General features: G+C 42.1%; 1 protein-coding gene and 1 long non-coding RNA gene across 5 annotated transcripts; both read left to right on the plus strand.

The window, feature by feature from the left end:
• The first annotated feature begins 6,641 nt into the window (after window positions 1–6,641).
• LOC133396818 (uncharacterized) lies at window positions 6,642–37,559 on the plus strand. Its single transcript, XR_009767425.1, has 3 exons — window positions 6,642–6,724; window positions 34,597–34,711; window positions 36,885–37,559. It is a non-coding gene; the product is annotated as an uncharacterized LOC133396818 (long non-coding RNA).
• Window positions 37,560–44,485: 6,926 nt separating this feature from the next.
• slc35b3 (solute carrier family 35 member B3) lies at window positions 44,486–55,170 on the plus strand. Of its 4 annotated transcripts, none has more exons than XM_061666733.1 (10): window positions 44,486–44,718; window positions 46,931–47,168; window positions 47,567–47,688; window positions 47,774–47,928; window positions 48,661–48,768; window positions 48,855–48,952; window positions 51,330–51,422; window positions 52,432–52,543; window positions 52,734–52,803; window positions 53,537–55,170. In XM_061666733.1, the coding sequence occupies exons 2-10, from the start codon at window positions 46,953–46,955 to the stop codon at window positions 53,685–53,687; spliced, it is 1,125 nt and encodes a 374-aa protein (XP_061522717.1). In that variant the 5' UTR covers window positions 44,486–44,718; window positions 46,931–46,952; the 3' UTR covers window positions 53,688–55,170. The 4 variants fall into 4 exon arrangements, with proteins under 4 accessions (XP_061522717.1, XP_061522720.1, XP_061522718.1 ...); XM_061666736.1 differs by having other exon boundaries at window positions 52,516–52,543; XM_061666734.1 differs by having other exon boundaries at window positions 48,888–48,952.
• The last annotated feature ends 16,919 nt before the right edge of the window (window positions 55,171–72,089 follow it).

The following is a 72,089-nucleotide window of genomic DNA, read 5'->3' on the forward strand; positions in this document are numbered from 1 at the left end:
GCGGTCAGGCCAGCCTCCACTCAAAAAGACAAAATCAAGGCAGGCTTTACAAAGATGTAGCCGGGGATCGGATCGCCAAGTTCCCCGCCTTCGGCCACCGCCCAGCTCGCACTGCACCCGACCCCTATGGCCCCTCCCGCAGGTGGCGAGCCCACGGGAAGGGGGACCCACGTTACCCTTTCGGGCCGTGCCCCGGCCGGACCCTATGGGTGTAGGCCCGGCCACCGGGCGCTCGCCTTCGAGCCCCACCTCCAGGCCTGGCTCCAGAGGAGGGCCCCGGTGACCCGCGTCCGGGCAAGGGAAAACTGAGTCCATAGCTTGTCGTCATCATAAGGAGTCTTTGGAGCCGTGCTTCGTCTGGTCCTTCGCCTAGGACCTGCTTGTCACGGGTGACCCTGCCAGGGGCATAAAGCCCCAAACAACTTAGCTGAGATTGTGAATGTGTACCCAATGTGGTGACCAATGAGTGCAGTCTCCAACGGAGTTCAACCGCCAGTAAATATGTCACTCACGCCATATATCTTCGAAATCTAAATCTCCAAGCCTGCAGCAAACACAGTATGGTCAGAGATGAAGCCTGGTGTGGCTGGATGATTCAGATGGAAGAAATAACATATTTTATTGCAGTCAGAGAGACTGATTTTGGGGCACTGGTGTGGCCGTGGAAGTAACACAATCACCAGAGGGGAAGTTCACCATCTCATCTGCGCTCCTCTTTATAACATCAGTCAGTCGAAAGGAGACAAATTCTACAACAAATAATTGTAAAGTAACTATTAAGTTGCATTTTAGAGATTGTCGGGAGACACTCTTGACAATGACCACCCACTCAGAGGGAAGGGCAAAAAAGGCCAAAAGGCAAGTGTACAGTATGTGCGCGATATGTTATTACTTTTCCTCCTAAGATAAAATATCATAGCTTATTAGTTTAGACTTGTCAAGAAAGATAGAGGCACGGAGTAATGTCTTGTCTGAAGAAACCATTAATTAGAATTGTCTATAATATTTTTGAAATTACATTTTGTTCTTTTGTTCAACTGCAAACTATGTTACATCCATCCATCGATTTTCCGAGCCGCTTCTCCTCACAAGGGTCGCGGGAGTGCTGGAGCCTATCCCAGCTATCTTCGGGCCGGAGGCGGGTTACGCCCTGAACTGGTTGCCAGCCAATCGCAGGGTACATATAAACAAACAACCATTCGTACTCACATTCACACCCTACGGGCAATTTAGAGTCTTCAATTAACCTACCACGCATGTTTTTGGGATGTGGGAGGAAACCGGAGTGCCCGGAGAAAAGCCACGCAGGCACGGGGAGAACATGCAAACTCCACACAGGCGGGGCCGGGGATTGAACCCCGCTCCTCAGAACTGTGAGGCAGACGCTCTAACCAGTTGCTCACCGTGCCGCCACAAATATTCTAAATTGTGTTTAAAAATAAAATTGATTGTGTTCAATGGAAAAAGTTTTTCAAAACAGTGTTCAATAGTAAGCTGCTGTAAAAACACTATGAAATGTCAAACGGTGCACCTGTTGCTTTGGCAGGCACTTCATGAAAAATCACATTGCACTCCCTTCCTCTCCTACTTGCCCTGTGCAATGAGGACTATAGATGTGCATAGTAATGCATTTATCAATGAACTGATCACTAAGAATGTGGCGGAATTGATTGTTAATTTGTTATATCTTGAAGCAATTGAGGCCAAATGGAGTTCACTACTTGGCCGCAGATGCTGTTGACTCACTCTCAACGAGATTGCTGACTAAAGAAGTACAAAATGACATCAGCTGTGGGAAGTTGAACTACTTCCACGCTATGGCAACAAAAACCGGGGAGGCATTATTCTGCTCAATAGAACACTGACATCAAAGTAGGAGTTTCGAACATGTATAGAGATTCTCCCATCCAGCTATCCATTTTCTGAAGTGCTTGTCCTCATAAGTGAGCTGGAGCCTATCCCAGCTAACTTTGGGTAAGAGGCGGGGTGCACCAGACAACTGCTGGGCACATAGGGACAAACAACCATTCACACTTACATTCACACCTATGGACAATTTAGAGTCTTGAATGAAGCTAACATGCATGTGGGAGGAAGCCGGACGACGTGGAGAAAGCCCACGCGAGCACAGGAAGAGCAAGGAAATTCCACACGTGAGGGCAGGAGCCAAGATTTGAACTTGAAACCTGAGACAGACGTGTTAACATTTTGGTCACCATTCTGTTGTCTTGAAGGAATTGAGGCAAAATGGAGCCCATTTGGCTCCAACTGCTAAACCTTGTTAGTCGTAATCTGCTTAATACAACATTGGCATCAAAACTGTTGTTTAGAGCATTCGTGGATTCTGCCATTCCATGGAAAATACATTTCAAGAACAACGATTAATTGATTGTTTGTTTATCTCCCTCTTAGTCATTCAAGTTATATGTCCGTCCTAACCCGCACAATAGCACACGAGCTTGAGTCTAATGAAGTTGCGTGGAACTGAAAGTTGGAAAGGCTAAACGGGCATAATCATTAATTACACAAAATTACAAAATGGAAAAAGGTTGTCTCTGTTTTCCACCCTGGAGCTTGAAAGAAGGCGACTAAAATGAAGCAAAGTTAAACAACAACAGGCATTTAATCTGCATTACCATACAGTTTAGATGTCTATTATGTCCAGGGGTCTGGAATGAAAACGTAGCCCATGTTTTTTAGGTTTACTTGTTTGTATTTTAAGCGCTGTTTTATTAAAGCCAGCCATCCCGATTAGGAATGATTAAATTCATTCTCCCAATGCAAATAAGAGCTGAAAAATGCATTATTTTGAAAACGAGCATCCCCCCCCCCCCTATAGACAATTTAGAGTCGTCAAATTAACCCGACATACATGTGTCTGGATTGGGAGAGGAAGCCACAGTGCTGACGCAAGCACAGAGAGAACATGCGAACTCCACACAGTTTTGAACCCAGGACCTCTCGACTGTGCGACAGATGTGCAAACAGTCAAACAGTAATTGACGTAAATTAAATGTGGATTGTCGGGAATACCCCACACCACAGGATAATCGGGCATGATTATCTTTCAGCAAGACGGACGGACCTGACATGCTGGGTGGTCAAATGCTGAAAATTCAGCCACATTATCACATCTATCTCACCTGCTGCAAAATGGGTTATTTTCATATTATTTGATCAGAAACCATAACTCCATGGCCCACTGAATTTCCTTTTGAAAATCAATGAATTTTACCTGATATGACTATTAGCGGAGTTTGCATGTTCTCCCCGTGCCTGCGGGGGCTTTTCTCCGGGCACCCAACAACATGCGTGTTCGGTTGATTGAGGACTCTAAATTGCCCGTAGGTGTGAATGTGCGTGCGAATGGTTGTTTGTTTACGTGTGCCCTGCGATTGGCTGGCGACCAGTTCAGGGTGTACCCCGCCTCTATCGCCCGAAGATAGCTGGGTTAGGCTCCAGCACGCCCGCAACCCTCGTGAGTAGCCTACCAAAATTTTTAGCGAATAATCGGGTATTTGGAATTTTTGTCGTCTTTTCTCGCATTTGTCTTCTCTGACCTCGTCTCCATCTTCTCTTTCTTCTTTTGTCGCGTTTAACGGCGGCTAGCAAACTCCAGCGTCATCGCAGTTTCGTCATCGCGCCCCCTGAATCAAAAACACGTACGCTCGCGTAGATGACGTAACCGCGTTGCGCTAGTTCACCTGCTCCAACTTCACAATAGAACTCTTTCCCGCCATTAGCAGGTAGTTGCGATATATACCAAAAGTATCAAACTGGGAGGGCTGGAAGTGAATGAGTTAAATAAACGGATCTACTCAAAATACTCGAAACATTCGAGTACTCGTTGCAGCCCGTGAAAATATGACTTTGAGCATGACTGTTTCCTCTTGGGAGCCATTTACCTGTAAAAAAAAATAAATAAAAATAATACTAAATAAATAACAATGTGGCATAAAAACATCGCTAAATTTGATTTTGTCTTTACCGTTACTGACCAAATCATATGACCCAATGACCAATATAACGGTCCTGTTTTTAATTGGACACGAAAGGGTGCTTGTACTTTTCTATTGCATTGAACTGCATTTTGTGAGGGGAAAAAAGGCTTTTTTTCTGCGTGTGCAGGAAGTGACCGTATAACTGTTCTTATCCTGCCATCTGCTGGCTCAGATCACTCTCGGCCCTGTGTCAATCCTTCGAACTTCCCGCTTCACATATTTACTCTACGCTCCCTCTCCTCAGAGTCCCTTTCTGTCTCTTTGTTGACTCTCCTTTTACATCTCTTTGCACGTGAGCTGAGTCTACCCTCCATGTGTATCACCCCTCTTCAGAGGAAAGTAGGAGAAACAGACGCGGTGAACTTCAGGGACAAGGCGGACAATTGTTGTCAAAAATAAGCTTGGTGTGTGAAAGGGATTTTAATTGAGGCATTCGTTATATTTGAAAAGGTGAACTCCCGAGGGCGTGCGGTGAGAGCAGAGAAGCGGCGGTCCCGTTCATATCCGCAGACATTCATAAAGAATGGCATCTTTTGACTTTCCCCTTTTAAAACCGCACAACCTTAAATGGCCTAAATATAGCGACAGGGGAGGCAGACACTGTAATTCCCTGGACCTTTGGGGATGGAGGAAGTGGGGGGCGGGGGGGGGGGGGGGGGGGGGGGTACTACCAAGAGTACAGGATGCTGAGATACAACTGAGGACTTTAACTAAAGCAGAATGTAGTTTCAGCCGTGGAAAAGAAAGGAACCAATGTCTTTTCATCATACTCCTGAGGAAACATCTACCTCTCTGTTTTCTTTGTTTATCTTATTTGCACCCTTCTGTCTGTCCTCACCCTCATTTGTTTGCCTTGTTTTCTCCACTTGTTACATCTTTGCTTTGTGATTGTGTAATCAATAACACAAGCGCGCGATGGTTGTTCAGCTAAGACCGCTTGTCCGGTCTGTTTTTTCTAAAGCTTAACTTGAGAGGAAGTCAACAGAGTGTTCATTTGTTGTTCTTTGGATAGAGCAGCCCTTGATGAGGCCCATTTTCACTAATGCAGACATCCCTTGCCGTTTTGCTGTACCAGATTTTGACTCTGGTATATTTACACTTTGTGTAAAATTGTGACATAACGTAACAATTATGGTTTTATGGACTACAATAATCAAAACGTGCAGCTATTGTTGCTGTTGTTTTTTTGTTTTTTTTTGCTTGTATTGTTTTTGCCATTCAAAAATACAATGGTTTCTTTTGGTTGTTTTTTTTAATATAAACCGGATCCATCAAAAGAAAGTGTTTGTTTGTTTGTTTGTTTGTTTTGGGGGGGGGGGGGGGGCACCCTGGCAATTTTTGCATTGTGCCTGAAAAGTAAAGCCATGCCAGTTATGCAGCACACCTTGCCGAGTTTATAAGGTCCATTTTGAATGTTAAGAATAAAGAGAAATGCCTGTTTCCAAGAGGAATTTGGACAGCTCAATAAACATCAATATCGAAGACTCTAATCTGCTCAGAGCATCCAAATTGCAGATTACAGATTGTAGGCTGCCAAAATACAACCTAAAACTCGATGCTGGATAAGTCACATTCTTAAAAATCAGGGGAACATACATATTTATGCGAAAGAAAATGTGTACTTTTGCAAGCTGTCCATAAGATACGCAAATACAGTACAGTATGTAAACAAACAAGCAAATTGAACTCCGCTGCTGACTGATTTCTTTGCCAAACATCTCTAATTACTGATTTAAAAGCGCTTTTTTCTGTGAGTCGTAGCCGTCAGAATCAGAGGCGTCGGCTAAATCCTTCATGCACTTGTAATGAGTGGAATGTTTGTTTCGCCCCTCAAGGGATGCGGTTTTAAAATTGCGTGTCTGAATAAGGTACAGATGATTACTTTTGGTTCAAATGAATAGGATTAGAGTTGAATTAGCTTACTATTAGTTTAGTTTTTACACTCAACAAGAGGACGCAATTAGGAATACAGACATGGATGTCGCTGTCCAAAAACAAAATTAAGAAAAAAGATGCACATTGGTTATTTGAGAGTTGCAAACCCTCATAGAACTCATGTCACGTGTTTTTCGTTCTATTGTGATGCACATGCTTACACAAATATCAAACTCAGCATTTAAGCCATTACAGTGACCATTGCAAACTTTTCCTTTGTCCTTTCCATTCTCGAGATGTTTAAACCTTTTAAAACGAAAGGGGTCATTAGTGACACCGCGGCGCATGTGTATTTCAAATCACCGTAACTCCTAAAACTAATAAAATAAATATAGCTACTTGTATTATTAAGGTGCTAAAAGGGTCGACTCATCATTATGCATACTGTACATGTATTTATTGAGTCAAATTGAAATGAATCACACTTTCTCCCACATGTTTTGTTTGCAGATTTGTTAGACGGCAGAGAGATGTTCTCATTTGCAAAAAAAGAACGAAAAAGGCACATTTCTAATATCCGTGCACATGTTCTGAGCAAGTGACCAGGTTGGGGTGTGATCTGTTATTTAGACAGGTTGGATGCACTTCCTCACAGCCTGAAATTTCCCCCGGGGCGCTCTTCCATTTCTCGCTGTCATGGATTTGAATCTTTGTACCAGTGAACTCTTACAATTACTGAACATTCATCACCTGCCTGCGTTTGCAGCAACCTAGATACTGTACGGAGACGAGAGATACGGGCCGGACTGGTGGGACGGGGGATATCGAGTAACACGGCTGCTAACGTGGTAATGACTTTACCTATCCTGGGACGATTTTATTTTATAATCTTTGGGGGTTTTGCAGTCTGTTGATGTTTTTCCAGTTTCAAATTAGAGAGCTTAAGCCTTTATACTGTATATCATAGTTTTTAGGAGTGTACGCACGGTGTCATAGTGGTTAGTACATCTGCCTCACAGTTTGAAAATGTTGGGGTTAAAATCTCAGCTCTCGGCTTCCTGTGTGACGTGCGCATGTTCTTTTCGTGTTTGCGTGGGTTTCTGCCAGGTCATCCGTATTCCTCCCACATTCAGAAACATACCTGAAAGGTTATTTGAAGACTCCGAATTGTCCATGTGTGAATGACAGCGTGAATGGTTTGTCTACCCTGTGATTGACTGGCGACCAGTCCACGGAAGACCAAGCCTCTGCCTCAAAGTCAGACGGGATCGGCTCCAGCTCACTGACCTGATTGAGGCGAAGCGGAAGGCTACAGAAAATGGATGAAATAATTTGAAGGTCAATAGCTAATCTTGATTATGTATATTAGGTATATACATATATTAGGTCATGAGATCCAATACAAGAGCAGTGTCAATCATGTCAGATGTGACGTAAAGGGACACATTTTCACAAATATATTATTTTAGTTGTAGCGTATATTGGTTTGGGTAAAAACGTAATTCATTTAGGAGTCAAGAATAAGCCAGAAGCGACGCCTGCGTTACTTCCGGTTTAAGGTGATTTTAAGTTTCAGCGTGAAAATCAAATTATCTTATTTCGAAAAGGGGCACCACGTCTCTTTTAAGATGTATAAAACGATCAGGACAAAGGGACTTAAAACCTCAATGTCCCGTAATATGAAGCTTGCTACAGGAACTGGAGAAGAGTTCTCGATAATCGGAGGTCTTGTGTTGAACCCAAACATGCACAAATGAATTTTATAAATGTTATCGAAAATTGAATGAGATCTTACAGGGGAATTTACAGGGGGGGCAATGCAGGGAAAAGCAAAAAAAAAGGACGGACAAACATTGGCAGAAGGAGGCTGTGAGGGAGGAGAGAGAGTGCGGTGACAATGCATGGAGCTGGGGGTTCCTGTTCTCGTTCATTTAAACCCAAATATGCATCACTTTAGTAGACCGCAAATTGGACTTAGGTTGCATGGGACACAATTTAGGCCGGCTGGTCGATCTCCCGAATGTTTGGCCGGTCCGGTCCGCACGGGGAACAGGTGGATTTGGTGGGGAAAGGAGGAAGGAAAAAAAGGAATAAAACAAGAAAAAGAGTTCCAAGGCAGGGCGGCCGGAGCCCGGGTGTCGCTGTTCGCAAGAGGCTCGGAGCGCAAGTGTGCCGCCCGCTTCCTTCCCAACGGAGCTTGCCTCTGTGGGCTGCCCAGGCACCCGCAAGGGTAGCTCAGGCCAACGGCAGGGTGCCCTGCGGCGGGGAAGGGTCCGATGTGTCCTCGCCACCTCGTGGTGAGAGGTGGGGACTTCCTGGCTGAGCCAAAAGGGAAGATAGACCGCCTCTTAATGTTACTTTTCCATCAAAGGATTATTTTATGGTTTACAACCAGCGAGATAAAATATGAATTATTGGATTGGATTTCAAATAATGAGACCAGTTTCCAGCTTTGTACCGTCATGCACACATCCTCTTCAATCCCTGTAATGAATGTTACAATTGTTGAGAACACTGTAATTATTTGCAATGTGGCATTTGTGTTGTGTGGGGTGAAACGTCTCTTGTCTTCAGTTGACAAACAGGTTTGGCATCAGACATTCAAATATGCAGAAATACAATCACTAGTGGCGCTGTTGTGACGGTAACACTGGGAACGTTCATGCAAAGTTCTTAAAATATCAGACCTCATTCAAATTCGGAATGGAGTTGGAGTTGCAGTAGCTTTCCACTGCCTGTGGGTGTCGCTCGTGCTCCATTCATTGTCCCAGACCAAAAAGGAACAAATGGGCCTGTGGCTTCATGGAGAACCACTGATCAGCGGGTTTCTCAGGTTCTTGGTCACCAAGCCAGTGTCCCAAAAAAATGAAGTCTTGGTTGGTGATCCGCTTCAGGCTGGCTGGGGGTGAAAGTTAATTAAGTTAGCGTCCGAGTGAGAAACCAGCTGTCCGTGTCTCAGCTTTGATGAGCTCCTTCGGACTGGCTGGTAATGAATTTAGCGTCCGTGTGAGAAGCGAAGTCTCCCGTGCTTCTCCTTTGATAAGTGGACCAGGCTTTCCTTAGATGTCTTGTGTACGCAGACTGGGCTCAGCGGGGCAGTCGAGGCAGGTATGCGGAGCAGCACGAGATTGGGGTTGCTGGGTGCCATCTGCTTAATGGCATGTCTGTGATATAGTTGTAATTACTACATTGTACCAAGAGGTGTTTCTTGCGTGTGTGAAACCTGTTCGTTGTGCTCGCCTGGTCACATCAGTGTGCCTCGGTCAGCCACGAGCTCGTCGACGGCTCGCCGGAAATGGCCTCGGGGAAGAGACCGCTACATCCCGCTCGCTTGCGGCCACCTCAAAGTACGCCTCTGGGTTGGCCGTGAGCACGCAACATTACATGAAATGTTAGTTTGATGTTGTACTTTTTGGAATGTACAATCAATTAAATATATAAGAGAGGTGATCAAGTTCCCTGACGGCTCAGTGAAAACGGTGGCGTGACCTACAAGGAGGTTTTCCAAGCTCAGTCATGCAACCCTCCGCATATAGGACACACACCACCATTATATATCTTTACCCTTGATTTGAAGTACAAACCTGTCCAATTCCTTTTTAACTTTTGTTGTGAACTGGAGTTAAATAATCCGACCAAGAAACTATCGTAGTCTACTCTGCAAGACGCTGCGGTATGTCCCTGTGGGCCTCTGTGCATATGGGCATGTGTCAGTCATGCCTCCTGTCACACTTTATGATGAACTATTCTTGTCCCGCCATGCTCAGTTTGAAAATATTTAAAAATAACAATACGGACCTTGCAGCGGTTGCTGTTCAGTCCCTAATTAAATTAGAGGCATTAGGTGGGGCTAGAGCGGGGTGATTTTTCAAAAGATCCTTTGAATAATATTCTACTGTCGGGTCATAGAGACAGTTTTAACGCAAATGACGAAAAGCGTTGTTTGTTTGTTTGTTTGATTTTTCACTGCAAATTACACCTTTAAGCTATGTGAGATGGACAAAATATTAAAATTCAAAATTAATTTGAACAGGTTTGGAAAAAAATGGGCTAACATAAAAAAAAAAGAATTCAACAAAAATAAAATTGTCAAACAATTCTCTCAAATTACAGAGTATTGTTTTGTGATTGGTTTGTTAGTCTATTGGATAGTGGGCAACTCTCTGGTTCATAAACAATATTACAATAAGACTGTTACAAACTGGATTAGAATATTCCTTGCGAGAGTGGCTTAAATAGGTGTCAGTCCACCAAATGCAATGGATCACCACTTTTTGCGCTAACATTGATCAACATATATCCCACGTCTTGCCCTCTGCTGAGGTAACAAACATGGTGCTGAATTAATACCTCGCTGACAGCGTCGATCAGAACAGAGCATTATTGCCTTTGTTAGGGGCAGACTGGTTCACATAGCGATTGCATTGAATCGCATTACATTGCGTACCTCATGTTGTGGCCAGTTAGTGAACGTTTGATCACGAGTAGTATCGCACATAACTTAATAGTATGTTATAAACTGAAATGTCTCTGCAGTGTTTCCCTCATGGGTAAAAAAAAGGGTTATTTGTCCACCTATGGCACCACCACCCTTGCCCTGCAGTCCTTTGTGTTACTCACTCTTACTTGTAAAAGTCGCTTAACACTAACTCAGAAAGCATAAATATGTTATAATCCCATCACCTGTCCTTTTACACAGGTGTCAGCCTGCTTCACAACTTGATTTCCAGGAGGGCAGCAATTTTTCCTGTGGCGGCGATTGGAGTCAGAGCGTTATTATGCGGCAAAATGTATTCATGATCGCACAAGTCCGAGTGCCCTGCGGGCTTTGTAATATAAAACTAGACCTCTTTATCAAATTTAACAGTTTATTGGAAACAGCTTGTACACATGATTTACACACAGCGCAGTGAGGCAGGGCTGCGGGTATCATCCCAAGACACTTCTCACATACACACCTAGAATGCACATTATGACAACTCTAGAACATATGGCATACAGCCACTCACGCAAGCACACACCAACGTACATTCACACTCCTCTTTGCATATTGTCCACTGCCTAACTTTCTAGCAGAGTTTTTGTGTGAGCGTCCTTTGTGCTCTTTGTTGTTTGCTTTTCCTGACGTGTAGTGCGGAAATAAAATCACAAAGTGTCGAAATGGACACTATGCCCGAGGGCCATATTTATGGAATGAATAGACCTGCAATCTAAAGAGATCCAAGCCAAAAGCAATTCCCAAACTTTTGAGTTTAATAGTACTCCGTTTTGATTCAGTCCAATAAAGCAATTAATTTAATGTTTTTCCTTTGACTGCACTTGTACTTTTCTGCCTCTATCATCCAACTGAATAAGGCAATCAAAACAATGATAACACCACTCTGTTCGAAACCATGTCAAACTACAACCACAATAATGAACACTGAGCCTTTTTAAATATTTAACAGAGCTTTTTTTTCTGACAATGTATACTGTGGACACGTGTGTGTTATGCAATTAAATGTAATCTGAAACTGAAATTTTAAGACACGAATTTCCCTATATTTGATAAATATTTTACATGGGGAGAGCTAAAATCCCCTATGCTCATTGTATGTATTGCCAAGTTAATTACAATATTGTGTTGCCATCTGAATATTTTTCTACAAGTATATAATAGCTCTGAAACTATTTCCAGATGTATGTATTGTTTTGTCAATACAAAGCACTTGGAAATATATACAGTGAAACCTTGATAAAACGGACCCCGATATAACGGATATCGGATAAAACACGAATTCCTCGCAGCTCATGAAAGGGACTCGCATATGATAAGTACTGTACGTCAACAATGTCACCATGAATCCGGCGTGGTCAGATTGGATAAAATGTGAAACTTTCAAACATTTAAGCTTTTTTAAAATTTTTATTTTCCATAACTTTGTACATCACTGGGCATTTTAGGCCACGAAAAAACCTACAAAACATTTTTTTACTGAACAGTATTATCAGAATCAGAATCAGAATCATCTTTATTTGCCAAGTATGTCCAAAACACACAAGGAATTTGTCTCCGGTAGTTGGAGCCGCTCTAGTACAACAGACAGTCAATTTACAGAACACTTTGGAGACATAAAGACATTGACAAAAAAAAACAATTGTGCAAAAAGATGCAGAGTGCATATGGGTGCATATGGCCAAAAAAAAAAGTTATTCAATGTAACAGACAATCGGCTGTCCCTCCAAACCCCCGCTGACCCCTATTAGTCCATTCTAGGTTCCACTGTATTTAAAAAAAACTGGGGCCATTTGAAGATAGACTATATTTGAGTAAAATGATATTATTTCAATTAAGATTTTCAGTAATTTACTCGATATAGAAGCAAATTTCCTATGGGGATGGCAATATAGAAACCATCAGTTGACTGTTGACTGGCTAATGGTTTAAAGCGATGGTCAGAGGTCACACATTCATGATTCCTTTCAAGAGTGACCGCAAAGGAACTCACCATTCAGAGCGGGCTAAGAAGTCACCCGGGGCATGCTGAAAAAGTTTCTGGTTAATGTTAGCGTGAGGAAGCGCGGAAGCAGTCAATACATGCATTCATGTGTGTATGTGAGAGATAGAGGAATAGAAATGTGTGTTTCTCGGGACAGTAGACTGCCCTTCAACATACTGCATAGGTTTCAGCAAATATCTATTGTAGGTGCTATCTTTGTTTCCTTTGATGAAGCTGCTGATCAGTCAGGCAGAAATTAATTATGGTAGTAAACTTTTGGGAGGTTTGAGCCCCCCCGAACACAAAAAAATAACGGATACGCACAATGCCTGGCAATGCTACAGAGCATTGTCTGCAGTGATAAAATATGGACAAAAGTGCTGCTAGGGAAATCGTTTATCAGCCAGGTTTAGCATGCACATGCTAAAAATGAAAGACTTTGCAATCTTACATACATAGGTTGTGGGAGCTTAGTTTAGTAGAGCCAACGCTGTTTGCTGTGTGTAAATGTCACACCGCCTGTCACCCCTGTGGGATATGATCAATCACATATTGCCTGCGTTGCTCTCCAACCGCTGTGGGCATAATCTATTCAAAATATTCATACCAACATTTCAGTCACACCTTAACTGCAAGCCTCATTGCACTAAACTTTTCGGAGCCTTTATTTGGCTCCTGTAAGGCACACCGAGCAACATGGCTAAAACCGACTAACGTGTTGTGTATTGTGCGGGGTTCAGCCACTAGTTTTTATGAGGGGTTGACGGTTTGCCACTGGTGTTGCTGCGATTCGTATTTCATATTGCCGTTCCACAGTGTCGCACCACTGCTGATGTAACTGCCAATCAAAGATGCTGTTATTTAGGATAAAACTATTCTAAAGCTTTAGGACTCCAGCAAACCACGGGAAGAGGCATTATCCCCAAATGGAGAAACCATGGAACAATGGTGAACCTTCACAGGAGTGGCCCGGCCTGCAAAAATTACCCCAAGAGCACAGCAAGGCAATCAATCCTATTTTGAATCAGCACCTGGTAGTCAATGATCGATAACCACCTCCCGCTTACTGTATTTGTTAAAACTATTATGCCAAACACAATCTGTTGACTTTGGATTTGTTCAAATGTAGAATGAGAAGTTTGTGGTGAAAGGTGTATTGAGGAGGATATGAAGGTGGATCCTTGGGGCGTATTGGCAGGTCGTCGAGACGGGAAACGTGGGGTAGGCGGTGGCGTGAGCAGTTGAATGGCTTGGGGGCGTGGCGGAGGAAGTCAGCACGGCGGAGAACACGGAAGGAACACTGAGGAGAAGGAAGAACACGGAGGTCAGAAGGATACCTAAGAATGATGTAGCTGACGTGCAAGTTTGAGAGCCGTTGTACCGCAGGAGAACGCTAATACTCTGGCGAGGATTTTCGGCATCTGGCAGGCTTTAATGCAGGGGGCAATGAAGGCTGATCGGTGACAGGTGCGCGGCTGAGGAGGTGCTGATTACTGCGAAGAGAGAGGGGAAGGGAGAGTGAGAGAGGGCGAGAGGGGCACAAAGCGCCAGCCGAGCAACAATAGTACTGCAGGGCACAGCTCAGTGACAAATCTGGTGACCGGTCCATTGTGTACCCGGCTTGTCACCAAAGTTAGCTGGGATGCCAGCTCACCCAAGACCCTAACGAGGAAAAGTGGTATAGAAAACCAATGGATTAAATTTGAGTTTAGTCTCCCATTTCTAATTTGCACTAATGACAAAGTTGAGGCTATCAGGCAGTGTGAGAAAAGCACTGTGATGGCTGGCTGTTTTTGGTGATGAGAAAAAGGGGGCGGGGATGACAAGAATGAATGAATGAATAAATGGAGGGCATGGGAACGAAGACAGGTTTAAGAAGGTGGACAAAGGTCACAGGCACAGACTACACTGGCAGAGCTTCAGGCCGCAAACAGACAGAGCACAAGAATGAAGAGGTTACGCTACAGTTCATCTTGATATCGAAGTAATCTGACCAAAAAAATTATATATTTAATACAATAAAAGAAACAGGTCTTCAAAATACATTCAACTTTTTTCTAACAAAGAGGAAGCAAGTATGAATAGATCATATCCTCATCTTAATGACTTAGTGACCGAAACAATGTCATTCTCATAAAAAACAAAATTCACAATAATGTTGTCAATTTGGAAGGGGGGGACATTTTAGTGTAGGGCTATTAACAAGTAATCACAAGGAGGTATAATAATGAAGAATGCCCTTCATTTTTGCAGAGGGCAAGGTAGACCCCGGTGTCCAGCCCTCATCTTCACAGAAAATATGGAAGGGAAAGTAGGTGTTTGATGATGCGTATAATTCACATGGGAATACATTAATATGATAGTCAGTGGAGCGGCAAAGCCCTGAAGTTATCTCATTAGTATGTTTCTATTTCTTTTTTTAATTATTTAAAAAAAAAAAAAAAAAGAAGCATAAGCATGACAGATGTACTGCTATATCAAGGAGCAATTATTTGAATTTGAATTGTGCATAAAAATCGTGCAATTATGAGAGTTCATTTGTGTGTGTTTTCCTCCTCCTGGACATGCTAATGTGATATGTATTGCTATTGTAGATTTTGTTCTTGTATGGAAGTTAGGAAATGAAGGTCATGACGTAGGAGAATTTAAATAATAAGATAAGGGTATCCTGAGATAAGAACAGACCACAAGGAGTCTTCATTAGTCTTGCTATGGATTGCAGTTTTGCAGATCAAAAGAATAAAACAAATCCCAGAATATTTACTGTATCTCCATATTTACAACAGGCAATGATAATGAGCAGAATAAGCACAGTTTGTGTCAACTGTACAAGAATAACAAACACAAGACTGTATTTGCAGATCTACATTTAAAATTATACTTGAATAAACAAATACTGTACACAGTATATAGAAATAGATATGAACAACAGCAATAGTCAGAAGCATTGTATGTAATTGAAAACTACGTGTATCAATAAATAGTCTATATATAAGTGGTTGAAAATGGAAGATTCACTGTTATCCATCAGCAGTGAAGTGACTAACAAGATACATACAGTGGAACCGCGATAAAACAGACCCCAATATAAGTGATATCAGATAAAACAGACCTTTGGGACTGAACAGTGTGTCCCAAAATAGTTTCCATTTGTCACTTAAACTGCCGTTGACAAAGTCTGTCAGTTCCAGAATTGGCCGCTGTTGTTTACTGCCGCTGTGGTGCAATGCAGGCAGAGAATGGGACTGATGTATTTCCAATGGGACTGATGTAGATCCAAATCCAAAAGATGAGCCTACGTGGCGGCCATGTTGAATGTAGGGCATCGATGTGGCGATGGTTATACCGATTGTCTATTGTGCCATAGAGTGCAGCGCACAGAAAGAGAGAGAGAGAGAGAGAGAGAGAGAGGCATGGCGGCAGTGTTAACTGTGAGGAATACAAAAGTCTCTGGAGTCTGGAACATGCTATTTTTTTTATACAGTAACATTTTTTTTATCAAGCCGTTCGCTTTTGGCAAAGGATTTGGAACTAGTAAGCAAACTAATTCCTCGTGGCTCATGAGAGCGACTCGCCTATGATGCATAGTGTACATCAACAATGTCACCATGACCAAGCACACAGGTGTGGTAAGTTTGGATAAAATGGGGAAACTTTCAAAGATTTTCAAGCTTTTTTTATATTTACAATAATTTTGTCCTGTATTGGCCGTTTTTGGCCACGGAAAAGACCTACAAAACAATAATGTTGTACTGTACAGTATTATGGGTGCATGTGACCTAAAAAAAAAAGTGCTTCAATGTAACGGACATTTGGCTATATTGGACGACCCCTCGCTCTATTAGTCCGTTCGATCGAGGTTCCACCGTATATACATATGAATAAATAGCATGTTAACAGAACAGACATTGTAAAGTCAACAAACATCCACAAGTAGGCGTTTTATTATTTGTTCTACAAACTCATGAATAATGTAAACGATTTAGCACTCTAATGCAGAGTGTCTTTATAAGTCATAAAACAAGCATGTAGAGTATCTCCAAATGTTGTTTTTGTTGTTGTAGCCAAAACACAATTGTTGGTGTTTTTGGTTAAATATTTGAAGATGCTTGCTTTTCATTAGACAGTGACACAATGTATGTCAAATATTTAACTCACTTCACCTTGACTGGTTTGATGGCAAATTGTCATTCAGTGGTGTGGATTTATATTGACCAGAGTGGCTTCAGAATTCCACTTCATAACTGTAGTGGGAGCCCTAAAAATGATTCCTGACTGTGGCTTTAAATAGTTTTTGCTAAGGTCTCCGAATACACTTGCCAATTACCATGAGTGTTTTTAAATGGAGGCTTTGATTGATTCTCATTATTGTGACCTCTTAATTTTCCTTGACACAGTTAACCACACTGGGTTTCCCTGCAAAAGGTTAGGCAGGTAATTCGTCGCGTGATTGGGTTCGCTTGGCAATTAATCACGCTTAAATGCATAGCCTCACAGAGTGATCATTTAGGAATAATGATTAATGAAAGTGTCAAACACTTCTCACACCCAATACACGGCAGCATCGTTGATGTGGGGCACGTGTGTTAAACTTCCATACAAATTGCAGTGAGCCTCCAGCAGCTGCAATACTCGAGCAGAACAGACACTCAGGGAGGAAAGGATGCCTTCAGTGTTCACATTTTCTCTTTTTCGCATCTGTGTGCGTGTGGATTTCTCTTTGATAACACAGCTGCAGTGGATGTAATGTCTGGGATATTCTCATATCAAAATACAGGTGCAAGGTCGAGAGGATGAGCTTCTCACCTTGTAGGCATATGGGGGGGACGTTTGAGATAGTTGGCTGTCACTGTTGAGTCAATTAATTACAGAATTTGGCAGGAGATCAATCGTTCAATTGAGGTGATCCCATTTGCAACCTGCACCATATTGAGACAGTAACCTATGACAATGTTAATCACGAGCACAACAGCAGGTTAATTCCCACATGTAATTAGTCTACATTTTAATTCATAGAAAACTAGCACTTTTCAAAATTCTTTTAATTATATACTCACAATTAATTATATTGCCCCCCCCCCCCCCCAGTTCCCCCCACCCCACCCCACCCCCCGTTTGTTATCAGCAGTGCAGATGCAAAAACATTTATTTTGGAGAAGAGGAGATGAAATAAAAACTCCACCTTGGAAAGGAGTGGCAAGTCTCTGCTGAGTTGCCACTGCGTCTGGTAGGAATTTACTGGATTAGCTCAGTCACAAAATGTGAGATGAACCACATTGTCAATCACCCTGAGGGCAGAGCAGAAAAGGAAGCGCTGTCAATCACAGGATGTCTTCAATCGTCCCATTCACATCGCCTCCTGGAATCAGTCTCTCCCGCTGACTGCTCTTTGACATTTAACGCACCAGGGCCACAAGGATGGAGAGGGGATAACATCCTGAGATCCTCCCCTTTCTCTCCATCTGTCTATCTTTTAATTTTGCATTTTAGCACAGCAACCTATGAGTGTTGATCGTAATATCGCTGTTATTTGGCATCATGGCTGTGAGAAACGACAGTAAAGCAGAGAACACATTAAATGGTGAAGAATAAAATAAAAGAACACAATGGATTTGGCCTCGGTGGCTTACTCTCCAGTAAATCATTTTTACTAGTTGAAGAACTTGGAGTCACTGACTATGATCACTCTTGGGCTTTCACCAAGCTTGTTACATTTTCATGGCATGGTGTTTGTTCATTTACTTATGCAACTCATTCGCACGATGGTGCGGAGGTACCCAAATAAGGTTCCTGTTAAAATATTCTGAGTATTCATAGAGAAATTGGGAGATAAAAATATACAACAATATTTTCAAGAAATACAAAAAAAAAAAAAAAAAAAAAAAAAGGTCCAGCAAACCGTATCCATTCAAAACAAAATGTGCAACCTCGATTTAACGCACTAAGGCGGTGAGGGGTCGTCTGTAAAAGCTGTTTGTACGTTAATTTGAAGCACTTTTTTCAGACCACTGGTTAAAGTCTCCCAACAGGTACGAGTGTGGCCAGAAGGGTCCCTTGAGGTACTTAAAGACTTTTGCCACCACAGACTGGACCATGTTCAAACAGCCTGCCACCTACAACTCCATCACAGACCTTCAGGAGTACACAGAGACTGTTATTGCCTACATCAACTAGTGCATGGATGATGTCACCACCACTAAATCCATCACTGTCCGTGCCAATCAGAAGCCATGGCTGCCTGGGGAGGTCTACAGACTACTGAACGTCCGCAACGCGGCTTTTAGGTCTGTGGTTGAGGAGGGCCCGAGGACAGCCAGGGCCAATCTGTCCCGTGACATCAGGGAGGCCAAGAAGGAGTACTCCAGGAAGATCGCCCATCGCTTCAGCGACACCAGGAGTCTGTAGCGAGGTATTCAGACCATTACGGAATATCAACCCTCACCACAGAACTGCGACAGCTCCACCTCCCTGTTAAATGAGCTGAATGACTTCTTTGCTCACTTTGAGGCATCTCCATCGCATACTGAGGGCAGCTGAGAAGATCATCGGAACCTCTCTTCCCTCCCTGCAGGACATTTACAGCACCCGCCTCACCCACAAAGCCCTCCGCATAGCGGGGGAAGCCACCCATCCATCACACAGCCTCTTCAGGAGTCCGAGGTCCAGGACTAGCCGACTCAAAGACAGTTTTATTCATCAGGCTGTCGGGAATCTGAACTCTCTGCCAGCTCTGCCCCCTCTTCCTCTTCTGTCCTCTGCCCACCTGACCTCTGAACTCTGACGCCCCGCAAACATCTAGATGCACACACAATCACACACACACACGCACACACCGGACTCAGGGTCGCAGCAGACACTTTTGCAGAATTGGGGTGTACTTCATAAAATGTCTAATTTGCCTTGGTTCTCTGACCTTGACTATGTTGCACACAGTCATCTGACCTTTGATATTTGCACATTCAATGAATACGTTTTATACTATAGTTTATTTAGTTTTTATATTGATGTTACTATTTGTACTGCCTTTTGTAGCACCGCGGGCCCTCGAGTACCATCATTTCAATCTTCTGTATGTGTTACGCATATTGAAGAATTGACAATAAAAAGTACCTTGTCTAATTTGTATGGCACAAATCCACAACACTGGCATCAAAACAGTAGTTCAGAAGATCCCGAGAGAAAGAAATATTTCAAAAATAACAAGTTGTAATTAAATCCCATCTTCATAGACTATTACCACAGTCAAATGACTCATTGATTTCAAAGTGACAAATGTTTAAGCCTTAGCGGAGGTGTGCCTTCTCTTGTCTTGAGACACCTTCTGAAATTTACCATGAGCAACTTCTAATCTGCCATCCTCCTCTAATGCAGGGAGATGAAAAATCAAACTCCACTTTGTTGTCTTTTGCTCTTCCCTTGTTGGTATTCTGCGGTGACCGCCTGGCTCCGAGTGAGGCATACAGAGTCATTGCTCTTTTGGCTCCAGCCCTGACACCTTGTGCCCTCAAGTATGGACTCCTTCGTCGCGATCTGATCAGCATCTTTATAGCTTATCAGCCTTGGGGTTCAATTTTGGCTTGGATGCTTTTACAAATGAACGCAATCACGGGTGAGCCTGTGCATCCTGATTGCATTGAGAGAAGCGGGTGGAGGAAAGTTTAGTGGATTACAGTGCCACTTGAGGATGGAGCACAAACACACAGAGGCAGCCTCAGAGGGAGCCGGCTGTCTCAACCTCCCCGGAAACATCACCCCAGCCCTCCTCGCCTGGACTATTGGCACTCACTGCATGTACTCTGTCTTATTTCACTAAAATAATATAATTGTCTCCCATCTTATTGCTTGTAAAGCCATCTTCTGTCCTCGGGCAATGTGTGTGATCAATGTACTGGCTAACAGAATCAATTCTTCCAGGAATACTTTGTGTTTGTGAAACGATACCAGGCAGCAGAAGTAGAAGAGGCGGCTGCAAGTGTAGGATCCCGTTTTACCAAGATCACTTTAGCAACTTGGACCCTCCGGTACACACCGGATAGAATGGAGCCTGCCATATGTTTTGTGTTGTTCATGTAGACCCTGCGAGAACTAAAGTAGGGCAGAAAGGGCAGTTTCTGTCCCTGAAGGTACACTAAAGTCTTAGATCACGCCTCTTAATCAATTACAATTATTTAGGATTTAGGCAAGACCCCCTTTTATCTCTCAGAATATTAAGTCATTTTACCAAGGGGGAATAGTCTGTGAAAGTCATCCCATAGGAGTTTTACGTTGTTGTAGCTGAAAAGAGGTGATGAACCAGAAACTTTCTTCACTTATTGGTGGTGTGCTGTAATGCAAGTGTTCCAATGCTATTGTTCATAAAAATAGCAATAACTATCATAACATTTAGCCTTTTCCAGACCCATAAAGATGCACTGATGTTTCCAAATTGTGAAAGTAACATATTTAGGTTACAAAAGTTAAGGGTGAGAGTATAGCAGATGTCCAAGTCATTATTTGTGTTTGTTGGATCCGTGGCTTCCAAATTGCATGTGTGAATACATTTATGTTGATTGTGTTTTCCCTGAAATGTACATTTTCTTGCAGTATCTCCATTGTACATTGTATGTGCAGAGGTAATCGGTCAATAATTACAATTTACTGAGTACATTTGTTTGTGTACTGGCAATAATAAATCTTGGCGATCAATACAATTTCCCACATTTGCAGCTACGCAACGCTGCACTGAAACTTTGACCCAAACATCTTGATTTATGTTTGCAATGTCGCTACAATGAATGAATTAATGTCCCGTTACATGTTCCCAGTCTACACCCATCCTCTAATTCTACAACTAAACAATGATCTCAAAAGTGAAAGTGAATAATGGGAGACCTCCAGGCTGGGGAGTAATATTCCCAAAAACTATTACGGGGGAAAACTATTGGGCTAATCCCCTCCGGGGAGGTCAAAGAGAATGAGTGACGAGAAACTGGGAGCATTATCAGGCTAAGAGTAGTCATTTGGTATTTTTTTTTAAATTCATTTCGGTTATTTGGGACTGTTATCTGTAATATATGTGGCAAATTTGTCATTTCCTATCACCAAATTTAATGTGGAAATAGCCAAAGAAAAATATATACAAGCGTCTGACAAACATGACTTTGAAAAAAAATGGAATATACAACTGGCTCGATAAGCCTTCAGCACGAGCAATATCAGTCTTAATAACCATGGAGAATGTTCCAGGAAGTACCATGACATATTGAGTTACTTCTATGTGCTTGGAAAAAAAAAAAGGACTTATGCAAATTCAGGGAATGTCTTAGCGATTGTCATTCCGTTGTTTAGTCCAGTGCTTTATTTTGATTAAGCGGAACCCAGCAATGCCAAATGGTGTCTTTCGCTAACGTTGCTGCGATGATTGAGTTAACCTTTATTGCATTTGTGACTTTGAGTTCGGTGCCTTGTTCTGCAGCTCAACCGGCAAGTGAAGTCAAGTCCGGAATCCTTTCATTTCCTTTGTAAACCACATGCAATTTTCTTTATTGGCTGGGCAAATGACATAGGCTACATGTCCTCTTGTCCGTGCACCTTTGACTTTTTTCCTACCCGTTTTCTCAACCATTTTGTTTACTTTTTACAGTCACTCCTTCAGCTATCATGTATTGTCTTCCTTTTCTTCCTCCATCCTGCCGGGCTCTCTAGCACCAGACTCAGTCCAGTCTTTGGGTAGCACAGGAAGTGAAACTGTAACACTGAGTTCACTGGTAATTGGCCACGGTCACGCAAGGCAAACAGGAAGGAATCTGTAACTGATTAGAATTCTTCCTCCTGCAATAATAGTCTCCCTATACCCCCTGTCCCCACAAAATTAATTACATTCAGGGGTGTATTCCCACTATTGGTTTTCCTGTTTGGAAACTGCAATGTAAAGAGACAAATCCCAAGACAACACAACCTAGCTGCTTTTTCAATTAAACAGAGACGGGATAAGTCAAAAAGGCTTGTGGAGAGGCAGGAAGGCATCCATCTCTCCATCTCTTTATCCAGACAAAGCTACTGTCTGGTCTCCCTCAGACTGCTGAATAATCCCGATGGTTGTTTTTGTTTTTGTTTTTTAACTGAAGCTCTCTCTTGGAAAAGAGAGACAAACCTAACATAAAATTACAATATATATTCATGATATAAAACAATCTATATCAAATATACCAGTAATACTCAATTTTCAAAACTGCTTATTCTGTTGAGGGTCCCGGCTGACTTTGGGCGAAAGCCGGAAAGACTCCATGGTGGACCAGTTGCCAATCACAAACTGTACAAACACAGACAGCCATTCACATTGGCACTGAGTGGAAGTTGAACCCACAGCCTGGAAAGAAGTCAGGCAAGTAAACCCCTCACCATCAGTCACCTTACAATAAGAGAAATGAGAATATGACTACTATTAATAACAAAAATAACAACACACAAGTGACCCAGGGACATTTAACAATACTTTGAGGGGAAATCATTTTAATGTTGAAAATATGTGTGTATGGTAGTGCAGTAGGTGTGTGCAACGTGCAAAACATTTTTTTAAAATAAAACAGAGGGTCTGACTTTATCAAGCCTTAACCTCTGACTCTGTTCTGTTCGCTTTAAAAAAATAAAACATTTTTCTCTTTGTTTTACATGTTTATATGGTGTTTCTTTTTCTTTGTTTTTAAATGCTATTAATCATGTAAAGCACATTGAGTTAGTTACCTTGTGTATGAAATGCGCTGTATAAAGAAAAAAAAAAAAAAAAAAAAATGTAAAAAACATTTGCTGCGGCTCAGTCAGTAGAGCGGTTTGTCCAGTGACCGAAGGGTCATCGGTTCAATTAACGGCTCCGACTGCCCGCATGTCGAAGTGTCCTTGGGCAAGACACTAAAGCCTAATTTGCTCCCAGTGGGCCTGGCAGCGCCTTGCATGGCTGCAGTCGCCCGTGTGTGTGTGAGTGGGTGAATGTGAGGCTTTGTAAAGCGCTTTGGACACTTTGATGGTTATAGCGCTATATAAGTGCAGTCCATTTACCATTTACCATAGTTTACCATGTGGCACAGTTACTTTGGCTAAACAATGTTGTATGCATGATGCACCAGAACCACAGGATGCCTGGTCTACATGTTGAAACGCAGGGACACTCGCTACTTTGCAAAATGAAATTTGAATAAAACAGGGAAGGTTTTTTAAAAAATGCATTTTTGTTTCATCTTCACTGAGAGACACAAAGAGCCATGGCTGCTTCGAAAATAAACGAATGCCAAACAATATGTTTGATGTCCTATATTTAAATTTGTACGGTTAGTTACATTACTCCTACTTCCCTGGTCTTGGAACTAATCCGATTGATATGGAAATGTGTGCTCTGTTTCATGACAGAGTTGCGGAGAGAGGAAGTGAGAAAGAATTCCCAGGTTCTCTCCTACTCAAAATTTGAATAAAACAGATTTTCGCAATCCTTTAGCTTCATTCTCTTGAGAAGAAGGGATTACACAAAACACTGAAAAGCTTCACAATGAGCTGTTGTATTTCGTGATGGACATGTTCCTTGCATGCACAAGAGACGAATCTGGAATGCATAAAGTAAATATTGAGAGCCCCATAAACTTGCATGTTTAATAAAATCATCTTAAAGTATTATACATAGATTCCAATTTTCATTAAAGGGTACAAACTGTTGATAGAAGAAACAAGCATATGGTCACGTGAGATTTTTTTTTTTTTTTTTTTTTTTAGAACAGGAACACCTAGTGGTACTGCAAATGTCCATCCATCTTCTTCTTTACCACTTCTACCTCACTAGAGTCACGGGCTGCTGGACCCTATCGCAGCTATCTTCGGGCGGGAGGTGGGGTACACCCTTATATATATATATATATATATATATATATATATATATATATAATACTTTTCACCGATCTGATCGGCATCGGACGATAATTAGCATTTTATGCTGATCGGCTTTATTTGAATCCAAAAGCTAGTTTATTTTTAGCCTTGTCGCGTGTCTTTTGACATACTACTGTAAATATCTGGCAGCCCATAAAGTTATTTTGAAAAGAAAAACATGTCAGCGGTGTGGGACAGACAACACGTAATGCCTGAGACAAATTTGGTCTTTCACAATTACACTATGTCAGACTACTGCAATAAAATCCTGTATTCCGCTACCACTGCACCGTCTTTTATGAACATTGGACTTTCCATCCATCCATCCATTTTCTGTACCACTTTATCCTCACAAGGGTTGCGGGCGTGCTGGAGCCTAACCTTAACCCACACAGGCGGGGCCGGGATTTGAAACCCGGTCCTCAGAACTGTGAGGCAGAGCTGCTAACCAGTCGTTCACCGTGCCGCCACACTAGGCTTTATCTTCTCAAATCAAACGCGACCGGATACACTCATTACCATGGCCACAACACCAACAATTGACCGCACGTTTATTTGTATGTAAGAATAAAATGGAGAAAACGTGCGGTGGTGGTCACCGGTGCTCGGGAGAAGACATTCGTTGAAGGGTTGTTTGAGGTATATTCACGTACGTTTAATGTGGTACGGCTCTCAAGCAGGCAACAAAACGTTATGTAGCCTCGCAATCTAGTGCAAGCACTAACGGTTGTACATAAACATGCCATCGTTACGTCGAATCATGCGCTAACGTTTCGGTCTGTGTAAAGTAATTTAATCACAATAAAGTAATTTAATGACAGTAAGTTAGCACCCATTATTTCTGTCATGTTGTAATGTTGGTTTGACCTGACTGATTAGAATGCATGACCTGACTAGAGAATATTTTTGAAGATACTCAGTACACGAGGATATACAGTAAATGAAAACATCATTTAAATACACATTGGTCCATCTTGTGACCGGATCAGTGATCGGTTATTGTTTTGTTTTTTAAACTCACTGATCGGTGATCGGCCCCAAAAATCCTGATCATGTAAAGCCTAGTATGTTCACATACTTTGAATATGATACGGCTCGCAAGCAGGAAACAAAACGTTATGTAGCCTAGCAAGCTAGTGCTAGCACTAACGGTTGTACGTAAACATGCCGGTGTTCTGTCGAATCATGCTCTAAAGTTTCGATGTGTGTGAAGTAATTTAAATTCAACAAAGTAATTCAATGACAGTACGCAAGCACCCATTATATCTGTCATGTTGTGATGTTGGTTTGACCTGACTGATTAGAATACATGACCTGACTGGAGCAGTGATTTCCAACCTTTATGGAGCGCAGGCACATATTTCACAATTGGAAAGTCTCACGACACACCAACAAACAAAAATGTCACAAAAGGTAGATGCACAGTAATTACTGTATGTACTTCCTGCCATTTTATAGAAGAGCATTTATTTGTTTTGTCTGTCACTATGCCTCACTGGTATAAATAGAGGAACAAAGATACATTATTTCTTGTAAATGAATCATTTTTTGAGCAGTTAAGATCGCTCCTGGCACACTAGTGTGCCACGACACATTGGTTGGGAATCACTGGACTAGAGAATACTTTTGAAGATATTCAGTATACAGTGAACAAGTATATACAGTAAATGAACAAGACATTTAAATAGACACATTGCTCCATCTTGTGATCGGATCGGTTATGTAAAGAGAGAGATTTTCTCTTGTAAAACAACCACAAAAAAATATTTTTGTTGCCTTAACTGTAATATAATGCACTTTCAAGCATTCATTATCAAGCAAAAATGTCATTTGTATGTACTGTAACTGAAATTGACAGAAAACTCTGTCTGTCTCAGTTCTGGTCATCCCAGTCAGGCTCAATAATACAAAGCACACAAGTCTTTTGCAGCTACAGTAATGTTACCGCACATGCAAGCCAGTATCCCCAAGCTTCCTGCACTCGACCCAAGCAAGGCTCTTATCTGCTCCCAACTCTCCGATTTATCTTAAACGGCATTTAAAATCATCACTTACCAATTGCCTTCCTAAGCTAAACACCCATTCCAGCGTGTGTTGTCTGTCATTGGGGTTGAAAATTGGGGATTTGACTGGAAATTGGAACCATTGAGGATGCCGTCCCGGAAAAAAAAAAAAAAAAAAAAGAGGAATTCAAAGTTAAATGAGATCATGCATGCCAAGAGAATGTTTAACCAAAGGGCAAATGGGAAGCTGGAGATAACAGAAGAGAAAACAGCTTAATGTTTTGGCTGCAGTCTGTTTTTGAGACATCCATACTATTTGAGTGTTATTTTGGGGGGAAAGTGTATTGCATTTGGACAGGGTTATTTCATCCATTTGAAAATGTACCTGAGTGCAATTTAATCTGTGATTTGACATTTACATGTTCCCGCACGTGATGATAAGACCAAGTGTGTGTGTTTGCGCTTGTGCTTTTATAGCCACGGAGGAATGTGACTATATAGGCTTTCCCACTTTTACAGCGCATTTGCGCAGGTGTGCGTAGGTGAGCGTTCATCCAGTAACGCCACGTCTCGGGATGTTTCAAGTGGTGCACCGCAAACAATTAACCTTGAGTCATTGATTGTGCCTAGCTCCAGTGATGCAAATCTCCCGTGACAAGTTCACTTCAAAAGAGTGGAATTTGGACGCACCCAGACGTTGCCACAGCAGACATGCAACTGCTTTGTTTTAACATGAGAAGACAACGATGGGATGCGTGTCATTTTTCACACTTACAGTAAATGAAAAGCATTTACAAACTAAGGTGACACATGGGTTTTTCCATTTGTTAGTAATGAGGCACCATTTCTAACGCTTGAGTAAAGATGCATAATTGAATGATTTGCATGAAATAAAAACAAATGTAAAATGGGAAGCTCCAACTATAGCGACAAGCTACAGTACTGGAACTGCTTGATTTATTACTCAAAAGCAGCACCATACACTCAACTGCAATCAGTAGTTCTCAAACTGTGGTACAAGTTCCACTAGTGGTACAGTGTGCGGGCTCCCTCCAGGGGTATGCGAAACAATCACGGAATTACATTTTGAAACTGCATAACAAGTTCAATTCATTTGCTTTTAATCGTTTAGAACTGTTGGTTTTCAAACATTTATTTAGGTACAATTTTTATTTAGGTGACACGCTGCAATTTGCCTCACGGTTCTGAGGACCTGAGTTCAAATCCGGCCTCGCCTGTTCTCCCCGTGCCTACGTGGGTTTTCTCCAGGTACTCCCGTTTACTCCCACATCCCAAAAACATGCAAGGTAGTGAATTGATTACTCTAAATTAACCGTAGCTGTGAATGTGAGTCTGAACTGATCTCCAGCCAAAACATAGGGCACATATAAACAAACAACCATTCACACAAACGTTCATACGTACGTGCAATTTAGAGTCTTCAATTAACCTACCAGACATGTTTTTGGGATGTGGGAGGAAACCGCAGTAACCGGAGAAAACCCACACAGCACGGTGAGCACATGCAAAGTCCACACAGGCGAGGCCGAACCCGGGTCCTCAGAACTGTGAGGCAGATTTGCTAACCAGTTTCTACCGTGTCGCCATCCTGTTGTCATTATTATGATGATGATTATTATTATTATTATCCGTACATTTTCCATTTGACCTCCTTTGCTAGATGTTGCATCTCTTAGGAAAAGATTTCTCACTGTGATGCTTTGATGATCACAGTTGTGGCTTTGTGTATCAATTGTCAAGGAGGAGCAATGTTTTTGTCCTGGCTGTGGAACAGTGGACCAGGTCTACACCCTCAGTAGGGTCCTCGAGGGTGCATGGGAGTTCGCCCAACCAGTCTACATGTGTTTTGTGGACTTGGAGAAGGCATTCGACCGTGTCCCTTGTGGAGTCCTTCAGGGGGTGCTTCGGGAGTATGGGCTACCAAACCCACTGATATGGGCTGTGCGGTCCTTGTACGACCGGTGCGGAGTTTGGTCTGCATTGTAAGTCGGATTCGTTTCCAGTGAGGCTTGGACTCCGCCAAGGCTGCCCTTTGTCACCAATTCTGTTCCTAACTTTTATCTCTAGGTGCAGCCGAGGCATAGGGGGGATCCGGTTTGGTGGCCTCAGTATTGCATCTCTGCTTTTTGCAGACGATGTGGTTCTGTTGGCTCCATCTAGCCGTGATCTCCAACTCTCACTGGAGCGATTTACAGTCCAGTGTGAAGCGGTTGGGATGAAAGTTAGCACCTCCAAATCTGAGACCATGGTTCTCAGTCAGAAAAGGGTGGAGTGCCCCCGCTGGGTCGGGGATGAGATCCTGCCCCAAGTGGACGAGTTCAAGTATCTTGGTGTTGTTCACGAGTGAGGAAAGAATGGTACGGGAGCTTGACAGGCGCATTGGTCCAGCATCTGCACTGATGCGGAGTTTGTATCGGTCCGTTGTGGTGAAGAAGGAGCTAAGCCGAGAGGCGAAGCTCTCAATTTACCGGTCGATCTACGTTCCTACCCTCACCTATGGTCACGAGCTGTGGGGCGTCACCGAAAGAACAAGATCCCGGATACAAGCGCCGAAATGGGTTTTCTCCGCAGGGTGTCCAGGCGTCTCCCTTAGAGATAGGATGAGAAGCTCGGTCATCCGGTAGGGGCTCAGAATAGAGCCGCCTCTCCTCTGAATTGAGAGGAACCAGATAAGGTGGCTCAGTCATTTGATTAGGAAGTCTCCTGGACGCCTCCCTGGTGAGGTGTTCCGGGCACGTCCCACCGGGAGGAAACCCCGGGGATGACCCAGGACACGCTGGAGAGACTATGTCTCCCGGCTGGCCTGGTAACACCTCGGGATCCCCCCCGGAAGAGCTGGTTGAAGTGGCTGGGAGAGGGAAGTATGGGCTTCCCTATTAAAGCTACTGCCCCCACGACCCAACCTCGGATAAGCGGTAGAAAATGGATGGATGGATGGATGGATGGATGGATGGATGGATGAATGGATATACAGGCATGTGTGAAAATGCAGCAATGTCAATGTGGTTATCCATTAATGTTATGCCATGTCAGAAAGTATTTAATGCATGCCATTATTAAAATTACTTTAAAGCTAGTGATGTGCCAGTTAACAATGGATTTTAATAGTTTCATTGTGATTTCTTTTGTTTCTATCTTCTCTGATGGAATTCACGTTTAAATCCGGGAAAGACAGGCTGTAAGGGAGCACTTCTGGATTATGATGTTTAATATAGCTGCTATAATAATCGTCTCATCTTGATTTACCCGTGTGTGTGTGTCTGCGTGCGTGCGTGGATCCGTTCTATCGTACGGACAGGTTGAGAGGAGAAGTTTTCAGTTCGTGGACTAAGGTGCAAGTGCATAAAAGGAGAAACATACAGCCAGCCCAAACTTGTCAGTGTCCGAAAACGTGTTCTTCCAAATAATGAAGGGAGAACTTGATGAGAACAGATCAGTCTGTAGGAAAGTGGATTTTAAAAGTATACTAATTAATGCCTTTAAAAATGACACAGGTGATGCTTTTTATCTGTAATTGCCAACACTACTTAACTAAGCGATGACCATGTTCAAAACCGAAGCGTCAATCAACATGCTGCTGCCAATTTTACACAGGGTGATGTCACATGAACTGAATACCTGTGAATGTGTGCCATCTTTTCAATGAATCATTTGGCGCTGTGCTTTCTTTCCAAATTCCGACTGGCGTGAAACACTTCAGACGGAACATGAACCCAGGAGCAATATTTTCAGCAAGCAACAACTAGTTCAAAGACATTTTTCCCCAATCCTCAACTCACTGTCCTGGCGTCTCGTCAAACTCCAATTTGCAATGACTTTGACAAATACATTTTTTTTACTTTGTTGCTGCACTGAAGCCCCCCCAGCCATTGAAGCATACAGTGATTAGGTGCAAAAAAAAAATTAGAGGCATGGTTTATTAGTGAAAATTAGGTGTAATTGAGGTTTACGGTTGCCATGTGGGCATGAAATCACTGGCTATGTGTAATGAAGAAGTTTTTAAGACCTGATTGTTGAGGTATACTTCAAACATATCCACGACAGGGATAGAACATTTGCGAATACGTTTCCAGACAGCTTTGGCTAGATACCTTTGACCTTTTTCAGTTCCACTGCATAAAAGCAAGATTCAAAAAGGCATGTTTGGATGAATTCTAGACTTCACTCCTCTGGGATACTCCCTCTCTTCTTCAGTTCATAATCATACCTATTGACTTCACAAATGTTCTTTTGAATGAATGCACCATAATTACCAAAGACATACACAAAATATTGTACAATATGAGAAACTGTTATACAAATGGAAAACAAAGTGGTGATGACCTCATGTACTGTATAAGGGCCATGGGTCACAATATTGTCCATATAGTGTATTTTACAGCATCACCTGGAAAATCTTTTTTTTTTTTTTTTTTTTTTTTTAATAGATGCATTCATTGTCTTTTCTTTGAGGCTGAGTAATTTCAAACCAATTCTTCCCATAGGAAATCATGTAAAGTGACATAATTCATGTCGCACTAAATGTCGGCATCATAAACCCTTGATTAATTAAACAGTAAAAGTTTAACTGTCACTTAACTGTCACACAAATGTAGAGAGAAATTTGCTACTACAAAAGAAAACAAAATAAACTAAAACTACTCATTCTTTGAGGACAGCTGTCACCTTGTGTAACGGTATAGTTATTGCTAGAATGAGTAACTTAGTGTATATCAGCTGTATTTACATGAGCATCTTCTTCTTTTCCTTTCGGCTTGTCCCGTTAGCTGCAATAAGTTAAATTTTTGGTCCTATGCTAATTATTCACACTGTTACTTTCTGTGATGGAGAAAAAAAAATACACATAAAAGCCAAAGAAAAAGCACAACAGGTATGAAGTTAATCCTTTATATGCTCAGGGTGTTGAAGTATTACAGTTTTGCAGTTCTTCGTCGAAGCAGGTTTTTCAGACCATTACCTTCGCGCCGGTCTTTACCAAATGTACGACCGAGACAAGCGCGTCGTCGCCTTCGCGAGCAAAACTCGAAACGGTCCCAATCTTAAATATTCAGACTGTGAAAAAGCCCTGCTCTCCACAGTCTGGGCCATCAAGCATTTCTCCAACTATATTGGAGGCCGAAAAGTGACCATTCACACAAACCACCATCCGGTTACCTTCCTTCACAACCAACGCATCAGAGAAGGGACCGTCACCAACGCTCGTATCGCGGCCTGGCTCATGGTTCTTCCACTTCCAACAAGACAATGACCCTAAGCACACAGCTAAATTAACAAAGGAGTGGCTTCAGAACAGCCGGCACGGTGTACGACTGGTTAGCACATCTGCCTCACAGTTCTGAGGACTGAGGTTCACATCCCGGCCCCGCCTGTGTGGAGTTTGCATGTTCTCCCCGTGCCTGGGTGGGTTTTCTCCGGGCACTCCGGTTTCCTCCTACATTCCAAAAGCATGCATGGTAGGTTAATTGACAACTCTAAATTGCCCGTAGGTGCGAATGGTTGTTTGTTTTTTATGTGTCCTGCGATTGGCTGGCGACCGGTTCAGAGTGCACCTCCCGCCCGAACATAGCTGGGATAGGCTCCTGCAGCCCGTGAACCTAGTGAATAAGTGGATGAGCTGTAAAGAAAATGGGGGGTGTATTACAAGCTTTACGGTCGTGATGAATCGTAGTGACCAATCCCATGCGAGTTCAGCCACCCCCTTCAGCCAATCAAATCTGCATCCCAGGCCGTAATCACTGATTGCGCGCAGCCCAGACAGAGACGAGGAAAAGCGTAGCAGGGGAGACAAAAATAAACTCAGTGTGTAAGTTGAGTTAAAGACGGAGAAAGATCAGAAAATGACCAATCAAGGATGAACAAACGGAACAAACGGCATGTAAAATGAAAGCGCCTTTTTTTTTAAATTATTACTTCTCAGTGTTCCCACTGGGAGCACTTATTAAAACACGCACACACACACATATACATACATACAGTATATATATATATACAGTGGGTACAGAAAGTATTCAGACCCCCTTAAAAAAAATTCACTCTTTTTTATATTGCAGCCATTGGCTAAAATCATTTAAGTTATTTTTTTCCACATTAACGTACATTAACCCTAACCTCATATTTACAGAAAGAAATGCAATTGTTGAAATGTTTGCACATTTATAAAAAAAAAGAAAAGAAAGAAAAACTAAAATATCACACAGCCTTAAGTATTCAGAGCCTTTGCTCAGTATTTAGTAGAAGCCCCCTTTTGAGCTAATACAGCCATGAGTCTTTTTGGGAATGATGCAACAAGTTTTTCACACCTGGATTTGGTCCTCTGCCATTCCTCCTTGCAGATCCTCTCCAGGTCAGGTTGGATGTTGAACGTTGGTGGACAGCCATTTTCAGGTCTCCAGAGACGCTCAATTGGGTTTAAGTCAGGGATCTGGCTGGGCCATTCAAGAACAGTCACGGAGTTGTTCTGAATACACTTGTTCGTTATTTTAGCTGTGTGCTTTGCGTCATTGTCTTGTTGGAAGGTGACCCTTCGGCCCATTCTGAGTTTCTGGAGAAGGTTTTCTTCTTTCCCTCTCTCACCAAGGCTCTTCTCCCCCAATTGCTCAGTTTGGCCAGACAGCCAGCTCTAGGAAAGGTTCTGATCGTCCAAAACGTCTTCCATTTCAGGATTACGGAGGCCACTGTGCCCTTCGGACCCTTAAATGCAGCAGATTTTTTTTTTTTTTTTTTTTTTAAATCTTGGCCAGATCTGTGCCTTGCCACAATTATGTCTGTGAGCTCATCAGGCAGTTCCTTTGACCTCATGATTCTCATTTGCTCTGACAAGTAAGGTCTGTAAGGTCTTATATAGACAGGGGTGCGGCTTTCCTAATCAAGTCCGATCAGTATCATCAAACACAGCTGGACTCCAATGAGGGTGTAGAATCTTTTTAAGGATGATCAGAAGAAATGGACAGCACCCGAGTTCAATATATGAGTGTCCCAGCAAAGGGTCTGAATACCTATGGCTGTGTGATATTTCAGTTTTTCTTTTTTAATAAATCAGCAAAGATTTCAACAATTATGTTTTTTTTTCTGTTAATATGGGGTGATGTGTTTACATTAATGAGGAAAAAAAAATTCAATAATTTGAACAAATGGCTGCAATATAACAAAGAGTGAAAGATTTAAGGGGGTCTGAAAACTTTCCGTACCCACTGTATATATATATATATATATATATATATATATATATATATTGCGTGTGTGTTTACCACCAGCCACCACTGCTTTACATGGAGATGAACTGATGTCACACAAGGTTCATTGTAGAGAAAGTCCAAGCTGATATCTCTATGCATTACATCCATGGACATTGTTACATTCCCTGTGACATTACATCACTTCTGATTGAAGACTGACAGAGTTCAACGTTTCAAAGCAACACACAAGTCAGCGATTTGTAAATCAACGCCACTCTGAAAGCCAGGTCCAAAGAAGCAAAACTGAAACAAATGTGTAAGTTGTCCTTAGAGTAACCAAAACAACCATGAGTCCAATTTCCTCCTTTGTCACTTCCAGTGGCCTTTTTTCCTCTCAAACAAAGAGCGAGCTGAGAAAAGAAAGCGTCGGCAGCCTGACCGAATCACTGGCGGCTCTACTGCCCGTGCACAAAGCTGACATCCAGTTTCCTGAGTGAAGTCATTTCCTCACTAGACGTATTGCACAAACACAAGGGGGGTGTTCAGGGGGTAAAGCCTCACCTTTGAATTTCATTCTACCCTTTCGTCGTCAAGCACAGATGGGCAATTTAAAGTGGTGTAGTTAACTGACTTTATTTCTACCATTTGTAGTGTTACAAAAATGACACAAATTCGCCGAGTGTCTGACTGGATCATGTGTACAGAACTTATTCAAGGGCACAGTGCTGTACGATGAATGTGTTTGAGAACTCAAACTTTTTTTTTCTCTCTCTCTCTCTCAAACTTAATCTAAAATGCATGTCATGTTGTTTTGAATTTACCGCCCTGCTTGGGCCTTATTTGATGTACTATCTAGAAATGCAACTGAATTCAACGTGATAGGGAGAGCGAGAAAGAGAAGCCTTAAAATACTGTCTGTGAGAGATGTAAAATTTATGAATACCCGCCTCACATCTCAGTGTGATTTATGTGAAATAATAATACACTATTTAATGCTTAAACATAGCTAGGAGCGATCCCTGGCTATCAAGATGTACAATGGAGTAATGTGGCTGCAAGACAAATCACCTTGTGGACTCGTGATGCTTATTTAAAGGTTCACAGGCAGATATATTAAACTATGTGTAATTGTACACTAACTCTGCTGTAGGCGCAGGCAGCAAACACAGGAGGAGGCCAGTCGTGATGCAGATGGAGTGGTGTAATCAATTTGGCTCAAGCGTCGCCTTCCACAAGACAGAAGAGGAGGAAGAGGGGGAAAGCAAGTGAGTTGTCATCTTGTTCAGCGGCGGACCCCAAAATTTGCGTCATCACTAATTGTACAGTACTCGACATACCTGAATCTCTCAGGATGGGCATATGACTGGATTCATTAATTGCTTCGTTGATATTTTAATTGGAAGAGAAAACTTTGTGTCTCACTGATTTTAATTTGAGTTGATGGTCTCAATAAAAGTACTTTAGACAAAAGGTATTGCGACACCTAAATCAGAGCTCTCTGATAAATGCATCGACTTTGGACTTCAGAATTTGGACTTTTGGCATGTGTGTCTGCAGGAATTATGGTTTAACTGTTTGTGTTCAACTTGATGAGTTCGGGCGAACACCCTGTATTTGTCTCAGGCTACGCCATCAATTTTCAGAACAATGAAAACAAATGATTATTTATTGATTTATTTTTTTGAGATATTTGTCATACAATTAATTATCAGGAATTACAGCAACTAGAGTGTCGTATGTAGTTTTTTTTTTTTTTTTTTTTTTACGGTGTGCTGATTTTATCAAAAGATGGAACAAGTTTAGAAAGAGCAGTTACATGGGTAGTGATTTATGTTCAACTGATTGCCTCATTTAATTAAACAGCAAAGCTAACACCAGTCCAAATTGTCCTGATCTGATGAATCGGCTGCATTTTACCACCAAACGCAGGTAGGATAAATAAACAGAGTAATTACAACGGTAAATGAAGCCTCGGCGAGTGAGCTGCGTGGGCTGCGGCCGTCTCTCCTTGGGTGTGCTGAAGAAGTGAACAAGAGGCGTTCCTGAAACGTTATCATCTTTCTTGTGTCTCCCAGTTAAAGCCTTCCTGAGGTGGCATACTTGCATACACACAGACACGCATTACTCGCACAAACTCTCACTCAACATGTTCAGCTCGACGCAAACCGCAATGTGCGTCCCGCCCCCGTCCTGGTGCGTTCATGTGCAATTATAGCTACGGTGATCCACAGGTGTTGAATTTTTCTGGCAAGTCATAAAACACGATATGCCTGACTTGTGCAGTCAGCCAGGTCTGTAATTTAATTTGCCTTTTCTTTAATTTTCCTTCCTGGACCCCACAATCCATTTTCCTTCTTTATGAGAGAGCAGACACTTTCAGTATTATTATGTATGATGGTTCGTGCCATGGGGGGTCTGGGAACCGAGCATGCCATAAGGAGCTGTGTCAAACCTGAGTGAAAACCTATTTGAATAAGCTTTTCAATGGCGGTGGTGTGCTTCATTTATCTTGGACTTTTGGACATGTTCAAACACAGAGGCATTGACTTCCAGACAAACTACATCATCTAGCATTTAGTTGTGCAGGTATGAGGCCTGATTGAACTGATTTAAGATCAGGAACTAAGCCCACGCACCGACCTACTCGATAAATCAAGTGCTCCTCGCATGGCTCGTATATTTAAGGTAGATTCATAGCTGCAGTCGGGCCGGATGTCGTGGCACGTGGGTGAGTCTGTTGGCGGGGAACTGCAATGTCCTCCAGGGGGAAACTACACAAACTCTGTCTGACATTTTAACAACCGTTGCCTGATCAGCGAGAGGTAGCTGTGGAGTCATCCAAGTACACACCCTTCCTATCCGCACAAATCCATACTAACTTGTAGAAGAGAACTATATATACATTTAGTGTATTCAAAGATGATTCAATCTGATAATCCAATCCATGCCTTGCATTGGCTCATTACGCATATTAAAACGATACAATTGCTGTTTGTCATAAACATAATATTCATATCTATGCAAATAAGGACCACTGATTTTTGCATCATCTACAATTTGGTCGTATTTGCAAGCCCATCACCTGAAACAGGTCCTCAAGCATCCGTCTATGAGTCAATGATATTCATGTGCGGCATTCGTCTCGGTTCCTGATTGACATTTTATATTTGTGACTACTTTAAACAATTAAAAACAGAAATCTTGAAAAGTAATAGAATCTCCAATCCATTTAGTAGTTCAAGGTTATGAGCAAAAACAGAATTATTGCTCACAGCCAAACTCCTAATTAAATGACACTATGCAATTCATTTCTCAATGCCCATCACTCTTCACAAGCAAAGCAGAGGTTAAATGAATGAGTAATCAAACTTATGTGTAATTTACCACCACTCTGATGAGACAACTAACGTTTTTCTTTCCTCTACATGTGCTGTCTAGTGTATGTTTTGGGGAGAAGCGAGGCAGAAGATTGAACAGAGCAAACTACACTTCCTGGCATATAGTTTGTTTACTTTTGATTCCCATTTCTCAAGCGAGCAAGCTTTTGAAGACAGATGCTTCCCCCTCCTGGCAGCTCCCAAGAAAGCCAAAAAGTCCCCGGTTTCGCCTCACTGCCACCTTTTCACTACATTTGCACTGCAGGCGACCTGTGTGCATGTGCGGAACATATATTTATTTACACTCCAATACACCTTGAAACCTGGGAAGTGTGTGTACTCGCCATTGGATAAAAAAGTAGTTAATAATATTTTTGGGACGCAGGATGATAGTTCTTGCTGTCATTTAAACTTCAATATAGCATGAAAAACAAAAACAAAGGTCAATCTAGGAAATAATATCAGATCAAAGATTATTCCTGTCATGCCTTCCTACGGTGTTAATACTGAGCAGTAACAACAATGCTGATTAACTGCTAAACTTAAAGGTGCAAGTCACAACAAGAATACAGCTAGTTATAAAATACATGCATAAGAACCATTTTATTATTTATCAATGCAGTTTTTACAAACTGGTCATTATGGCCTAACTAAAAAGCAAATTGTCTTTGGCCACAAGAACCTGGAACTAAAAGGTTAACAATAGCTTGAGCGTATTTTGACTGCAAATGTTACTCATTGCATTTTACAGTCCTGTTGTAACAATGCTAGTTATTTGATTTCTATTGTATTATTGCATGTCGTATGCTGCTTCTGGGGCCTCACAACAGATTTGTCTTTCTTATATCTTAAATAAAGATTGCATGTAATGTAAGTCATTGAATAAATCCAAACAGCAATTAAACATTGGCACTATAACTGCTATTTGAGTCCTTGTTATATAAACACATCATTGAATGCAGAGTGACCCTCAAGCCTGATAGCCCCCCCCCCCCTCCACCAGATCCTAAGAGCATATTGAAAGGTGGATCTAAGAGGTCTGACCCAGTGTGCACCTCTTGCCCTCTAAAGACACACAACAGATGAGATGAATTTCAAACGTCCGCAGCCACAGACAGGTCGGGCTGCCCGGTCCGTCTGCTCTTCGGTCACTGGCAGACGATAGCGGATGAAGGGAGGGGGGGAAGAGGCGTGGCGGGAGCGTAAGTGGTGGGGGTCGAAGGGGGCAAGTGGGCGAAAAATGTTAGAGCAGCAGATCAAAGAAAATAACATGGGAGAGGATATGAGGGCTTTGAGAAGCAATATAGGGGAAATAGCATCTGCTTCCAGTATCATGCAGTAGGCTTTATACAAATCTAGGGAAAAGATGAGGGAGACCTAAAGCATTTTTTTAATGATTCATTGCTGGGGATTGGGGAGGGGGCTTTTATGATCATAATAAGACCGGAGAAAGGGGAGATCTGTAGTTGATCTTTTCTTTTGGGATAAGGCACTAACAGATAGTTTATACAACTCAACTCAGCTGCTTCTTAATAAAAAGGTCTCAATCAGTGTCAATTTTAAAAGACTTGCCGATTGGGGATGAACATAATAATTTATTGTGTGAAATTGGTTGTTGATTAATTGTGACTTGAAGCAATTGAGGCACCATCTTGTGCACCACTACGCTGCAACCAACAGAGGTGCTGTTGATTCATTTTGCATGCGATACAGACATCCCTGCTATAATGTGTTTTAGACTTCAGGGCCCTGGCTACTCACGGATTTAAAATGTGAATGAATAAGTCTCATTTTTTTCTTGCGGAATCTCCCACTCTCTGCCAAGCCTAATGTGTATTGTTTTTTTATTGAATTTCATTTTGAAATAAACACATTTGTGCAGTACACTGACAATCATCGTTGTCATCTTCTATGTATATGTACAGTATGTATATATAAATAAATATATATATATATATATATATATATATATATATATATATATATATATACATATATATATATATATATATATACATATATATATATATATATATATATATAGACAAGTAAGTAAAAGCATGAATATAAATGCATTTACATGTTATTTGCTCAGAAGTACACAGTATATTTGCTGTAAATCTCCATACTTGCTAATCTTGTTCGTATCTACAATGTGTTAAAATAGCATAGGAAGGTAATACTGGGCTTATACTACAAGGACAAAAAAAAAAAAAAAGCCATTTTCGCGGTGCCATCCGTTATTCACTGATTTTCACACCGGTTTATTGTGGTGTACAGCAGTTGGGAAGTTAAACTACATCCACAAAGCCCTCCAGTGTAGGACAAATCCTTCTGGGCAGCATTATTCGGTAATTGAAATCGGAGTTAAGAACATTCAGAGCTATCACCCCATCCCATTGAAAATGACATTGAATCGATGAACCAGAATATCTACTTTTTAATGAGAAGGGAAAGGGCACAGTAGTTAGAATCGACCTATCCCAGATTGTAATACCAACGCAATTAAGGACATTCTCATTTTAGAGGTTATTTTATCTAAACTGTTCAAAGGTCCACTCCCTTGTACGCCCCCCTGACCGAGTAATGTGCCCCCCGATCTGCGCAGGAAACAGCCACATTGGATCCCCATTTCACTGGTGCAAAAGTCATTTTATTTTCCTTACTTTCTCTGTCTGTCTCCGCATTATTCCGAACTGTCCAATAATTTGCTCCCGACCCGCATTATTTATTGCAGGTGCGGTGGTGTGGTACAAAGCTATCATTCACATTTGTTCCTTTTTGAATAATCAATAAATAATTATTGTATTATTTAATAGGATTGCACAAGGAAAGGGGAAATGAGTTTTATTCCATAAATTATTCCATTTGTAAAGTAGGACGGAAAGGACTGGGTAGCAGTCGGACTGAGCTGACCACTTCCTCCACATGAGGTTGTAAATATGACATTTTTGGTCTCGCTGAAATCGTCAGTGGGAGAGCAGCAGGCTCTCGGACTGTAAATATGGAGAGATTAATTAACCTTTTCCATCTCCCATTCTTTTCTTTTGTACAGTGTGACCCCTGCTAGCTGAGGGGTGAGAGACCTGGCCGGAGTGGAGACGGCTCATTCCAAATGAGTTATTAACAGAATTTTTTGAATAGATGGAAAAATTGTAGCCAAGCCATTTAGTGTCATAAAGGCCTGGTTGGCGAGGCGACAGGGGCCTCCCAGGGACAGGAGGCAATACCATTACAATCAAATCTGAGATGGAAGAGGGATTGAGCTGTCCATTCTGAATTTTTATATTGTCGGAGGGCAGAGAAGGAAATAATGCCTTTCTAGAGTGCATTAACCTCGAGCTTGGGAGGCAACAAAGAAAAAAGACAGAAGAATAAAGGCTAAGAGAGGTAAGATGGGAAGGAAAAAAGCAAAACAAAAAAATTGGGCGTGGAATGACATGGCTGAGATCGGGAGGAATAATAGAGTATACTGACTAAAAAGGAGGATAACGAGAAGGAATGTAAGGGAAATTAGAGGTAAATATTAAGGCATTGAGATAAATGCGAAAAAAAGAAAACTTGAAACAATTCATTATATTTCTGAATTGAAAATATTTCCATTGAAGAGCTTCCACATATTAGTGTATTAACTATACAGAAATATAGAAAATAATTCTGATCATTACCAATGTGGTCATTTACGGCAGCTGAGACCCCAAAAAATTACATCGGGTGGTGGTCCAATGAATTTGTTAACCACTGTACATTGGAAATACAGTATATTGGAAAATCCCAAAACACCATCCCAAAGTTTAATAGGTGACGATGACTGCGGTCACGCTAGCCTCCACTCGAAAAGAAGTCAAGGCAGTCGCCCCTAATTTTGTGTATACTAGGCATTACGGTAATAAGCCGCCTTCACATTAAAAGCCTCCAAATAAAACGTGGATATCAAAGGATACTTCCATCCATCCATTTTCTACCGCTTATCCGAGGTTGGGTCGCAGGCGCAGTAGCTTTAGCAGGGACGCCCAGACTTCCCTCTCCACAGCCACTTCATCCAGCTCTTCCGGGGGGATCCCGAGGCGTTCCCAGGCCAGCCGAAAGACGTAGTCTCTCCAGCGTGTCCTAGGTCGTCCCCGGGGTCGTGCCCGGAACACCTCACCGGGGTGGCGTCCGGGAGGCATCCGAATCAGATGCCCCAGCCATCTCATCTGGCTCCTCTCGATGTGGAGGAGCAGCGGCTCTACTCTGAGATCCTCCCAGATGACCGAGCTTCTCACCCTATCTCTAAGGGAGAGCCCGGACACCCTGCGGATGAAACTCATTTCGGCCGCTTGTATCCAGGATCGTGTTCTTTCGGCCACAGCTCGTGACCATAGGTGAGGGTAGGAACGTAGATCGACCGGTAAATCGAGAGCTTCGCCTTTCGGCAGAGCTCCTTCTTTACCACAACGGTCCGCATCACTGCAGACGCCTGTCGATCTCCCGTTCCGTTCTTCCCTCACTCGTGAACAAGACCCCAAGATACTTGAACTCCTCCACTTGGTGCAGGATCTCATACTCGACCTGGAGAGGGCACGCCACCCTTTTCCGACTGAGGACCGTGGTCTCAGATTTGGAGGTGCCGATTCTCATCCCAGCCGCTTCCCGCTCAGCTGCGAACTGCTCCAGTGAGAGTTGGAGATCACGGGTTGATGAAGCCAACAGAACCACATCATCTGCAAAAAGCAGAGCTGCAATAGTGAGGCCACCAAACCGGACCCCCTCTATGCCTCGGCTGCGCCTTGAAATTCTGTCCATAAAAGTTCTGAACAGAATCGGTGACAAAGGGCAACCTTGGCGGAATCCAACCCTCACCGGAAACGAATCAGACTTACCGCTGTATATGCGGACCAAACTCTGACTTTGGTCGTACAGGGACCGAACAGCCCGTATCAGGGGGTCTACAAAAACACAGGTAGACTGGTTGGGCCAACTCCCATGCACCCTTGAGGACCTTGCCGAGGGTGTAGACCTGGTCCCCTTTTCCACGGCCAGGACGAAAACCACACTGCGCCTCCTGAATCTGAGATTTGACTTCCCGATGGACCCTCCTCTCCAGCACCCCTGAATAGACCTTACCAGGGAGGCTGAGGACTGTGATCCCCCTGTAGTTGGAACACACCCTCCGGTCCCCCTTCCTAAAAAGGGGGACCGCCACCCCAGTCTGCCAATCCAGAGGCACTGTCCCGATGTTCACGCGATTTTGCAGAGGCATGTCAACCAGGACAGCCCCACAACATCCAGAGCCTTTAGGAACTCCGGGCGAATTTCCGCCTCTTCTTCGTCTTCAACCCATAGTAGTTGAATTTCGACCGGTGCCCTGTAGGTTAACGGCACCGATGGCGGACGTTGTTAACCCGGGCCATAACCGATCCGGTGTGGAATAATAAATGGGGCCAGCACATTCCGTCCAAAAGAGCACGAGCTGAATATTTTTATCTACTTGAAGCGTGTTTTGTAAATGCCCTACAAACAGCACGCGACACGACGCTATTTTCCTCATAGCCGAAGTCAGCAGCAGTCCGAATAATTTTACAACTCAGTTTTCTTTGTAAATGTTGTCCAAAATGATTAAGTCCTCCAATTAATAAGATCCAGAGTCACCGGCCATTCCTTCGGTTTTAAACAAGCCAAGGAAGGCAACGCGGCCATTCAACCAGTGGCCATGATGGGCTCCGGTCCATTTAGTTATGTTATCAACATGTACCCATTTGCTCCTCTGCTACACTCCTGACAAGGTTACTTGGCCCGCTAGTGGGAAAGCGGGCAAGTGCTCAGAGCAACAACCAGCCTCTCTCTCACCGCATTAAAAATGTAATATTGTGAAACATTTTTAATAAATATACCTTAAATCGGATTGCATATATTTTTTTTCGTAACTGTACGAGATTAGAATTTTGATTTTTTATTTTTATAAATCTTGACTACGTTACGCCGGTACACGTATTCCGTGAGACCTGTCCAAGCCTGTTTCCACGTATCCCAAGTAATGTGCTCGCCTCCCCCTGGAAACATTGGTCTCGAGCTTCCACTAGCCCTTCTCAGCGATCAATATCAACAACCTCTTCTGCAACTAAATCATATGCCATGGCAAAGGGAACCATAGCAGCATTAGCTTGCGCGGAAAAGAGGTGGGCATAATGCAACAAAAGGCTAACCTGGAAGCTCCATTTATTAAATTGTCAAAAGGCTGCTGCTGCTGCTGCACCTGCTGCCAAAGCACTAGTGTACGTTGAAGCAGAAAGTGTGGAGTGCACGCCAGTGCGCTGTACTAAAAAGGAGCTTCTGAATGCAACCAAACGCACCAGTGAATATGTGCAACAGTCTGACTTGTTCCATCAACTGACTTCAAGATGTGTAGCCAAAACACATCAAATGAAAACAAATTAACAGGAAATACCCAACATCAGATCTGCCACATTTCCCAATATGCAAAACAGCAAACAATGAATTGACAAAGAAATGAAAAGAGAACCAAATGATGCACTTCCTCACAGTATTCGTCATACAAATCCAGTTAAACAGCATCCACCATCTATCCATAACACAACATCCATACAAGGCAGACAAGACTTCGCAAGATATCTAATTCGAAGACAAATGGTCAGTTCTGGTCTGATGCAAACCAGAAAATAACTGGTAATGGAAAACCTACTTTCCGAGCACTACTAAAGCGCTGCCTCCTCGTCTTAGTAAAGCTGTGTTCGCCATCTGTCATCCATCGCTCCCACGCCGCTCGCAACTTCACTTTGAACGCCCCGCTTACACCGATATCCAGCGGTTGGAGTTCCTTCGTCAAGCCTCCCGGAATGATGGCAAGCTCCGAGTTAATGGTGACTGTAGATACGCTTCACCCGGCTGTTCTTTGCTCATTAATCCATTGCTCGAGATGGTCTTCCAACAACTGACAGTTGTTGAACTTTTGGATAATTTCATCTGTAAAATCTCAAATGTCATAAATGCTGTCGCTCCTATTAAAACATTGGTCTAGAGCTTCCACTAGCCCCTCTCAGTGATCAGTATCAACAACCTCTTCTGCAACTAAATCACATGCCAAGGCAAAGGCAGCCATAGCAGCTTTTAATCATGTAAAAGCACATCGAGTTACCTTGTGCATGAAATGCGATATATAAATACATTTGCTTTGCTTTACTGTGCATGTTTTTGGGATGTGGGAGGAAACAGGAGTGCCCGGAGAAAACCCACGCAGGAACGGGGAGAACATGCAAACTCCACACAGACGGGCCCGGGATTTGAACCCCGATCATTAGAGCTGTGAGGCAGATGTGCTAACCAGTTGTCCACCGTGCCGCCTAAAAAAATTAAAAAATAAATAAATAAATATGTTATTGTTTGCTATTTAAAATTATTTGTTGAAAGCATACGGTTTGGCATTGACAAAACAGTAACCCTCAAGTAAACCGATTGAGGAATAAGTAATTTACGATTTAATTTACGTGTCCACGCATTGCCTTCTATGGGGACGTCGACCTCTCCAACATGGCCGCTACATAAGCACGGTGGTTAGTCGGGCATCTTCATTTACAGGCGAATCTACCTATTCATATCTATGATTTTCTCTGTCTAACAGATGCAAGATGCGCACCCGGGTCGACCAATAGCATCACAGTTCAGAAGTCACCACATACCGGAAGTTGTTGCCTGCATCTCCTGGTACAGCTAGCCACTTCATAGCAAAGCCTTTCTTTTAATTTGTTTGTAAATTGGCACCTTGCCAACGGCTAAGAGGATTAAGGAGGATTTCATCAGCAGTAAATATGACTTCGTGATATTCAGAGTTATGCGTTTCGCCGGAATAGCCCCAGAGGAGGAACATAAGCCAACGTAAACCTACCAGGAAGCTTGAGGTAATGGGCTGGTCACACTTCTGCGTGATAGCGCAAAACTTTGTTTTAATATATTTTATCTTTATATTAGTGATTGTGAGATGAAGCTTCATGAGGCATCGTAACACTGCAGCCAATTGGTTCGGGTAATGGTTAATTTCACGATGCTTCATGTGCTTCATTTTGTTCATATTAGGCATTACGGTAATAAGTCGCCAACGCGCGGCGAAAGCCACCTTCAAAATAAAAGCTTCCCAAAAATACGGACGTCAGTGCTCTTAGGTTAAGGAATGCAACCAGCAAAGTTAATTTGAATCTTGAGATAAATTAAAAATGTACTTTATTTGATATCTTGTGGAAAATAAATGGTAATGGACTGCACTTATACATATACATAACACCAGTCCAGTTCTGGGGGACACCACACCTCCCCAGGTTTCCAGCAAAAGAGGTCCCATCCAAATCTGATGTGGCATTTCAAAATGAAAGTGCCCTGAAATTGGTATATTTCACTGTCATTAACGGATTTTTTAAAAATCATTTACAAATATATGAGATATCGCAACGCCAGTCCAGTTTTGGGGCACACAACACCACCCCAGGTCTCCAACAAAAGAGGTCCCATCCAAATCTGATGTGGCATTTCAAAATAAAAGTCCTATGAAATTGGTATATTTCACTGTCGTGAACACAGATTTCAAAAATACATAAAAAAAAAAAAAAAAATTAGATGCCACATCTGATTTGGATGGGACCTCTTGTTGGAGACCTGGGGTAGTGTAGTGTCCCCCAGAACTGGACGGGTGTTGCGATATCGCACATATTTTCTTGGAAATACGATGGAAAATACAGTTCTTGATCAACAAACCTAATTAATAAGCCTCAAGGCATGATAGTTATTTATCCGGCGCACTCCTGCCTGATGTTCAAACTCACGCGAACACCATCCCCCAGATTGAGTCGAGTGCACCAAGCGCTGGGCTATTAGTCCAGGGTGCTAGCTAGCTCAGCTGCCAAGGATGTGACGTTTGGCACCGCGCAAACTGGAATCCATTACACTCGCTCGCTCGCTACTCTCCAAGCTAGCTCTAAACTCTATAAACGCTATAAAAACCCTCCAAACTCTAGTAGCTTTTACAAACTATAAAATATTTATCTAAAACTCTGAGGTGACGACGACTCTATTAAAAACATACATTTTGAATGGAGCCTACATGACATGAGAGGTTTATATTGCTGTCAAACCTTACGGCAAAATGTGAAGCACTTCTCGAATCGGTCATGTGGTACAGCCGGGCAGCGAGGCTTCATCACGTCATCACTTCCGACTTCTCCCGTAAATGAAGCAAGCTTTGTGACGCGCGTTGCGGAAACACCCGACATGCTTCGAAGGCACATCTTGTAACAGCACTCGTCTTTTTCAGTTTACTCATAGCTCTTTTGTGCTCAGATGTAAAATGGTGGAATGACAATGTGTGCTTTGTTTGGTACCAGGATGTAGCCTAGCCTTATTTTTTAACCTTTCTGCTAATTGACACTATGACAATCTAGCATTGTGATAGTTTAGTGTTATGTCATATATTGAAACTTCCATATATAAACTAATGTAACAGATGACTGACTAGGTGTACATTTCCACGGAATACACTTCATCCATGTTCGTCAGTACATGAAATATTGGTAGTCTCCCAAAAATCATTTGAAATGTCTACAGCTGATTAACTACCTGACCCAGGCAAACGAAATGCAATGGGGTCCATGTTGAAAAATAGAATGATCAATGTGCGAACTACATGTGACACATTTTGCTCATTTTCTTATTTGAATTCTTATAATTGCATGTCATCGAAAATGTACGCTGCACACAAAATGCCTTTTGATTGCTAGAAAATATTATTCATCCCCAAAAAAGTCAAATCAAACTGTCATCTTAAACTTGAGTTTTTATATTAAACGCGTCCAGATTTTACACATCTTCCACATATTTGAGCAAGAATTAGTTGTCAGACTACGAAGCATCATATTTTTGGAACACCGTGTTTTCCGATGTTAGTTATAATTGTAAAACGCGATTAAGAAATGTGTAATTTCGCTTTAATGTTGATTCATAACTTGGCACAAGACTATCTGGTAAAACTGTTAGTAGCATAACATAAGATGGCTCAGGTATTAATACCTCAGCAGATGAACTAAAAATATTAAATTGATCAATTGAATTGTTTTGTTCACACAGCCACAAGCACATCCTGGACAGAATGAGTGCTAAATATGGCCTGGTAGGGCACAACAGTTCACGGAAGCACGTTTCAATATCCATTCCATCATCCACAGAGGCGATGTCCCCTCATATAAAATCTCTGGAGGAACTGAGGGTTCTGGGAATCAGCCTCAGCAATTTCAGTGGCCCCACACAGTTCTTCATCTGTGTGGCTGGAGTCTTCCTCTTTTACCTCATTTATGGCTATCTACAGGTAACAAGGACAATACAACGCTCTAGCTAGTTGGTTCCTTGAAAATAGCATATAGCTGGGGTTGGCCCGAAACCTATTTCCAAATTTGGTAAATTGAATAGTTTTTCACAAATTTACTTTATACTATTGGTCAGTCCCCATATGGGTCTGTTATTTTTACAAATTGTTGGCCAATCTAAAGAGTTAAAAAACGGCTTGCTCTTTTTGATGGTGTACTGTCAATGAATCAACAAAAAATGCAGTTATTTTGGTTTCCTGAAAAGTGGCGGTTTTGGAGATACGAGGATTCTGTCTGATGCCAGCAATATGTAAAAAACAAATATGGAAAATATGTTTAAAATGCAGGAATATGTGACAAAAACGCCGAATGTGACCATCTTCTTTGTCTCGCCACTCAGGAGCTAATATTTTCTGTGGAGGGGTTCAAGCCCTTTGCTTGGTACCTCACTCTTGTCCAGTTTGGTTTGTACTCTGTATTTGGACTCGTGGAGCTTCAGTTCACACAAGACAGACGCAGAAGGTACAACTATAATACTGTATTAGAAAGTACAGTACGTTACAGAAATTCAAATAACTGGTTTTGGTTGCTCTTTTAAATCCTCCAGGATACCCGGGAAGACATACATGATCCTTGCATTTCTAACAGTGGGCACCATTGGTCTTTCTAACTCCTCTCTGGGTTACTTGAACTACCCAACACAGGTCATCTTTAAGTGCTGTAAACTCATTCCTGTCATGATTGGAGGAGTATTTGTACAAGGTTAGTTTAGCCCTTTTTTTTTTTTTTTTTTTTTTTTTTTAAATAAATATATATATATATATATATATATATATATATATATATATAAAACAAAAACTGGCCATGAATAGTATGACTCTCCCAGGTCTACTGAGATACAGATATTAAAGGGCCACAAATAATTTGTTCGAGTCAAAGGTCTTTTTATTGAGTGAGGTCTGGTAGCCCACATGCAATAATACCGTAATATTCAAATCAACAAAAGTACAAACCAAAATTTAAAAAAAATAATTTTGATCTAAATTAAAATAGTTGAATAAAACTATGAAGGGGATTTTCTTAATTTTAGCTATCAATTCCGCTCCCTTCAAACTACACTGCATTCCAAGTTAATATGCAAATGCTATTGTTCTCTGATGTTTCCTAAATAGTTGATGCAAATGATAGTTGGCATGATTTTCAATTCAACTGTCAAAATGTAATTGAAATATTTTTTGAACAAACCTGCCAATGATAAAACAATTTTTTTGAAAAATAAAAAACTTGCACTGTTCCAAATTATTACACACAACAGCTTTTCAAGAGATTTGACAGGTTTTTATGCATGTGCATCAAATGTGCGTACGTACGATTTAAGCACAAACGTGTGCGTACGCACTGTTAGTGAATGATGCTCAATGAGTCGAGGATATCTGCTCTCAGATTTGCATTCAGGTTCCGTGTGGAATTATTGCTCTGTTCCCTGTGTTTCAGGTAAACGCTATAATGTGGCTGAGGTGTTTGCTGCTGTCTGCATGAGTTTCGGGCTTATCTGGTTCACGCTTGCTGACAGCAAAGTGGCACCCAACTTTAATGTCACAGGTAAGTACTGTAGCTATCTCTTTTTAAAACATAGGGAAAAAAAGTAGTTTATGTTCTGCATGTTTAAGATATTTGTTTATCTGCAGGGGTTCTCCTCATTTCCCTGGCACTGTGTGCAGATGCTGCTATTGGAAATGTACAGGAGAAAGCCATGAAACTTCATAATGGCTCCAATTCTGAAATGGTATTTAACCTCTATTTAACTCCATATAGTTTTTTTGACATGGACAGTTGGATTTGAAATGTTGTAAAAGTAAACATTTATAGTTTTGTTCAGGCATAATATTGGAGCCTGTTCTGGTGAGTTGTATATCTTATTTTAAATCTGGCAGGAATGACCAGAAAGCTGACATTTGTATTTATGATTAGTATTGCTTTTGGCATCCATTTTTGTTTTAGTCTTTTGGATAAAAATTACTCTTAGTTTTAGAGCCAATCCCAATTCTTCCCCCCTGAACCCTTCCCCTTTGTCTTACCCCTTCCCCTTAGCCCTCTGTTTGGGGGAGTCAAGATGAAGGGTAAGGAATTGGGACTACATTTGAATACCACCAGCAACCTTATCGTGGTGGGGGGGTTTGTGTGGCCCAGTGATCCTAAGAGCTAAGCTTCACGCCCCTGGTAGGGTCACCCATTGCAAACAGGTCCTAGGTGAGGGACCAGAAAAAGCATGCTCAAAGACCCCTCATGACGAGTAAAAAATATTGGCTCTAGTTTTCCCTCGCCCAGAAGCGGGTCATCTGGGCGAGGGAAAACTAGAGCCAATATTTTTTTTTCAATTTTATAGAATATTTAATGACATCTGCAAGGGATCTATAGGGAAACACACAGAGTCTAACTACCAGAAGAAAATAACACTAACCCTGGTGAAAGAAAGAAAGATAGTCAGGTTGGAATGGTCTTTCTCCTGACATCTCAGGAAGAAAACAAAGCAGGTTGTTGTAGAAAACTGTGGAGAAAAATAAAACAAAAACAAAATAGGCGGAAGAAGAAAATGTTTGCCCCTGTCGGGGTGCCCTCATATCTTTCCTACCGATTGACCTAGTGGTGAGCCCAGCTCTTGTTCCCAGCTGCGTGTGTGACCGGTATGGGATGTAGGTAGTTGCTTGCTGAGGCTCCGTCGACCGATCACAGCTAGGGAAAAAATATTGAAGCCGTATAGCCGGTTTCGTCGATCGAAACACCGCTGGCTTGGTTGCGGCGGGCGTTCGCGCACGTGTTGACGCCGGAGGACAAAAGAAAAGGAAGGGGGTACGGGCGGCGGCACGGCCGAACTGCGCCGATGAAACAAACAAGAGAGCCAGACACGAAAGAGCGAGAAGAGGCGCGAGTCAGAGGTTAAATACCCACGGGGCGTGTCTAAGGGACTGAGGAAACCGGACAAGACCATGCCCATCGACTCATGCAAACTCAGCACAGGCTGGGCCGGGATTTGAACCCAGGTCCTCAGAACTGTGAGGCAGATGTTTATTTTCTTCTTCTTCTTTTCCTTTCGGCTTGTCCCCTTAAGGGTCGCCGCAGCGCGTCATGCTTTTCCATGTAAGCCTATCTCCTGCAATCTCCTCCCGAACACCAACTGCCCTCACGACATCCATCAACCTTCTCTTTGGTCTTCCTCTAGCTCTCTTGCCTGGCAGCTCCATCCTCATCATCCTTCTACCAATATACTCACTATTTCTCCTCTGGACGTGTCCAAACCATCGAAGTCTGCTCTCTCTAACTTTGTCTCCGAAACATCAAACCTTTGCTGCCCCTATGAGGAGCTCATTTCTAATTTTATCCAACTTGGTCACTCCGAGAGCGAACCTCAACATCTTAATTTCCGCCACCTCCAGCTCCATTGTTCCGCTTTGCATTGTCCCACGCCCATCCTCTTTATTAATACCTGTAACGAATGTTTCAAATGTTATATGATTGTTGAGAACACTAATATTTGCAATGTGGCATTTGTCTGGTGTGGAGTGAGACATTTCATCTGGTTCAGTTGACAACAGATTCGACATCAGACATTCAAGTTTGCAGAAATACAGTCACTACTAGTGGCGTTCATGTAAAGTTCTTAAAATATTAAATCCCAGTCAGGTCCGGTAAAGATTGTGGTTAATGAACCCGTGTCTGCAGTTACGTTCCGTCGCCTGTGGCTGTCGCGAGTACCCCGTCCATTGTCCCGGCTTGACTGGCCAAAGGTCGCAGTACACAGCACGGCGGAGACGCCTTTGTTGGTGAGATTCTCTGGGATGGCTGGTGGTGGAAGTCAATTAATTTAGCGTTCTGGTGTAAAACTAGGTGTCTTTTGTCTCCGCAGCAGATGCTGCTGGTAATTCACTTAGCGTCAGGGTTCGATAGCAGATGCCTGGTCTCACTTTGATGCTCCCGGCTGGTAATTCACTTGGCGTCTGTTTACGAAGTTGAACCTCGCCACTCCGTGGTCGTCTACCTCGGCGGGAAGAGCGGCGGTCGCTGCAGACTGGGGTTTTGGGTGTCATCTTTTCATGGCGTGTCCACTACATATAGCTAGATAGATATGTACAGTATGTGTGTGTGTGTGTGTGCTGCATTTGCAGGTGCTCTACTCGTACTCCATCGGCTTTGTGTACATACTGACAGGGCTGCTCTGTGTGGGTGGGCTGGGACCAGCTGTGGCTTTCTTCTCAGAGGTGAGTGCACACATATTTGCTATTTAATTGCAAAGCTCATGTGGTGTTAAAAGGTCATCATCAGGAATATGTACCGTAATTTCTCATGTATAATGTGCATCCCCCCCCAACCCCACACACACAAAAACATCTGTCATGTGCTTTATCCATAGGTATAAGGGAAAATGGAAAAAACTTTAACATTTTATAAATGTATGCTTCCATCTAGAAGTTATGAAAAAGCTGTACACTTTCATTCAAATATGCCACCGCCGCCTAGAGGTGATGAGAAAGGTGTACACTTTCATTCTAATATGGCACCGCCACAGAAACCGCAGTTGCAGCCTAATGTGCCTCATGGCATTGAGAGCTCTAACGAATTAAACCTAGAGGTTATGAAAAAGGTGTAGCCTACATTTTCCTTCCAATATGACAGCAGTACGTATGACTGGATATATGTACAGATGTGCTTATAAGTTTACATACCCTGGCAGAATTTGTGAAATAGTTTTTTAAAATCCGACTGATGACTGAACAACAACCGTCATTAATTTCTTTAATGTTTGACAGTTTAATTTGAATCCCCTTAAAATAAAATTGTTTCATCTGGTCCATGTTTTCTTAAAAGAATTGTATACATCTTACAAATTCTGCCTGGGTAATCAAACATATGAGCACAACTGTGTCTTTTCTCATTTACTAAATAAAAGTAGAACTGAATTTCAAAATAAGAGCAAGTAAATAAAAAGAAAGTATTAAGTGTTCACAAAAGTGCTTAAATTCAGAATAATTATTTGGGAAAAACTAACAAAAAAAAAAACTCACTGGTGCACTTACTCATTGGCTCTGTCAAAAACAGATAATATTTGTTTTGATCATATGGGTAGAAGCAAAATCATGCATTGTACAAATGCATCATACATAGAAGGGTTTTCCAGAATTTTGAGGTCAACATTGGGGGGTGCATTACGGTATTGATCCAATATGAATCTGCAATATTTTTAATTGTAATGTCTGCAACTTCTCTTAGGACCCTCTGAAGACGTATGGTTATGCATTCTGTTTCTCTCTTTCTGGTTTTTTGGGCATCTCCTTTGTGTTGGCCTTGATTAAGCTGTTTGATGCTCTGGTTGCAGTTACAGGTCAGTTTTCCAACTTATTTTCAAATATCTGGATTTGATTTGAATGATTTTTAGAACATTTCCCCACAAAATACCGGTTATTAAAAAGCCAGTTTAGAAAGTCTCCAATAGTTTGCTTGAAGTCCAAAGCAAAATAAAATAACTCCTCTAACAGTTGTTGCCAGGACCATGACTGTGTTTTTCTTTGCAGTGACCACAGGGCGGAAAGCCATATCAATTGTATTTTCCTTCATGTTCTTCACCAAACCCTTCACTTTCCAGTAAGTACTGCCACCTTTGGCCAGTGTTCTTCTTCTGTTAAACTACGTGAACACTGAACTCTGCTTTGACTAAGAAAACTTAGATTTGCCTTCCCTGACCCTCATTTCCTCCTGTCCGCAGTCCATTGCTGTACCTTTAAGTACTCCACTCCTCTGTCTCCCCGTCTATGACTCACTGGTGCACTTACTCATTGGCTCTGTCAAAAAGCCCACATTTCTTTCTGCTAACATGATTTCGTTCACGCAATACAAGCACTTACACACTAACTGCAACTTTTTTTTATGCTTGCTGAATTTACTTTAGATGTGTTATTCTTCAATGAGATCCAATCCAATAATAATAATAACTACTTTAATGGACCGTGTCAAAGAGGGTTGATGGAACAAAATACTTAGTATTAAAGAAATAATAATAATCCTCTGTCAATCAATACAATATATCGAATTGTCGTGGTTGTAACTGTAGAACTACACTTTATCATACTATCATACCAACACATGTTCAGATTAGCCATTGTGGTTATTATTTTTGGTCAGAGTCATTTGCAGAGCAGTGCCGCAATGAAAACATCATTTCTTTCATTAGAGAGGGAAAATATACTGTAACATATGACACTAAAGTGCTTGCATAAATACAATGCAAAAAAAGGTAAAGTGCCTGGTCCAATTGGAAAGCTTTAGAATATTAAACCTTTGTCACCTCCTCCAACTTCTCCCCAACCCCGTCGCTCAGGTACATCTGGGGCGGCCTTCTGGTGCTCTTTGGCATCTTCCTGAATGTTTACAATAAAAACCGTGAGAAAATGAAGCTTCCCTCAATCAAGGACCTCAGGAGCTGGCTGCTGAATGGAAAGAAAGTCCGACTTCTCTCACACAATGTATGAGGCACCCATGGGTGGATCCGATCACAGGCTTTGGGCCGGATACGATCAACATAGAGCAAAGGATGTGTGTTCTTTTTCCACCAATCAGCCTCACATACTCAATGACTGAACTACGACACCTGATGGAATTTTGGGGCTCTCTCTAGCAGAAGACAACTGATACAGACTGAAACTGCCCCAAACTGAAGGGTCTGGTGGTATAAGAAGGGATTAGTGGCTGGTGGGCTGCTTTTGAACCCATACCAACAAATTGCCAATGTGGACAACAACACTGAAGACTCACAAAAGGGAAGCCATTGAGCAAATCAGTTTTGCACTGGAAGAAGAAGTGTGTGTATGAAGTGACTCTTTGCGCCCCACCTCAACGAAACTACATTGTACTTTACTTACCATTAAATGGCTACGTGCCAGAAAAACAGCAAGATTTTTTAAAAAGGTTTTTCAAATATGAAGAATTTGCTCTCTGAATTATCAAATGTTGTGATTTTGGAGTGTTCTATCCAGCTGCCACAATCTGCTATCCATAAGTGTTTGGATGAAGGCATTCCATTCTGTTTTTTTTACAATAAAACAATCTCCCAGATGTTGTATTGTTAGAACAAGTCTTATCATTTATGGGTCCTAGAATCTGTGACTTTGCACTCACCAACGTATTAGGTACCGTCATGTCCATAAATATTGGGACAGCGATACAATTCTCATCATTTTGGCTCTAAGCACCACCACAGTGGATTTGAAATGAAATGAACAAAATGTTTTAAAGCAAGAGTAACTCTTTTTTGTTTAAAAAAAAAAAATATATTTTTTTTTTTTTCACCCAAGCCACAACTAGAAATGACAATGCTGATCAGCTCCTAACATCTTGCTGTAGTTTTCACTATTTAATTTTTTTATATTTACAAACTGCCATAGTTATTCCCGCGCTGGCTCACTTGGTGGCCCACCAAATGATGTAGTGGAAATGGCGCTTTTTATCGAGCAGTCAGTGGAGCCATGATTGTTAATTTGTCCCATTACTTTTGGTTCTTTAAAAAGTGGGAGGCATATATAAAAACTGCTGTAATTACTACACTGTTAACCTGATTTGGATGTAAATACATTCATCAAATTAAAGCTGAAAGTCTGGTGTTAAATAGTTATGTCTCCCCCTACGCTGGATTTAAGTATTACAACAACAGACCCGTCGCTTACATATTAGCTCAAAAGGCTGCTGCTTCTAAATACTGAGCAAAGGGTCTGAATACTTATGGCTTTGTGATATTTCAGTTTTTCTTTTTTCAGAAATCTGCAAAAAGTTCAACAATTCGGTTTTTTTTCTGTCAATATGGGGTGCTGTGTGTACATTGAGGCGGAAAAATGAAAAATTATTTCAGCAAATTGCTGCAATTTCACAGTGAAAAATGTAAGGGGGTCTGAATACTTTCCGTACCCACTGTATGCATGGTCCGAGGTTATTTTCTGCAGTGTAAATAAATTCAAGTAAAAACACATTGATGAATCACTGATTTGTGCATCACGTTTGTACACACGATTTAGGCACACATTTGTGTGTACATACTGTCGGTGAATGAGGCCCAATGTCACTTGCAATACTAAATTGTCATGCAAGAATGGATTAAAACAAATGGGAAACTAAGAAATCCAAGGTAACACTGTAACAGGCCAACAAAACAGTGGTTGTGCAGGTGTGTGTGCACGCATGTGTATCTTGTAGTTTTCGACTATGATATTACAGTCTCACTTCCTGGCAGGAAACCTTAGAGTCACTCAATTAATAATTTAGTATATCATAAAATGTGGCCGCTTGTGTCAGATTTGTTTTTGTTTTATTTTTTTTCAGTGTGGATTATTCATGTTTAGCTGCAGACCCCTGGTTGGCACTGCTTGACACAACCAAATATGAAAGCTATGTTGACAGATCAAGAGTGAAACAGTCCATTAGAAGTGCGAGGGTCATGTTGCTGTATTAAAAATGAGTGTGCCGATGAACACGTCCTGATGTGGTGCTCATACAGTGCTGCTTCATCACTGTGGGAATGGCTATTCTCTTCCCTGAGAGGTCATTATTGGATGGGGGAAAGCCCAGTCGACCCAAGGCAAACTAAATCATTTGTCTTTTAACACCAGGAGAACAGAACACACCTATACCAATGCAGGCTGACCCCAGTTTCCAACATGGAGAACTATCCATTTTTCAAAGCCACATTGGAATTTACTTTCCACTAAAGTCCACATTTTTGTTGTTGTTGTGTTGGGCAAACACATTATTTATTAGTTTTTTTGTGGCTCATCTGCTCTGCAGCATAGCTATTATGGGTTGGGCAGGATCATTTGCTTTTTGCTTTGCTATACAAACTTAATTTGAGTTCATGCACCCTCCAATAGAAAATGTAAACGTTTTCTTCTAATCGTCTGTTTTTGGTATAAATGTAATAATAGGTCAAAATTATTCGTCATTTTTGCTGTAGTAGTATGTTGTCATCTTCTTTTTGTTAACCATAAATGGTTATATCAACGATAGTGCAATCTTTTTTTCATTCCCTTTTCCTTGTTCCCAACAACACATCCACACACGCAACCAGAAAACAAGGCCAATTCAATCTATGGGCTCGCTCAGCTGCAACCCCCCTAATAAATAATGGCAAGTGTCCAGAGTTCATCATCCCAGCAAATAGGCTGCTATATTATATGTGCTAAAACCTCAGATAGCCACAGTAGGGAGGGCTGGCAGCCCATTCATTATAGGTTCAGTGGGGCCAGCAAGGTGGTTTTGTCGTGCCTTGATGCAGACTTGCTACACACAGACACACACACACTTTTTTTTTTTTGTATCATAACCTTGGCTGAAGAGGAAATACAGCAAAACATGTTGGGGAATTCTTAATCTTGCTACATGTCTGTTTAGATTATTTGTCATGCAGGTCATAGTAATTTGCAAGAGTGGAATCAATGTGTCACCTTTAATTCAAAATGTCCCCCCCAACACCTACAGTACTTGACTCAAAATGTAGCCACTTGCATATATGATGTAAGTACCCCGGCCATTATATGCAACTACAGTGTGCACAACTATAACGTGACCTAACAAATTCAGGGTGCTTGTTAAGCACTGTGAGATGTCTCAGCTTGACTATTAACTCTTTCTTGCTATTAACAGGCAGGGCAGCTACTGGATATACCAATAGTATTGTAAGGTAGTATTGTAATGAGGAAGTTGAGTCGCCAAGACACTTTCAGTCGCTTTATTGAACTCACGGCAACACAGGAACATCACAAACTTACGAGCTGCTGTCAGTCACAACTCATGCCAACAGCATCTTCCAAGACCCTTCCTTACGCTTATGTCACACGACTCACCCCCGCCCGTCCTCTTAGAGGCCTATGCACATAATTACAGCTAGAGTATCAAACGCAATCTAACTAGGAGGGCTGCCAGTGAATAAGTTAAAAAAGCAGATCCCCAAGGCAGAGATAATTCCTTGAGCTTTTTCTGTATTTGAAGTACTCGAATCATTCAAGTATTCATTGCAGCCCTAAAGCAGACGATACGCGATGACATAAACCTCTTCTCTGTTTAGGAAGGGCCTTTCTAGTTTGACATAGATGGCTTCTTGCACACGTGTTCCAAACCAGTGGTCCTTTAAATCTAGACATGGACAATGTTGTCGTCAAAGGAATGTCCCTTCTTTTGAGATGTGAACAAATTGCTGACTCGAGAACCAAAGAAACTGCTTGAACCATATTATGCCATGTTTGTGGAAGGGTCGCTTCAGGGTCTGATATTAACAGTGGCCTGGATCCACTACGCCGCGGTCTTGGACCAGGGCCAGTACAAATTTCTAAGTCACTATAAATGTTCGCCCGCTGAAAATGGCATTTTCAGTGTCATTCTGAAATTATTTTATCACAGAAGCATCCCGTACAAAGGCCGTATGTTGTGATGATGAAAGGAGAAAACACGACTGAAACCGCCTGACTGCATAAACGGCCTGAATTCGGGTTAGCCTTAAAATGATGACACAAGCTAGCAACGCCAGCCTCATACATTCAACATTCATACGAGCGGCAGTGGGACCACGGAATGGTAGCGAGGAACAGGGACCAGCGACACAAAGCGAAGCTTCATAGCCTGATTATTGTCCAATAATGTGCAAACAACAACTATGTGCTCACAAAGGCTTCATTCGGCAAAAGGTAAGGCAACGTGCACCAACCAACGCCATGACCCTTTACGGCACTGTTGTAAAACCTTCGGACTTGTGGATACTGCATACGGCTGGTGTGTGCGAATCAAAGAAATCTTAAAAACATGGCTAATTATATATATGGTGTAAATAACCAAAAATGTCTTCACATGAAAACAGTCAAAGGTGATAACAAAGTTTCGGGAACGCTGCCCTTATACAGTGGGTATGGAAAGTATTCAGGTCCGCTTAAATTTGAACTCTTTGTTATATTGCAGCCATTTGCTGAAATCAATTTTCCCCTCATTAATGTACGCACAGCACCCCATATTGACAGAAAAGAAATTTTTTGTAGATTTATTAAAAAAGAAAAACTGAAATATCACCCAGCCATAAGTATTCAGACCCTTTGCTCAGTATTTAGTATCAGCACCCTTTTGCTGAAAGCCACAGGCTGATTGCTTCAATGCCACGGCGCATCGAGGCAGTTATAAAAGCAAAGGGATTCCCAACCAAGTATAAACTTTTTCATGATATTCACATTTTTTTGGAAAGGTTCTGTGTGTGTGTATGTAAAAGGGATCTCTTTTTGTGTGCGTCCCACGTCTTGAGACGCACAAATATGAGCAGAGAAGCATATAACATGATCAATTGGCGTCCATCGACGCGGAGAGAGAGAGAGAGTTGTGTAGTGGGACAATAAATAGGAAATCAACAGAATAGTTTTTTTTTTCTTTCAGGGATCATGGAAAAGAATTACAATTTCCACAGCATTAAAAACCTTTTTTTTTTTTTTTTTTTTGCAAATTGACTGTAATTGAGTCAAGTCCAGTTGAATTGCCTCCTTCCTTCTATTTCTGCCTTCAACCTCTGATTCATTGCACCCCAGCCACCCACACCGCAGCCTCTGTAAGAAACCTTCCCCTACATAATATGATGGCCATCTGCTGGGCTGAGCCACACTTACCCAAAAGTCCCTGGGCTAGATGTTTATGTCATGCCCCTGCCCCTTCACTCCACCTGCCTCTTAAAACGCTGTTAAGGATGCAAAACATAAGCGATTGTCGACCGCTACAATTAGCGCAGGTGCCGCCTAGCTGTAAATGGATGAGGAAAAATGGGAGGAAACTTAATTGAAGCGGATTAGAGTGGAGGAGCTGTAGGTCGAGGGGAACCCTGGTGGTTGGAAATTAAATAAATATTGTTGAGGTTTAGACAGCGATCCTTACCGCTGTTTGAAATTCACTGCGCTGTGATTAAAATTGAAGCAGAGCAGTGGTTCGAAGTCCTGGCATGTTTTTAGCTTTTTAGCTATTTTTGACGGCTTGACAAATGGGCTCAACCGTGCGATGGCGCGCCCTACGACCAAGATTGCCATGTATTTTTCAGTTACACCCGGAGCGCTGTACTTGAGTCCGACATGCGGCAAGCCAAACCATTTGCTTTGAGAGCTTGACAACATGGCCGCAAACACACATGTTCAATGTTCACATGCCCGTTTTGTAAGACTTATCTACCTCAAGCAGGGGGAGAAATATTCCACAGCAGTCACTCATGTAGAGAAATTCTTAATAATAAATATCCCACCAATAATGAATGTGCTGCTGGCTGCAGTTGTCTGGGGGGCATAATATCTAATTTCCTCCCAATGTTTCATCTCTCTTCTCCGGCATGTCGACACAGTCCATCATTGCACTCCAGTGTAGGTTCCTATCACTTTTTATTTATTTTTCAAATCAGTATATAAATCAAAAGCGTGGACAGATGAGATCCAATAAATTACAGAGTGCTGGACAAATGCAGAATGTTAACTGTGTGCCAGAACAGCAGACTCCCGTGGGTGCTTCCTGGTGTCCACCAAGTGAGAAAATCTACCAAATGTCATTTTAAATCACATTGAATATTACTAACATATTTTCAATACAAGTGGAGCCACCAAAGCCATTGCTCTTTTGAATTTAGGTTCCGTGTATCTTTACAGGTGTTAAGAACAGTGTGAGAGAGATTTGTTAGACACTGTCTAAAATAAGGTCTTGTGAGATTTGCTAACAGCTCATATTGACATCACGCATAACGGTAGTTCAACCTCAGATGTGTTGTGTGACTCCATATATTCCAGAAAATAGGGGTCAAATTCTGGGGCATTTGATTTTAAGTTCTGCTGTAATTGGTTTTGTAGTTTTTAGCCCCTTTAACACCGCCCACCCGAGACAACGTTGTCAGTGCTTTTTCCTGTTTTATATATATCAGGTATCAGTGTAGGGTGAACAGTTGTGAAGGTGACCCTCGAAGTTGTTGACTTATGACCTATTATCAGAGGCAGAATGGCGCCAGAGTCTAAGAGGATATAGCGTGATGCCGGGACCAGAGTGAAGTGTGAATCCTCATTGCCCATGCCCTTTAAGTATATACTAATGGTCACTGTGCCAACTTATGCAGAGGTGGGAAGTAACAAAGTACTTGTACTTCTTTACAGTACTTTAGTAGCTTTTGAGTTGGACTGTCAACATACAGATCCAGAAGTTGATTGTTATTCAAATTTGCTTTTGTATTTTTTCCACTAATATTTGGTTCTCCTCTCCATGTATTGAAGTTCAACTTGTTGAGGGAAAATGGCGCATGGTTGGCCCTCACCAGCCAGACTTGGTGAGTCAACCCTCTCCTATTGCAAGCTCAGCCACGTGGAAAAAGACAAGAGTGATGGGGAAGGGGAAGTTACACGGGCAAAGGGTGTAGAACCAGGTGAAACAAAGCAGATAAAACAGGGAAATCACCCTCATAAACCTGCAGCTGCCATGTTGAATCCTTACCACAGACCTGTGTAGGTGCAGGGGGCTAAGCAGTCAGCCTGGGCACTGACCATAAAGTGAAGGGCGGGCTCAGAGGGCACACACATATGTGCAGACGCAGCTTCACCTGAATATGGCAATCATAGCTATCAGCAGGGAATATGCTACCATCAGGCCCAATAACATCAGCGGGCACCTTTGCACTGACACCACATGACATGCATATGCGCAGAGGCAGCGTGAGGCGATGCCATCCCAGGCAGCAGCAGGGGTTTGAAGGAGATTCCCGCTGACAGTGGTCCAGTGTGGGGGAGAGGAGAACCACCCCTCCACCCCCAACCCGCCTGGCAAAATGAAACAACGGGCCCTCTTGATGAAAGGGAAAACAGAGGGGAAAGATGGCATTTATAAGATTGATTTTATTTTTTTAAACCTGCAATATATATTGCGATGTGAAATAATACAGCATCAGGGTTCGGAAAGTTCATTTTCTACGGTGACTAGTTCAAAGTTCAGTTCATCGTTGGAAAAAAATGAATTAGTTCAGTTAGTAGTTCTTAATTCAAAAATTTGAACTAAGCTAACTAACTAAGAAAAAGTCCTTTGAATTGACTTAATTCAAACATGTAAGTTGGTTGCACATGATTAAAATGTGTTCAACTAACACGTTATTTATTTTCGAGGAAAAGGGGGGAAAATGACATCAGGTTACCACATTGTAATCACGTGCAACCGATTAAGATCGTGTTTGCCACCGTACCTCTCCGATTTCCTTTGGAATTGAACACGTCCGAAAGTGAGCGCGAAAAGAACTTTCTAAGATTTAAGATGACTCGTTGAATAACAGTGACATGAGAAGGACTCACCAACTGGCGACATTTCCCTGTCCTCTGGTCTGCCAAACAAGCAGAAGACCATGTGCAACACGTTTCTTTTTGTGCACATTAATGTGATTATTATTGTTCAACTGTATTTTGTTCAGTTCAACATCTTTTCGTTGCTGGTTCCAAACCAGAGTTGGTGATCATCATTACTCCCAAGTTGAATTAACTGTCGCCGCAGGGGTGTCACGTTCCACCGATAGAATTCGAACAACTTGAGCATGTACAGTAAGTCTGAACATACTGTACAAGACAGCCTTCCGTCCAACATTTAACTTGGTGTAGAACTGCATTGTAACATAATGAGAGATGCTTTCTACTATTTTGGTTCCCATATATAGTGTGTAAAACCTTGCAGCATGATACTGTGTAGTTTTGCACCGCAAAACAAACCACAGTATAAATAGAACTTATTTCAAATAATGTACTAACATTTTCAAGAATCATGTGTTAATTAGCAACAGTATATTCAAATATGTCATTATTTGTAAATAGGACACATATCAATCTGTGGGACACGAAAACATTAACGTGATTGATTTTTATTTTGCACTGGGAAACGAGCTAATATAAAAACAATAGCAAAACAGAAGGCCTCCGCTTTAATATGGAGCACATAAAAGAATAAATAATCCGGTTGTCTGCGGTGTTCAATGCAAAGTAATTTAACGCATCAATGCATGCCACCTATTAATTTCTTGTGGAAGCAGAGCAGGGGGAGCCTGCGAGTACTGATTGGACAGACAATGCAGCTGCATCTTGTATTCATTCCCAGCTAAACCGAACACAAAAGTCGAGCCACAAATGCACGCTCATTGGCACAACTCACAAACCTGCACACATAGTCACATGGGAGCGAGGTGACGCTCTATTTCTAATGAATGAATTACCCAAGTACGTCTACAGATAGAGGGGCTCATTTGTGGCTCTTGTCCTCAGGGCGCTGCATCACTAGGATCCCTGCAGGCTTCTTCTCGGCATTCGGTGGATATCCCAGGCCGCTTTAATTAGATCCACAGCTTCGGACCTACGTCTCTTGCCCGAATAGCTGAAAGATCAGAATACAGTCTTTTATGCTACGGATTCCAAATCATTCACATTTTCTCGCATTCATCAGACACTTCGTTCAACTGCACAATCTAATTACAGAGGGTGTTCAGTTTACGACGACTTAAGTTCCTACTGTAGGGACGCAACCCGAATTGGTTTTGTTAGTTGGAACGTGCCGGCACGGTGGACGACTGGTTAGCGCATCTGCCTCACAGTTCTGGGGACCGGGGTTCGAATCGTTCAAATTTATTCAATACATTTATAAAAGTCAGAAAAGCACAGACCTTTTGTCACAGTATGAACAGAATCGGAGGATTTCATCTCAGAGGAAAGAAATATTGAATAAATGTTGCCTCGTCTCTAGCTTAAAGAAGAAGAAAGAAGAAATATTTATATATATTTCTAAGGTCACCTTTTTATTTGAGTATGAGGCAACACTTTTGGAAATGTAGTATATACAGTACAACTTCACAAAAAAGAAACCGAGAAACCTCATTATCATGGAATTGTTTTCTTTGTTTTTGTTTTTTTAAACAGTCTCTCACCTGGATTTGACTGACTTCTTTATTTAAAAAAAAAAAAAAAAAAGCTTATGTCCATATATTGAAAAGTACACATTTCCAAACAGTGTTTCACAAAATGGCCAGTCTGTCTGCCTCACAGTTCTGAGGACCGGGGTTCAATCCCCGGCCCTGCCTGTGTGGAGTTTGCATGTTCTCCCCGTGCCTGCCTGGCTTTTCTCCGTGTACTCCGCTTTCCTCCCGCATCCCAAAAACATGCATCCATACTAGGTTAATTGAAGGGGAAAAAAATGTAATTGCCCGTAGGCGTGAATGTGAGTGCGAATGGTTGTGTGTTTGTATGTGCCCTGCGATTGGCTGGCAACCTTTTCAGGGTGTACCCCCCCCCGCCTCCTGCCCGATGATAGCTGGGATAGGCTCCAGCACGCCCGCGTGAGGAGAAGCGGCTCAGAAAATGGATGGCTGGATACACCCACTATTTCTGTCCTGTTGTAATGTTGGTTTGACCTGACTGATTAGAATACACGATCTGACTAGAGCAGCGATTTCCAACATTTATGGAGCCAAGGAACATATTTTACAATTGAAAAACCTCACGGCACACAACAAACCAAAATGTCACAAGAAGTGGATACATTAATTACTGTATTTACTTCCTGCCATCTAATAGAAGACCATTAGTTTGTTCTTTCTGTCACTATGCCTCGCTGGCACAAATAGATTAACAAAGATAAATTTTTTGGAGCAATTAAGTACACAAGTATATACAGGAAATGAACGTGTCATTTAAATAGACACATTGATCCATCTTGTGATCGGATATCGTTTTTTGTTTTAAACTCGCTGATCGGCCCCAAAAATCCTGATGTAAATTAAAACATTGCCGCACAAAAATAAAGCGACAATCTGAGACCAGTAGTCTTGATCCATACACTCCTCAAGTAATCTGGCCATATTAAACATTACAACATTAATCAGCTCATATCGATGATGGGGTTGCTGTGCGATAAACATTGTTTGTCTTAGTTTTACTAAAGTGTAACTTCACAAGATGCATGCTTGACAGGTATAGGTTTATGCCTGTAGTTACAACTTTATTCACCGAAAGTTGTAACTACACGTGTGCAATTTCTTCATAAAATAATTTCTTATCGCTAATGTTACGTCCCTATTTTGGGTAATATTACATATTTTTTTTCTGGTAATATTGCATCTGTGTTCTCATAACTGCAACTTTACTCGCATAACATTGCAACTTTATTCTCGTACTACAGTATTTGTTTTTTTCACAGTGGTCCTAATACTTAATCTACCAGACTCTAGTACACTGTCAGCATTTAATATGACCTGTCTCTCAGAATCACAGTTTTTTATCTGATGTATGTTTTGTCATTATCACTATCGCCCATCATTACTTTCTCCTATAATTGTCTGGGGGACATTTGAGACATTTCGGAAGAGCTACGAATGAGGGACAAGACACACACACACACACACACACGCTTTCTTTTCAGAGGGGAATGTGGGCGAGGGGGAAATTTGCCCCACAGATATAATGTCTGTGTTTTCCTGCAATTAATTAATGGATCCCCAGCTAGTTAGCAGAAGGCAGCTCTTACTTCACCGTGGCGACTGTGAGAGGGCAAAAGAGGTTGGAGCCAAGCTCGGCTTGGTAGCTGGAGGCCCTGAGTTGTGAGCCGCTGGATTTGGACTATTTTTAACAAAATCCCTTTATGGATAGATAAATCTGATTTTATGCAAGAGTCTCCTGGGTTTCAATTAACTGGGGGTCACGCTGCAGATCTATCACCAAAAGAAAGAGGGGGGAAAGCAGCAGAGGCAAACGATAAAAAAGAGAGAAGGAACCTTTAATTAATGTAGTCTAATTAAACATTTGTGAAATGCATTATGTGTCATTTTATAGAGTTTTTATAACAAGCCATGGGTGAGGGTGATTGTTTGTTTTTCCCCAGCAGGTGGTATAAATCCCTAAAAGTTGTTTTTGTTGTTGAAATTCCTGCTAACCTTGCTGTCATGTTGGGGGTCAAATTGTTTTCAACTCAAAGAAAATATCCAATGGGATCCAATTTTATACAGCGTGTGTGTGTGTATTATAAGGAAATGGGGAGAGTTTTTGACCGTCGGATAAAGGGGAGGAAGGCAGGGGAGTCGTCGACTTAGCCTTTCCCAAGAGACTATCGGTCGCAGACTACTCTATTTCCTACTGGGTTTTGGCCGCGGAGTGTGGTTTTGATGACACTGCGTTCCGCTGTATTAGCTCGGGATGAGACGTCGTGCTTGGAGAAGCTCAGTGGCCTTTCGATTTGATTAGACGGAGTCAAACAGCGCATGCTGCTACAATGGGGAGATCAGCAGCAGCAATTGTTGATCCTGGACTCCTTGTCTTTGTGCTTGTCTAATTCCGGCAGTAGAGGAAGCCGTACAACTCGTCTCACCGTTACAGAATGCATCCGATGCACGCAGTATGTATTCATCCGTTAAGAGTTCCCAGCACCGTGAGAACCGCTGTGAGTCGGGCTGATGATGATTCACGAAAATGATTCACGAAAACTAGAAAGAGGGCAGATGGTCCCAGCAGGTGTGGATTACTGCATTTTACAGCACTGCACAAAACCAACCCGGGTTGTACTTTTGGCCATGGTATGGCGAGGGATCCTGGTTAAAAGTAAGCCATTTTAAAGTAAAAAGAAAACCCTTTCCGGAAGGAGAAGCTGAATCCAAAACACGGCAGTGTACTCTCTTTCCAGTTCAATAGATAGCTTTCAAATAATCATATCGAATTTTTCTTTTGTTGGACAAAGATGTCTTTATTTTGGAATAGTACAAGGAATAATGATTCGATTCTCATTTATGAATCATTCGTTGCTGTTGACATGAATAGGGATTGGGAATGTAGAGGTCGAGTTCGAACCCTGTGCGTATCCTGTGGCGGTTCCCTCGCCCTGTAAGAGGTGTTCGCTCTGCTGCTAAAAAGAGAATACAACTAGCAGGAGTTATTTCGGTTTACAGGAGCAGCATGGAAACTGGACGCACGCTTCATCGGTCCAATTGAGTTTGAAGACATGAGCAATCCCGTAGTCCGAAAACTCAAGATCACGCTATTGCTCAAGACTCACCCCATGTCCCATGTGCCGATGTTGTTGCCTGTCTCCTCCAGAGGTCCCTCCCGCTCCTCCGCATTTGAGGAGGTGTGAATGAGTGGTTGTCAATATGTGCCCTCTATTTGACTTGTAACCAGTCCAGCATGTATCCTGCTTTTCACACACAAGTCAGATTGGATAGGCTAATGCTCACTTGCGACCCTAATGAGGACAAGTGATAAAGAAAATGGCAAGATGGATGTAGCGGGCCACATTATTTCATGAACATTTTTAGTTTGATAAAGTAACAAATGTAGCAGGAGTCTGTACCAAAATGCAGTTTGTCATTCCACAATGAAGGAAGAAGTGAATGGGGTTACTTTTTCTTTGAAAAAGAGTCTTCCTGACGAAATGCAATGATTTGTTAGCATACAAGGAGTGGTTAAGTACACTTGATGACAACTTCGTTAGTTGAAGAAAGAAGTAGATTTGACTGAATCACGATGCCAGCGCTAAATCACGAGGCACGCCGAGTCGTACGACCTGAGGAGAAGCAAGAGACATGGCGAAACGGAAAGAGGCGGGCGGGATCATGCGAGAGGGTTTGGTCAAAACGCACAGCGTGATTTGTGTGTCTCTTACCTCAGCGCTCGTTGTCTCACTGCATCGCATACTTTTCGCCGTCAGCTCATTCTCTCTTGTTGTTAAAGTACCCAGGGGGCGCTCCTTAATGTTAAGTTGATCTCAGGTTATAGTCACTTACTCGCCACCATTACTGCAATGACATTTCTCTCACCATTTGATTCCCAGCATGAGCGCCGATCGCGAAGTGTAATAAGCCTCTTTGTTGCGTGGTGGGGAATGATTTGCTTCATCGGAGCAAGGAAATGTGCTCAGATACTTTTGGCTGATATGCAAATGCATGCTGGATGAGTTCAGGTTTATGTACGGGTGCATGCGCACACAATAAACAACTAAGCTGCTTGTACAAAGTGTCTGTTCTGCAAAAAAAAAAAAAAAGATTACTCTTTCAAGTCCCAAATGTGACATGACCCATGTTTGTATATTAAAGAATTTTGCCTGCTACAATATATGGTTAGTAGGATTTTGTACAAAAAGTGAAGGACTGCAATTCAAAATCTTTTTGGGCCGGGTTACTTGAAAATATTTGGTTCTGCCCTCAGTGAATTGTATGAACATAGCAGGCTCTATTTTGTTGGCATAATTGCAATATGAAGTTCGCCACCTGAGACTCACTGTCCACAGCCCTCCCTCGTCGTCAAAAGCAAGTGTCGCTGTCCAGTTGACCTCACCACACATGCTGAGTGGGCGTGGCCTTGGCGGTGTGGCGCATTTGGATGATTCACTGTGAAATCAAAAGCTGTTGGAACTTCACTTCAGATGTTCGTATCTTTTCAAAATATTACACACTTGATGACAGTTCACACTTCTTCACATCTATGGATAAAAAAAGAAATAAATCTATTGTACTAATAACGCCACCGACTGGCACAAGGAAATGTTGTTTCATACTTCCATTTCCATCCCAGCTTTAACTCCATGAGTGATGGCAGGAGGATATTCTGGTCAAGAATCCCAAAAGGCTTCTGGCTTGTCCACGTACTCACTGGAAAAGTTGAAAACGGCACATTTGTCTTTTTTTTTTTTGTTTTTTTTTTTTTTTTTTTTTTTTTTTTTTTTTTTTTTTAAGAGCAGATGCTTCCTTGTAGAAACGCTCCCATGAAACGTCACGGTTATTCAATTTTCATCTAATAGCAGAGGCGTGCACATTTATCCGAGATGCTACCAGAGAAATCTGCAACGGCCTTGACCTTTTTTTTTCTTTCTGTTGTTTCTGGGTGATAGTTTTGATGGGTGTCCAATTTTGACAGTTACTGTCATGTTGAAGACCGTCCATTTGTAAATGATTTGTCTTTCAGTGGATGGATGAATCTGGAATCTTTTGAGAATGTCTAACAGCCCTCCCCAGATGGATGGGAAGGGGGGTGTCTTCTAAGGGGAGGAGTGATGGCTTGGGGAAGTATGGAGGGGGGGAAAAAACCCAGTCCTACGAGTATAGACAAAGTTTTTTTGCGACAGCCTATATTACCCTGAACAGGTCGGCAGCCAATCGCAGGCTAATTTAATCGCATATACATTTCGCTATTGCATATACTTCTCCTACAATGAACAAAATGTAGCAGTTTTATGGGTTTGCCATACGCAATCCTGCGTGTGCCGGGTTAGTTGATCGGCTTGCGCATCTGTTTGCGTGGCCAATCAAGTTTGCGGCCATTTGTGCAGGCGCAAACGTTCCGTAAGTCAGGCCCCTTAAGAGCGGTAAGAACACGTGGCAATTTTTTTCCTCACCATCTGTAGGGTCTCTCACATTTAAAAATGTGGTTCTGATCAAAATCGGTATGTGTGTAGGTGCTATTAGTGAGAGCAGTATGCATTGAGAATGCACAGACAATCAACCTAACTAATTCGACATCTGTCCTTGGCAAGCTCTTTCTTACATACACACACGTGCACGCATGCCCAAAAATGACTGAATGTGATATATTAACATAACTTCTGGCAGAAACGGCAGGAGAAGAGTGATCATCTGAGACAAATGATTTTCTAATTTAAAATCCTCCGCCTTTTATTGCAGAGAAACACAGACAAAGAGGAAAGAAAGTGGACAGAAGGGGGACTGAAGTCCAAGATGTACACTTTAACAATGTATGTGTTATTTTGCCAAAGCTGGATCATGGTAATTTGATGGCAACGGAAAGGATATAATTGTTGCACATGGCCGGCTGACATTCAGCTTAATGCATCCGTGAGGAGAGCGAAATCGAGTTTGAGGCTCACTTGGATGTCGTTTTTGCTCCAATTAGTAGTCACCCACAGCTTGATTGGGAGGAGAATCCAGTGGCCGCAGGGATTGGTCAGTCTTTGAGGGATTCTTTTGAATCTGTGCACAATAGCCCTTGGTGTTCATGGGAAATGTAGGCCCCCTCAAGCCTAGTTGTACCGGTTGTGGGGTTGTCCATTTGCTTGCAATGACCAATTAAACAATTTTATGTAGGTCAACTAGAATGCTGTCATTAAACAACCTCTTCTGCCCTCATACTGAATGCCTGTTATTGAGGATGAGCTAGAACAATTTATTTCTACGGTTTGACAACTACATTATGCCTCAGTGAAGTCGATTATAATGACTCGATTTGAATCGGGATTTGTAATGCTGGTAAGGGTGTATTGGCCCAATTATTAGGAACACGATCAAATGCAAGAGTTGTATCCTAACATAATAATTAATAATGTTGATTGAATGTCACTTGATTCATTATTGTAGTTGTGCTGGTGGTATTTTATAGGGGCTGTTGGAATAAAAAAATATTGTATGCCTGTTGTCTTCTCTGGCTATGTTGTATTTTAGTGGCAGCATTCAACGAAAAAGAAAAAGAAAGAAAAAGCAAACACAATTGATCCTTCGGTGCTGACTGAGCACCGAAGTGTCTTCGTGTGATATCACACGATGATGGTTTGAACCCAAGTTCTGTTTGACTTTTGAAGCATAGTTTTGCATAAATTGAGTTAACGCTTTGGAGTAGTTCCGCTCTATGATAGCACGATTTGAAACCACAAAAATATCATTCATCTTAATCTTGATGGGCTCAAGATCTGCGGTGGGGCGCAAATGCTGGCATATCGTGAATTTTGTTCAAGCGCTAGGCTCGCCGCACGTGTTTGCCAGTTTGGCAGACAAGCTGGGTGTTACGGAGCACCGAGGTTGTGTCCGTGGAGGTGTGCCTGGCGGACTGAAAATTTGGTGGCAGAAAGTCGGTTTCAACTTACGCCTGCTCAGACCACGTCAAAATCTTGGCGCAGCTGGTCTGTCGCGATTTTGGTGAATTTGATAGGGGCGCAGGAAGACCGATTCTGAGCTCTGCGGATATAGGATGCATTTCTTTCATAAATATGTGAACAGTGGGCATCCAACCCTTTGAATCATTGTGGAAATACATTAAATGAATGGATTATTATATTATTGCTTTAAATCATCCCACTGGCCGGCACAGCTAAGGGGGTTGCGCACAAAACATTGGGGAGAGTGGGGAGAGATACATGGGGTCCGTGGACATATTTAACTTGCCGGCAGTTCTCACCAGCACATTCAGCATTTAAAAAGGGTACCTGCACAGCAGTGCCAATGTTCCAGTCACGCACGGAAGCATCGTCCCCTTCCGCACAAAGATGTCTCCGTCGAGACTGTCATTGCGCGACATTTAAAGGGAATGAGAGGAACTGCTTTGATTGGCACTGAATAAAGTCAGCTGTAGACACGCCGACAGTGGCACAGCCCGCCCACTCTTAGATCCGCCGGCGTGCGATGGGCTACGAAACTGTCAACACCGGTCCAACCCGCCCCTGGCACACACTTTGCACTGCTCGCCGCACCAGATTTACATCGGTCACGAAGTCAGGGCCCAAAATGTTTGCACATCACTATGTTTTGCCTATTATGAACCCCTGTGAACATTTTCATTATAAAGATACAATAATGATAATACAAGCATGTTGGTTACTTAGGCGAAGTACAATAAGTGCTTTCGTCATCAGATCACTTATTTTTTTCCTTTTTCTTTTAAACCTGTCCTGTTCAGCTGCATGGCCTTGCTGAATGGTGGATCTGTTGGCCTTTGTGCTGGAGCAGTTTTGCTGTGCAACAGGGGAGTTTGAAATACTCCCTCTGCTTCTTTTTTTTAATTTTTTTTTAATTATTTGCTGTGCAACAGGGGAGTTTGAAATACTCCCTCTGCTTCTTTTTTTTAATTTTTTTTTAATTATTATTATTATGATGATGTTTATTGAAAATGCAGCCAGACAGAAAAGGGTTTAGTGGACAAGGGAGACACAGAACTATAGTGAGACAGTCTAGATATTTGAACACAAGTAACATTACAACAGTCATTTGTAGATGTGTGTGTGTGTGTGTGTGTGTGTGTGTGTGGTGGGGAGGGGGGGGGTTTGAGGACATGCACTTATTAAGGATCTATAAAGACGCACTGCACACCACTCACAGGAGCGAGCGTACACCTTTCATCCAACCTCTAACTAAAATATAAGAGCAAGGCATACAATGTAATGAACAAATAGACGCTTCTTTCCAAACATGACGAACATGTGCATTGTCTTCACTTCTCTGAGTGGAGATGTTTCTTTCTTTCTTTTTTTTTGGTCCAACTCTAGCTGCTGTTGGTTTGAGGACTCGCATTGCTTAATTAAGGACAGAGAGGAGTCTGGGCGGGCTTGCTCTACGCAGTGTCCTCATTAGTGGATTTTCCACCCGGAGGTGGTTTTGAGAAACAGTACACCTAATGAGGGAGCAACAGCCGCACAAGTAAATGCACAGGTTTCTTAAACTAGGCTGTATAAAGACTTTGTTCACACTCAAGAGCCACAATATTAGGAAGACCTACACATCCGACAATCCAGGCTTTGCTGACTTTGTTCGGAAGGGGCGGGAATGCTCAAATTCAGCTCACCCATAAATAAAACGATTGAACATAATGATTGTGAAGATTATTGTTGTTATGATTATTATTATAATTCTGATTATCATTATAATGTACTAAAAGTTTGCAATGCATTTAGTTACCTATGATGCCCTGCAAAATGATATTCAGAATTACTTTCCATAAGCAGGCAGCTAGCCATGCAGTCGTGAAAGGGGTGAAGCTGCCCTCTGGCTAATGATAACTGTGGCCTCTGCCTCTCGTACACGCGCGCACACACACACACACACACACACACAGAGACACACACACTCACACACTTATCGAGTCAAATGCTCTCAGAACGCCTTTGTACAGGTAATCTCA

The sequence above is a fragment of the Phycodurus eques genome, chromosome 21 (genome assembly GCF_024500275.1).
Source record: "Phycodurus eques isolate BA_2022a chromosome 21, UOR_Pequ_1.1, whole genome shotgun sequence".
Classification (NCBI taxonomy): domain Eukaryota; kingdom Metazoa; phylum Chordata; class Actinopteri; order Syngnathiformes; family Syngnathidae; genus Phycodurus; species Phycodurus eques.

Coding starts and splice junctions, on each gene's coding strand:
- slc35b3 (XM_061666733.1), top strand. CDS start 46,953: ATGAGTGCTAAATATGGCCTGGTAGGGCACAACAGTTCACGGAAGCAC. Junction 48,769..48,854: donor ACCCAACTTTAATGTCACAG/GTAAGTACTGTA, acceptor GTTTATCTGCAG/GGGTTCTCCTCATTTCCCTG. Junction 52,544..52,733: donor TGCTCTGGTTGCAGTTACAG/GTCAGTTTTCCA, acceptor TTTTCTTTGCAG/TGACCACAGGGCGGAAAGCC.